Source organism: Adiantum capillus-veneris, chromosome 18 (assembly GCF_014529385.1).
Source record: "Adiantum capillus-veneris isolate H3 chromosome 18, ASM1452938v2, whole genome shotgun sequence".
Classification (NCBI taxonomy): Eukaryota; Viridiplantae; Streptophyta; class Polypodiopsida; order Polypodiales; family Pteridaceae; genus Adiantum; species Adiantum capillus-veneris.
Genome location: NC_140948.1, coordinates 75,079,381 through 75,151,469, shown reverse-complemented (window position 1 = coordinate 75,151,469; position 72,089 = coordinate 75,079,381). Strand labels below are relative to the sequence as shown.

Here is a 72,089-nt window from a genome sequence, read left to right as displayed (position 1 = left end):
ACACACACACACACACACACACACACACACACACACACACACACACACACACACACACACACACACACACACACACTCCTTGCTCCTCCAACTCCATGGAGACGTCCCCAACCCCTAGTCATTCTACTCATCTCCCACTGGCACAAACCCGAGCCTGCCAACATTTTTATTGATAATTATTATTCTTATCAGTTTCTCCTTGCTTCTTTTTTACTCCAATTATTATAGTAGCCAACTTTCACGTACACAAGAGCCGCCATTGGCTAACATCGCTCATCACCTCTCAATCAACTCACCTTGCATATCACCCATGTTATTCCAAGCAATGTAATCACCAATCGACCCCTTTTGACCCCATCGCTTAGTCGTTGCCACCCACTCATAACGGCTACTCACCATCCATTAAATGAGCTTGCATGTAGTGTCGCCTCCCATAAAAATCAATGGCACAATGCATTGATCCTCTCTCTCTCTCTCTGTCTCTCTCTCTCTCTCTCTCTCTCTCTCTCTCTCTCTCTCTCTCTCTCTCTCTCTCTCTCTCCACACACACACATCCCCTCGTAGAAAGCAAAATTAGCTATCTCTCTCTCATGGTGCGCACATGGAGCGTTCACGTTGCCCGTTTGGTGAAAAAGGGCCCTCCACATTAGCAAGACCCACCACACCCCTGCACTCAGAGAAACCCAAAGCGAACGTCGCTACCGCAATGAAGCCCCCCCCCCCCCCCTTCATCACGTTCAACGAGTGTTCACGCAGTTCGCATGGTGGGATGTATTTTGAACTGCTTGCGGGTCTGCAAAGGCTGTGCCACAGCTGATGTGGAGCTCACTGGTTCGTGATTGCTTTGAGCATTGCAAGTTAGCAATACGTCACCTCAACCGCCTGCACGAACGGCCGCCGTCATGTGTGCAAAGCAACAATCGCAGTCTGAGCCTGTTCATGGTGCCAACGATTGCAACATGAATGTTTCATGTGCGCATTACATCTCTCTCTCTCTCTAGCCAGCCTCTCTCTCTCTCTCTCTCTCTAGCCAGCCTCTCTCTGCATGAGGTGATTGAAAGGCATGCCACCCACCTTCTCTTGAGCTTTGACTTGCGAGGGCCAACTGCCTTCCTTCACTACACAACATTGTAGAGCACCATAAGGACTGTCACATAATCTCTCTCTCTCTCTCTCTCTCTCTCTCTCTCACACACACACACACACACACACACACACACACACACACACACACACACACACACACACACACACACACACACACACACACACACACACACACACACACACACACACATCAACGTGATTGAAGCCCTGTGCCACGCACCACCACCCCACCCAACCATACTCACCCTCACAAAAATGATGGCTTGTAAATTGCAGGCATTTGCAGCCTCCCGCTCTCTCTCTCTCTCTCTCTCTCTCTCTCTAATTGGCAGTCACACGAGCCACAATATGCACACACAAATTTGTGCCCATGGGTATTCTCCTACTATCATCATTTTGGTATCTCCCTCATAAGAATATTGGAGACACTCCAATGCTGCATATTGTCAGATCTCAAGGTTGAAGGTTGGGTGGTGCTTGAAGAATAGTCCAACTGCCATGCTCGTTGCATCATCCTCTATCTTTACAAGTATGTCTGAAATAAATCGAAGGCATTTGGCTGCTCACATGTGAAGCTTCTTGATGCAACAGTTCTTTCCTACAAAACACCGCTCATATCGAGTGTCAATGAAGATACCAATCAGCCTGGCTAAAAACTCTTTGGTAAACGTGATACATAGTACAAAATGAGGGCCTTGCAGCCACAATAGTTTCCAGCCACAACATTTTGTTCCCCACGAAGCCTCTTAGTGCAAACTTATCAGCCTTGAGTGAACCATAAAGCCAGCTGTAGCCAATTAGAGCCACCTAAACCAAGTTGAAAAGTAGGACAAGTCAAATTTACATACTTCTATTGTGATTGGAACGCACAACTCCTCGTCAGATGGGTCTCGTGTCGTGCAGGACCAACAAGTAGAAGAGACCTTGAGGTGTGCTTATCAAGGTTGCAAATCCTAGCCTTTGGTCCTCAGTGGCTTCTATTTTTCCACACATTCTCTCAAAGCCACGCCAACAGCCGACTGTGTTCATTGATTATCAAAAGGGAGTGATATAGGTGTGGAGCCTATGCAATGTTATACACACATTTTAAGCTTTTGAAGATATTTTAAGATGTTGAGCCATGCTTGTAATAAGAATAGCACTTACATAAAGAAAAGCTTTGCTATAGCAGTAGTGCAAGTAGACTTGAGCAAGAAGGAGCGTAAATTATGCTGCTACAATTCTCCCTTCTAAATTTTTAGAAAAATTCCTCTATAACTAGGCTTGTTTTATCCGTTTATTTAATTGTTTGTATACAAGCATAATATGTGTACTTTGTGTGTGATTTGTTTTACTAAATGATTGATTTCTAAGCATCTATTGCATTGCCGTGGATAATAAATAAACAAATAACCTATTTTCTAAGTCAAGTGGTAATATCTATGTCTGCATTCTCTTGCCACACTTCATGATTAGCACTTTTTTCTATTGGACCTACTAAGCATAAAATGGTTATAGATAAACAATTTGAAATTCACCCGTTTATCCTATTGTGACCATATTTAGGAGAATGGGTTTTTATCCCCTCAATATCAACATGTACCTAACAAATTCCTCTCTTCTCACTCTTTCCACGACCTGTTAGCCCAAAGATGTACAATTATTTGCAATACTCTTTTGTGAAATGGCTAATGTTACTCAAAATTACGTACTTCTATGCCAAAATCGCATACCACAACCTGTGCATCAACACCCTTACTTTTAACCTACCCAAAAATTTAAGTCATTCACCATCATATACTTGGGTGCTTCATCATGGGCTCAATAAATCTTTGTCAATTCTCATTTCTTAGGAGAGAATGCACGCATAAGTCTTCCATATTAATCTCTAATAATTATCTTAAATTTACCTTAAAAGCATGTTGCATCAACCTTTGGAATGTGGCAGGTGCATTAGTTAAGAATGGCATCGTTCTGTAAGCGAATATGCCCTATTATGTAGCAAAGGCTGTTTTATGCCAATCCTCAGGCTTTATTGTAAGCTAATAAAGCTATAATATTCCTTTCTTGCAACTCGCTCTAGCACATGATCAATAATAACTGGTCGAAGATAGTGTTTCTTATAGTAGCTTGTTTACCTCCTTGAGATTCACACATACATGTAATTTTTTGTATTATTTGGGCACCACCATAATCAACGAGACCCAATGTGTGTGCTCAATCTCGTAAACTTTGATTCTTTAAACTTATCTATCTCCTGCTTGATTTTTTTTGTAGAAGTTTCATTATATGTATAAGGACATTGTCTGCGAGGCTTTGCATCATTGTTAAGTGGTATTAGTTTTACACATTATCTCCATCTTAGGAATCATTACCAAGTATAATGCTAGGTAGGTGCAGGGATAGACTTCTTGGAAGTTGTCTAAATAAAACCCCATGGTTAGTCTTTCATTTGGAATCATTGTTTGAGCTCATTACTAAAGGGACACAAGCCCTATATCCATTGGTTTTCCAAGCTTTACAAACCATTTTGTAAAGTTATATAACACCCTCATTACCCGCTTATTTGTCCCAATTTTGCATCAATTTTATCATTAAATGGCTTATAAAATTATTAATGTATTTAGTGTGTGGTTAAATTATAGTTAAAATTAACAAGAAATCATCTTTAGGACTTTGTCTTTAAGAAACTCTTTTGTAGATCAAGCTAAGTATAATGCTACCATACGTTTAGAAAAATTAACGCAATTACCTCTGCTAAGTAGGCTCTCTCTATGTATCTTTAGATCTAGATGCCACATATATATAATACACCACCCAACTTCTTATTCCACCTCCTTTATTATCTTAAGATCTCCAAATTCCCCCCACCCTTTACAAAATCTTCTTATATGATGTCGTGCCGCTCCGCTTCCATGATGGGAAAAAGGGCCAGGGGATGCAAGTTTAGCTTCTTTGAAGTCTATATGTATATCGAGCAGTGGTCAAGGCTTGATAGCAGGCAAGGTTTGATGCCAAATGTATGCCAGATGCTGGCATAAGGGGCCATAACCTATGTTTTTGATGCTAAAAGTGGGTATGTTTGAGGTGATTGAAAATGGAAGTTTATGGATTAAAATTGTAGTGCTCAAGGTGCTCTATGGGCTTGTCTTTTCGGCTCATCAATTGGAGCTACGTTGAAGAAGTTGTGCCAATTTGAATTTGGGATTGATTGCATATCTGTACCGGATTGAGAAACGAAAAATGAAGGGTCAGGGCTGAAGTGAATGCGTGGGCCTAAAATGCCTATCTTGTGGAGCACTTTGGTCTTTTTGGATTGGCAATCGAAGCTTTGGTTGCCAAGATATTGGCAATTTAAGTTTCCCCGGGGGCCAGTTTTGTCGCCTTAGTGAGTGTGCCAACTGGGAGTTTTTGGCTTTCGGCCATGTTTTGGAATGCGGTGCATGTAATAGGGCAATAAGAAATAATGCATTGATAGTGGGGTATGATGGAAAAATTGTGCTTGGCACTACTGTGGTCGAAATATATGCCTAAAGTGGTGATTGGTAGTTCTTAGTTGGCAATAAAGGAGTTTGACAGCAATGTTTTGGTGGATATGTGAACCAAGTTGATAATCATGCCAAATAATGTCTTTAATAATGCCTTGCCAGATATTTATGCTGCTAAAGTTGATGCGGGGAATGTTGAACATAGCTGTGGCAAAGAAGCTCTGGCTTTTTAACCGAATGCAAAAGGGAGGGAATTCTCCAAATGTTGTCATTTGCAATGCTTTCATCGATATGTATTTAAAATGTGGTGCCCTCACAAAGGCATAAAAGGTTTTGATGGGCATCCTCCTTAGGAGTTATCTCTTGGAGTGTATTGATTGCGAGATATGCCCAAAATGGTTGCAGCAAAGAAGCTTTGAGCTGTTTTCACTGAATGCGAAGGGAAGGCCTCTCTCCAAACGTATCACCTAAGCTTTTGGGGCCCAATGAGGAAGGGTGGCCGTCCACTACAAGTGGCCACCCAAGCTCCTAAGGGGTGGCCGCCTATGCAAGATTTTGTTTTTAATTTTGAAGGTGGGGGAAATGAATGGAAGGAGAGCGCAGGAAGCGAGAGGCGCAGATGAGAGGGGGAGATGAGTTTGCAACAGCCGGCACGGGCCTAAAGCAAATTCTACTCAGCTCACCAGGGTGCCTCCATTTGGTACATTCCCCTCGAAAATTGTCCAGGTCAAGGTTGTAGCTGTTGCCACATCACCATATGGGTTCACATGCCACATTAGTCACACGGCACCGTGACTGATGGGCAAGAGGCATAAGAAAAAAAACGAGGGGTTCTATGGGGTATCGTGTGAAGAAAAGTGGTTACAAAGAAGTGGGAGCAAAGAAAGTAGCAGGAGGAGGAGGTACAAAGGATTCTCAAGCTCTTTCGAGCACTCTCTCTTTCTCTTGATAAAAGCAATTGCGAGCTCTCCAAGTTTTGACTGATGTGTCAAAATTTTGCCAAGTTTATGAGCAATCTATGGAGGATAATGGGATTGATGATCATGAAGCAATTGAAGGTTTTCACTTGATTCTTGTGCTAGAGCTTAGGGCTCAAATTGGGGAGATACAGACTGCACAAGGACCAAACCAACAAAATTTTAAAAAGGCATTATAGGAGGAGTATTTCCTTGAAGATTCTCAAAGGGTAACTAAGCAACAAGGACTTATCTGCTCAAGAATTGCTACGAGAATTTGAAAATAAATTTGAGCAGCTATCTATAGGAGAGCAGCGATCATTGAAACTAGAACAACAAGTAAAGCTATTTGTCCAAGCTGCTGACCCACGACTTCAAAAGAGCTTGGTGCAGCTACTCAAGGATTCAACAGGTGAATTGGGCTTAACATATGATTGGAAGCTGGTTTCTAAAGCAATCAACATGATTGTAAAGCGGTAGATAAGGGTGGATAAGCGGATTGTGATCGATCCCATGGAGACAATATATGAGGAAATTAAGGAGAAGTCAGCCGCCTCTAGGAAACAAAAATTAGAACAACCAATTCTTGATGAGCTGAGTAAAGGTATACAAGAATTAAATCTAAATTTGAAAGAAATTAATCTTGAAGGAGTAAGCACCAAGGGTTCCACTTCAAAGCCCAAGCAACAACCGCCACGCAAGGATTGGGATGACCAATACATGTGGTGTGATAGTAAAGACCATGAATGCAAAGACTGTGAGGATTTTGATGAAGATTACAAGAAAAATGTGGTCTTTTGGAAAGATAAGAAGATTACCTCAGGGCAACAGGTGAGCCACTCCGCTTGAATTTTGGAAGGGGTGGTATGAAGAAGTTAGCGGAGGAGATACAACATAATGTTTCTATGGTAGAAGCAGCTACATATGGGTTGCAGGTATACAATAATGCAGATGATGAAGGTGCAAGAACTAAAGGTGATTTGTAGCCTTATGCTTTAAAGACTGCAGAAGTAGGCAAGGTGACTCTTGGAAAATTATGTCAGGTTGGGAATTGCATTTGAGAAACTACATGATGGGCAGATCCGGTGGATTCTCTTTCCGTATATGCATTTATTGCCAAGTCTCAAGCTAATGAAGCCATAGTAGAAGAGAAGCGAAAAAGAGATGAAGATATTGTAGGAACATCAAAAAGAGCAACTAGATATATGTTACCATATACATGTGGTAGTGATGTGTGTGAACACACTAGGACCGCCGGGGCATTTTTTCTCTCTTCAGGAGGTTTTTTTCCCCCGAGCATTGTATATACGCCCATCACTCTAGGGCTATCTATATTTCCATTGCACACTAAGTAACACACTCTCTATTGTGTGCCTTGAGCTTCCTTTGTCTTCTCCAAGCTTTGTCTTCTTCCTTCACACTTGTTGATGCACTTTATGTACCTGGGATCAAGAAGAATCTCTTGCCTGTATCCACACTTGCTAGACTTGAACTTGTAGTCAAATTTGTGGATGAAAGATGTACAGTTCATGATCTCAGTTTTGGTGATGAAATTGTTGCATCTGGCCTTTTGTGCCGTGGGCTATATAAGCTCACTTTGTATGACAAGTGTGGACAAAATTTTACAAATGTGTTGCAGATTCAAGGGGTATTTCAGATGCAAAACTTTGGCATGCACGTTTTGGTTATCTGAATTTTGTCAGTTTGCTGTGTTTGCAGAAATGATATGGTTGCTTCTTTTTTGCCTCTTGAAGCACCTGTCAAACATGTTTGTGAAGGCTGTATTTTGGGTAAGATGCAGCGCTCTAAGTTTCCAAAGGATGGTTCAGTTCGGGCCACATGCAGGTTGCAGGTTGTGCATAGTGATGTTTGTAGGCCCATCCAAACTCCGTGCTTGGGCAATTACCTTTACTTCGTGACATTGATGATTAATCCAGGCATGCATGGGTATTTCCGCTTAAAGCGAAGTCCGAAGTTTTTATGTGCTTCAAAAAATTTCTGGCTATGGCTTCAAACCCTCCGTTCCAATCAAGGGGAGGAGTGTACGTCTCATGAATTCAATGCATTTCTGGCTAGTCGTGGGATAAAACACCAATGTACAGTGTCTTATACACCTCGGCAAAATGGTGTTGCTGAGAGGAAAAAAAAGTCACTTACGGAAATGGCACGATGTATGGTCAAAAGTCAAGCTTTGCCGCATTCTTTTTGGCTTGAGGACATCATGTGTGCCACTTATGTACTAAACAGGTGTCCTATGAAAGCTTTGCAGTCTATTAATCCATATGAAGCATGGCATGATAGAAAGCCTTCTATTGAGCACATGCGTGTTTTGGCTGTTTGGCATATGCTTTGGTGCCACAAACACAGCGCAAAAAATTGGATGATAAGGCTGTCAAATGTATTTTTGTTGGTTATAGTGCTGAAAGCAAAGGTTACAGGTTGTATCATTCGCAAACAGAATGTATTCTGGTTTCATGGGATGTAGTGTTTGTGGAAGATTCTGTTCAGCCCTTGTTGTCATGTACTAGAGACAGTAATGTAAGCTCACAAGACATTTATGACACTTTGTTGCCTCTTTTCAGTGGTGGAAATACGAATGTAAGTTCCAACGAGGCAAATATATAGCCTATGGGGGTTTCTGAAAATGTTATAGATCAGCCTTTTACTGATGCAGATGTACATGATGTACTTGATGAGGAAAGGGCTGAAAATGAGCACGCTAGAGGTATGCCAAAATGGCTGGTGCACACTTTGCGTGACAGTAAATTGGATGCACCTTTGTCTAGCCGTACTCGTTCAGGCTCTTGCCATGCATCTTATGCATCAGATTGTTATGCTTTGGCTGTGTCTAGCTTACATGATGTTGAGGAGCCTTTGTCTTTTGATGAAGCACAGAATTCGGAAAATTGGATGGATGCCATGCAATTAAAATATGATGCACTTATAGAAAATGACACACGGGCTTATGTGATTTGCCTCTTGGCAAAAAGGCCATTGGTACAAAGTGGGTTTACAAGTTGAAATGCAAGCTGGATGGTGAGACTGATCGCCATAAGGCTCGGCTTGTTGCAAAGGGTTATCCACAACAAAAAGGCATAGATTATGAAGAGACTTTTCCTCCTACTTGTCGTATGACTACTGTGCATTTTCTATGTGCATTGGTAGCTCATTTTGGTTGGGAAGTACATCAATCAGACATTGTTACTGCTTTCTTGAATGGTGACATATTTGAGGAAGTTTATGTAATACAGCCTCGCGGTTTTGTCGAGAAAGGACAAGAGGACAAAGTGCAAATGTAACAAGGATTTGTATGGGTTAAAGCAATCTGCTCGTGCTTAGTATGAGAAAGATGACACTCATTTGGTCAAACAAGGCTTTTGTAATAGTCCAACAGAAAGCACATTGTACGTAAAGCGTGAGGGTGATGTACTTCTTATTGTGGTTCTTTATGTAGATGATTTGCTGATCACTGGACCAAATGAGAGACATATTGATGAATTTAAGGCTGATTTAAATGCTACTTTCAAGATGAAAGATTTGGGATTGTTGCATCATTATTTGGGCATAGAGTTAAGCAGTGTGATGGTGGTATTGCCTTGTGTCAAAAAAGTTACATAGAGACATTACTATGTAAATCTGGACTTGAGGATTGCAAACCTATTGCCACTCCCATGGAAACAAGTTTGAAGTTGAGTCTACATGATAGTGGCAATCTTGCTGATGTCACTCTTTATCAAACTGCTATTGGCTGCCTCATTTATGTATGCAACACGAGGCCGGATATTCAGTTTACAGTCTCATAGGTCAACAGATTTATGCATAGCCCAGGGTCTAAGCATTGACAGGCTGTCAAGAGTATTTTATGCTACCTTAGTGGCACTTTACATCTTGGCTTGTTTTATCCCAAGGGGGATCATTGCCGCCAGACTTACATGCTTTTTCAGACAAAGATTTGGCTGGTTGTTATGACATGCGAGTGTCCAAAAGTGGTTTTTGTTTCATGCTTGGCAGTTCATGTATATCATGGTTGAGCAAGAAGCAACCTACTGTGGCCACTTCGAGTTGTGAGGCTGAGTACAGGGCAGTATTCATAGCTACGGTTGAGTGTGTATGGCTCAGACGCCTTATGATTGATTTGGGTGTTGGACAGGACACTGCCAACACTATCTACACCGACAGTCAGAGCGCATTGGCAGTTGCGAGGAACCCAGGTTTTCATGCTCGCACAAAGCACATTGAGGTGCATTACCACTATGTCAGGGAGAGGCTCTCAGCAGGAGAGATCAGCTTGGCTTATGTGCCAACATAGGACAACCTTGCAGATCTTTTCACAAAGGCATTGTTTCTTGAGAATCTTGAAGCTTTCTGCAAAGCTTTGGGCTTACTCCCCTTTGTAAACTGATCATGTCTGTAGGGCATGGCACTTCCCTTTACTCATGTGCCAGCTCTCGTTCACCGCATCACTCCAGGGGGGATTTGTTACCATATACATGTGGTAGTGATGTGTGTGAACACACTAGGACCGTCGGGGCGTTTTTTCCCTCTTTAGGAGGTTTTTCCCCCCGAGCATTCTATATACGCCCATCACTCTAGGGCTATCTATCTTTCCATTGCACAATAAGTAACACACTCTCTATTGTGTGCCTTGAGCTTCCTTCATCTTCTCCAAGCTGTGTGCATTTCTCAGCAACCCTAATTCCAACAATATAGTAGTAAGCAAGATGAGGGACCTACTCCCAAACCTACTCCTGAAGTGGTTATGGAAGAGGCATTGATAGATAAGAAGCACGGTAAGCCCAAGGGACCTTCCTATAAGCTGAAATCTGACATTGAGTTGGCTACAGATCTAAAGAAGGTTTTTGAAGAGAGTGCAAGGTGGAGCTCATGTTGGGTGACATCTTGGGAATTGCCAAGTGTGAGTTTCATGAGGAGATTATTGACATCATTAAAAGGAAATGATAGATACCAAGTGAGCAGGAACTTGATGCGGTTAAATGCCAAATGATCCATCACATTGAGTCAATTTTGGATGCTTATGAAGAGACATTTGAAGATGAAAAGTCAAAGGATGTGGTGGTTTCAAATCCAACTATATATGAGGTGAGGCATGTTCATTTTAATGACAATGGTGACGATAATATTTGTGCCCAAGAGTCACTTTTCTAGGACTCATTGGGCCAAAGCAACGATAGAAACAATTCTGAATCTTGGGGACATTCTTGTGGACCATGGGTCAGGAATCAATCTTATGGCAAAGAGCTTGCATCAGAAAGGGAAACAACCTATTGATGTTGACCACGGTTGGCGGATTTGAGCTACCAATATGTTTCTAGGGGATCTTTATGGTGCATGTGCAAATGTTAAGGTAACTATTGGAGATGTTTGTGATCCACAAAACTTTTTTATATAGGAGCATTCGTCCTATCCACTCATGTTGGGACAACCCTACATTACGGCTGTGCGCATGGAAACAAAGGTGTTGAATGATGGCTTGGCCTATGCAAGGATCCAGAGCAGGGATAGTAAAGGGCTGTTTAGTTTTTGACTGTGTAGATCATGCCGGAAACAAAGATAGCCTACATGATCATCCATTGCCAAAGATACACAAAGAATTCAAAGAACACAGGTTTTCACAGGATTTTCTTGGGGTGCCACTATAAAGCGAGGCTATGGTGGTACGGAGGTGGGAAAGCTCTCACAAAGAGAGACTTTCTATTTGGAGTTTTTGGGATTAACATCTGAGGGTTCAAATGGGAAAAGCAATATCTATCAAGTTTTCAAAGTGAATTGCAGGGATGTGATGTGCTTGAACCAGATGATGTGATTTCAAGGATCTTTGAAGAGGTCTCTTATGTGGATACTATGTCAAAGCTAGAGGAGATCATGCAATATAGGTTATGAAGTGGAACTGACATAGTTAAAGTGCATTTAATGGACATGTATGAAGAACTGGATTTATATGAAGCACTTACACATATAAAGGAGGATTTGGGTGAAGTAGTTGAAGTTCAAGTGGAGACAAAATATAATTTTTTTCCAAAGAAGGTGAGGCCGGTGGCTACACCTTTGCTAGAGGAAGTGATGGAGTGAAGGAGAAAGCTTCTCGACAGCCTATGCTCAGAGATCCAAAGAACATAGGATATAGCTTCACTGAAGAGACATTGAAGCAACTAAAGATTGGGGAGGAGGATTTCCTTACTAAAGAGGAGATCAAATGCTTTTGAGAGCTGCTTGGAAAACATGGTAAAGCCTTTGTGTTTGAGACATGTGAGATTGGATGTGTAGATCCAAATGTTGTTTTTCCTATGGTTATATTTATTGTTCCTCATATGCCATGGAGTTTACACCCTATTCCAATACCCAAAGCTCACTTACCGAAGCTCATTGATTTTCTAAATGAGAAGATAAGGATGGGCATTTTGGAACCATCATGCACACCATCTAACGGTGGTTCATTGTTTCAAAGAAGAATGGTACCCTAAGGTTGATTCAAGATATGAAACCAAGGTAACAATTTGCAATGTGGGTACATGTCCAATTGTGGACGAGTTTGTTGAATCCTTTGCAGGAAGATCTATCTACTCTATGGGTGATCTTTACTCAAGATATCATTAGTTTCAACTTGCTTTGGAGAGCAAGGATCTTACTACAATGCGTATACCTCTCGGGTTGGTAAGGATGTGCGCTTTGCCATAGGGTGCTACTAACTTTGGAGCCCACATGATGAATGTCATGAATAAGGTACTAAGGGATTCTATTCCTCATGTTACTATGATTTTCATTGATGATTTTCAATCAAGGGATGTGAAGAAGGGTTCAAAGATGAGGTAAAAGATCAGAGGGGGTGCTGATAGTTTGTTGCCCAGTGACATTGCTGACTGTGTGCCATTTTGTCTAGGCTTGAAGAAGTTAACTTGACACTTTCAAGGCCAAAATCAATTTTTGGTTCTAAAGAGGTTTTAATTGTGGGGTAGATGTGTGGCCCGAATGGAAGATGACCGAGTCCAACTAAAGTTGAAGCTATACAAAAGACGAAAGAAACATGCACATCGGTTATTGAGGTTCAGAGGTTTTTGGGTGCATGTGTATTTTATCGTATTTGGTTGTCGCACTTTGCTCATGTTGCAGAGGTCATATATCAATTGCTAAGGAAGGGCAAAAGGTTTTTATGGGAATACGCTCAAACAATGGCCATCAAAAAATTGAAGAAGATGCTTCTTGAGGCTCCTACCTTGAGAAAGGTTGACTATAAGTGTGGAAGTTGAGTGATCTTCACCGCCGTTGACACTAGTCCACGCATTGGATGGGCTATAGGTCAAGATGATGAAGATGGTTACAGGTATGCAGTCCAATTTGGAGAAAAAGTGCTTAATGCTCATCAAATAGGTTACCCATAGGTTAAGAGAGAACTTTGGGGTGCTGCTACTGCCTTGAGGTCTAACAAAGAATATTTCATAGGTGCTTCCGTTGTGGTAGATACAGCTTGTTTACCATTGATAGGGATGATTGCAAGTTTCACTACTCCAAACATTGCAATGTTGCAATGGATAGCCTTTATTAAATCTCTTAACCCTGAGTTTTGTCACATTGCAGGCAGAGATAACCCTGTAGTAGATATGTTGTCAAGGACCAAATATGAAGATGAAGAGGAGATGCTTACCACTAGTGATGATGTGGGCTTAAGTTCTACACCTCTTCTCATTTACATGCAAGCTGTGGTACTCATGCTTGTGTTTTTGAAGTCTTTTTTGAAGAGATGTACAATGGAGAATGGATTTTGATAAGCCGTTACCTCAATACTCTTATCAGAAAAGAGGGATGGAGTGATCTAGAGTACAAGAGGATCAGGAAAAAGGCTTATAACTACTTTTAAAGGATGGTCATCTATGGAAGCAACCAAAGCGTTCAAGAGGGATACCATAACGAGTTGTTTATGATAAAGCAACTCAACAATAGGTGATTAAAGAGTTTCATGAAAGCTTATGGACTGGACACAGAGGGGTATGTGCAACTTTTGTCAAAATCAAGGACCGCTAATGGTGGTAGGGAATGTACAAAAATGTTGCTCAATTTGTGAAAACTTGTTTAGTATGCCAACAGTATCTAATGTATAGCATTAAGATAGATTACATCCTACTTATCCACTAGCTATGCATTATAAGTGGGTAGTAGATTTATTACAATGCTAATGGGCGTTTGGCAGATGAGGTATATTGTTCTTGCTAGAAAAGATCTCACAAACCAGGTTGAAGGGAGAGCGTTGTGTACAAAGGCTATAAGTTCTGTGTGTAGATTTTTGATTGAAGATGTAATTTCCAGTTTGGTTGTGTTGGTAAAATCATTGATGATAAAGGAGAGCTAGATGCAGATGAAGGTCGCAAATTCTTTGCTCGTTTGGGCATCAAATTTGAACTTACTACGACATACAATCTAGAAGGTAATGATAAAAGTGAAAGAGGGCATCCTCCTATTGTTAAGGCTTTAGCAAAGGCATGTCGAGGACATATTGGTGATTGGCCTAAGATGCTACCTTTTGCTTTATGGGTTGATCACACTACACATAGTTCAGTTATAGGTTATATGCCATTTGACTTGATGCATGGGCAGAAACCCATTATGCCTATAGAGGAGGCAATTATGTCTTGGACTATAATACCGTGGGAAGTAGATATGTCTACATAAGATTTGCTTGCTTTACGTACTTGCCACCTTGAGAGGCGTCAAGAAGGTATTGAGAAGGCCAAAGAAAATCTCAAAGAGGCAAGGTTGAAGAATAAAGCAGCATTTGATGAGAAGCATAGGCTACAGCCTTATGCTATCAAAGATGGAGATTAAGTACTTGTTTATGACAGTAGCTTGGAGAACCAATATTGTGCTATGCAAAAGATGGTCAAGTGGTGGTTTGGGCCATATGTTGTACTTCATGTTTATGAAAATGCAACATATAAATTATGTGAGCTCGATGGCTTAGAGTGCCTATTGCAGGGAAAAGGATCAAACTAATCAAGAAATGGGAAGGTGAGTTTAACTTTGAGGATCAAATCTTAGATCGATAGCCAAGGGATGATTTTGATATGTATGCATCAGATGATGTGTCTGATGAAGCTTTGGATGATGCAAATTAAAAGTGAAGACAATTGGCACATGCCGCAGGATGTGCAAGTTTAGAGGGGGTGGATGTCGTGTCACTCCACTTCCATAATGGGAAAAAGGGCCAGGGGATGGAAATTTAGCTTCTTTGAAGTCTATATGTATATTGAGCAGTGGCTAAGGCTTGATATCAGGCAAGGTGTGATGCTAAATGCATGCCAAATGCGGCTTTTAAGGGGCCATACCCTATGCTTTTGATGCTAAAAGTGGGTATGTTTGAGGTGATTAAAAATGGAATTTTATGGATTAAGATTTTAGTGCTCAAGGTGCTCTACGGGCTTGTCTTTACGACTCATCAATTGGAGCTACAGTAAAGAAGTTATGCCAGTTTGAAGTTGGGATTGATTGCAAATCTATACCAGACTGGGAAACTGCAAATGAAGGGTCAAGGCTGAAGTGAATGCATGGGCCTGAAATGCCCATATTGTGGAGCATGTTGGTCTTTTTGGATTGGCAATCAAAGCTCTGGTTGCCAAAATATTGGCAGTTTAAGTTTCCTCAGGGGCCAGTTCCGTACCAATTTGGTCGCCTTGGTGAGTGTGCCAACTGTGATTTTTTGGCTTTCGACCAAGTTTTGGAATGCGATGCACATAATATTGTCTGGAATGTCATCTCATGCAGTGCATTGTTAGCGGGCAGAATTGTGCTTGGCACTACCGTGGTCAAAATATATGCCTAGAGTGGTCATTGGTAGTGCTTGGTTGGCAATAATGGAGCTTGAAAACAATGTTTTGGTGGATATGTGAACCAAGTTGATGATTATGCCAAATGATGTCTTTAATAATGCCTTGCCAGATATTTATGCTGCTAAAGGTGATGCGGGGAATGTCGAACATAGCTGTGGCAAAGAAGCTCTGGCTTTTTAACCGGATGCAAAAGGGAGGGAATTCTCCAAATGTTGTCATTTGCAATGCTTTGGTCAATATGTATTTAAAATGTGATGCCCTCACAAACACATAAAAGGTTTTGATGGGCGTCCTCCTTAGGAGTTATCTCTTGGAGTGTATTGATTGCGAGATATGCCCAAAATGGATGCGACAAAGAAGCTCTGAGCTGTTTTCGCCGAATGCAAAGGGAATCCCTCTCTCTAAATGCTATCAGCTAAGCTTGTTGGGGCCCAATGAGGAAGGGTGGCCGTCCACTATGAGTGGCCACCCAAGCTCCTAAGGGGTGGCCACCCATGCAATGTTTTTTTAAAAATTGGGAAGGTGGGGAAAATGAATGGAAGGAGAGCGTAGGGAACGAGAGGTGCAGATGAGAGGGGAAGATGAGTTTGCAGAAGCCGGCATGGGCCTTGGACGTCATCGACCATGAAGCAGATTTTTCTCAGCTCACCAAGGCGCGCCCATTCGGTACCATTCCCCTCGAAAACTGTGCATGTCAAGGTTGTCAGCTGCCACACCACCATATGGGTTCACATGCCACATCAGTCACGACACCGTGACTATTGGGAAAGATGCATAAGAAGCAAAAACAAGGGGTTCTATGGGGTATCATGTGAATAAAAGTGGTCACGAAGAAGTGGGAGCAAAGAGAGTAGCAGGAGGAGGAGGTACGAAGGATTCTCAAGCTCTTTTGAGTGCTCTCTCTCTCTCTCTTTCTCTTGATAAAAGCTCTTGTCAGCTCTCTCTCAGGAAGCATAATGTAGGATGGTGAGGGGATTCAAAGAAGAAGAAGGCAAGGGAAGGTGTTATCCCTCTCACAATGAAGCTCTCTCCCTCTCTTGACAAGCATAAGGTAGAGGGTGAGGGGATTCGAAGAAGGAGAAGTATCTCTCTCTCTCTCTCTCTCTCTCTCTCTCTCTCTCTCTCTCTCTCTCTCTCTCTCTCTCTCTCTCTCTCTCTCTCTCTCTCTCTCTCCTGAGCAAAGCAAAGAAGGGAAGTGCTTTCACTCGGTTGAAGGAAGCGGCACGTAAAGCAACAACCTGAGGAGAAAGAGCTCAGTATCGAGACCAGACTCGCTCTCTACCATAGACAGAAGAAAGCTATCGGTAAGAAGGGAAGATCTTGAGCTTTTTTTCTCTCAATCAAGGTAAAGGGGCACCAGTTTTAAGCGCTAATAGCAGGCATATTAAAGATGATAAGATTTCAAGATGTGACTAGAGTTGGATTTTATTCTCTCGGGCACTTTTGGGAGGATTAATGTCTCACCAGCTCAGGAATTGATCTAGCAGTGCCGTTAATGGAAAATTTTATAATCGAATACTACTCTGGTTAACTGTTAGCAACTTAAGGCTTTTAGGTGTCAATTTTAAATAATCTAAGTGTCGTTCGAGCTTTTTATTTGGTGTCGTGCGTCTTGTCTCTTGTTTCCCACAATGATCAACCCCCTGCTGACTCGGTTCACCTTGTGAACCCATTATCCCCGACAATGACAATCCCCCATTTTGATAAATTAATGCTCATTATACTTAATTTCTTTAAGTGAGTCTCTTTGCAAATATTTCCACGAGGCTATACCTAAGAAAATTTGGAACAAGCAAGAATACCACCGGAAACTTTTAGAAGACATAGCTCTTTTACTTGTCTACATTATGTTATAAGCTGTAAAATCATTTATCATGGCTTGTATTTACATTGGTTGAAGCTTCTACTGACACGATTTGTCACGAAACTATACAACTACTACATGAGCTCAATTGATTTGGAATGCTGCCAACATTTGGTACACACTTTAATATTCCAACCTACTCCAATTTGGTACCAGTAGTAGGTAATAAATGTTTTTGTTTTTTATGCCTTGTCCATTCTATTGGTCATGTGCACACAAATTCATCAATTTAGGCAGTGTGTGAATACTCATCCTGGTGTAGATTTGCGAATTTAAGCAACACCAATTATCCGTGCAGATCCGTCAATTTAGGCAACACGAGTGCAGATTTGATGATTTAGATACCACACCAAAAAATTGCAAATTCACTATTTTAAACAATATTTAGTACATATCCATCGGTTTAGGCAACACAAGTATAGATTTGCCAAATTAGTCAGCACAAAACTAGATGTAGATCCGTCGGTTTAGATAGCATTAGTGCAAATTTTCCAATTTAGGTAGCACGTCTCATTGGTGTCAATTTTTTTATTTAGGTAACACTGATCACAAAATCATACTATAGTGGCTGGCCACCACTATCCTTAATTTGATTTTGTTACTGAATATGTAATGGAAGTGATTTTGGAGTTGGAACTGGATTTGGACTTGGTCTATGATGATTTCCTGTCATGATAGTATTTATAGAATTAGACTTGGAATCTATAAAGATTGATAATTGAGTGATGAGTATGACCAATGATATCCTCATACATCAGGGGTCATGCCAAGGGCAACCCTAGGGGTCAAGGACCGGGCCAAGGGCCGGTTGCCCAGTTTAACTGACGTTTCCAGCACGCGAGTTGAGATTCTAATTCGCCTATTTCCTTCCTCGTCGTGTTTTCTCTTCGTACACTGTGTAAGGGCTTGTTATCTTCGCTTGGGCCTTTCTACTCTTCAGCCCTCTACTCTCTTTCATCATTCTCTTGCATGCATGATGGGCAAACCAAAAGGGGGACCTGCAACGTTTGATGAAGAAGAGCCAAGCAGTAAGCGACCAAAGAGAAAGAAAGTGTCCATGAGGATAGATGTGAGCAGTCATGAGCCTGAAGACCAACCTTTTAGAGAAAAGAGCCCGACAGTCCACCGGCAATGACACCTATCAAGTTGTATCAAACCTTGATGGAGCCCTATGTGGATTTCAGAGTAGACCTCGACTGTTCTTCAGAGGTACATTCACTATGGTTAAAGAAGATAGGTTTATTTGATTTTGCTGTTGTGCCATGACAAGAGTGGAAAGGAAATATGTATGCTAAGTCTCAAGTAGAGATTGTCAGAAAGACAAAGGGTATGTTGTCTACCAATGTAGCTTTGAGTCCTCAATTGATTTCTGAGGTATTTAAACTTCCAATCAATGGAACTTCTCAAATTCCTAAGTGCTATGATTTCTTGTTGAAGAAGGAGTTTGGAGCCAGAGAGGGTGGCAAAAATTATTACATGTTGAAGAATGTCAAAACTGTTAGAAGAGAGCAGCTGAAGTGGTATCTAGGGAAATTTGTTTCCTAGTCAAATTTGATTATGTGTCCAAGGAAAATTTTGCTCCTCTTTGTTTTGTTGAGCAAGGAGGAAGTGTTAATTGGGCTTATCTAGTTTATGAGAGGATCAATGGGGAAATTAATATTTCTAATAGGAGGAAAGCTTCTACAAACAGTAGGTTGTGTGCCTAATTGGCAGCCTTGTTTTCTTATGTTCAAAAGTTGGACAATGGTGATGTTTCTTTGACTACTTTAGGCAGGGTAGAAGGGTATACACAGCCACACCCTAATATTCGTGGGGTGCAAGTGCCTGCAGAGTTAATCAATGATCACGTGAAGGTAGAAACTTATGTGTTCATGATTAAAGCAAGTTATAATCACAGTGAAGCTCTCAACAGTGTGCATACTCCTGAAGTTGTGCACTCTTTGAAGGAAATGGATATTTCAGAAAAGAAGCCTGATAGAGTGCCATCAAATAAGGTCAAACTTGGAAAGGCTTTCACTTTGTCCAAGAAAAGAAAAGCAGAGGTGGAACCTATAGTTAAACAACTGAATTTTGATGAGTTATCTTCTCCAAAGAATTTCAAGACAACAGATGTTGGAATGGAAGAAAAGATGCTTTTAGGTGTCATAGAGTTTATCCATCAACAACAACAGAATATGGAAATACAGTTACAATCTGTGGCTGATTCCAGTGTTTCAAAAATACTGTTGCATGATCAAACTGTCAATGCTAATGCCTTGCAGAAAGAGTTGGAGACTGTCAGAGTTACACACCAGAAGGAAATTCAGGACCTGATGGTGGAACATCAGAATGAGTTAGCCAAGCAAAAGCTTTCTGATGGTGGAACATCAGAATGAGTTAGCCAAGCAAAAGCTTTCTATGCAGATGTTTAAGGACTGGACAGTGGAGTTGGAAACAAAAGTACAATCAGAATTGCAGCAATTAGTCATTGTCAATAAAGAGTTCCATGTGGAGAATCAGATTTTGAATCAGAGGATTAAACCTTTGGAGCAGTTGGAGAAACAGGTGTTGGGAGAAGAGGAAGTAGATGTTAATGGTGTTCTTATGTCTGAACGGGACATGTCAATCCTCAGGCAAAATTTGGAAACAGGTATGCAGGAAGTATGGGCAACATTCAGAGAGGAGATGAGTTCCATTATCAAGCATCCTTATGAGAAGATCATATCAGGGTTTGTCAGTAACCATGAGGCTGATTTACTAAAGGAGATGGAATAGTTAAAGAAAGACAAATATTTGTACAAAAAACAGGTTCAGGATTACAAAGGAAAGAATATTGCAAAATCTGCATTTGCTGAGAAGAAGATATCAGTTGACCCAATTTCAATGGATATGGGTACTGGTGAAGGTTTGTATGCAATTTAGAGATCAGAAGAGTAGGAGATTACTAATTTGTCAGATGATGCAGTAGTTGTTGGTGTTATTGTTGGATCAGTGTGACAGTTGCTGAACCTATTGTGCTTGTTCGAGATTACTTGTTAGATTCTGATGTAGTTCCCAATGAACCCAACGTCTAAAATGTTGTAATCATGGCATTTTCTTTTTGACTTGGTCTTTACTGATCAAGGGATGTCTGGATCCGAGTCGGATTTTGTAAAATCCACCACCGGGGCGTGCCATGTGTTGAAGGGTAAATACAAAGTCGGATATGTAGTCGGATATCAGATGTAGTCGAATATGTAGTCGGATATCAGATGTATTGTCTGATTGTTAGTATCTAGTCGGATATTGTAAGCCAAGAATCAGGCAATTATAACTGAATTCAGGGCGCAGCTTTATATTAGGGATTGGGGAACTTTGGAAGGATAGGATTGTACTGTCTTGTTTTGGAGAACTTGTATTGGGGATTTTCTTGATATACAATCTCTGTTGTTTGTCTGAGTTTCTCGCTCTTTTATAATCTCTTTGATTTTTCCTACTTCTGCTACATACACACTACTGCTTAGCTCTCAATTTATATGAATCCAATCTCTTGGTGATTATTTATTGTATGTGTATCCAATAACAATGTGTGTGTGTGTGTGTGTGTGTTTGTGTGTGTTGCAGGCGATCGAGTCACCATAGCCATTCAAAGGTGTTAATTTTTCACACACAAACGCCCTAAGGCCTTTGGCCTTGGGAAATTTAATTTGACCAAGGGAGGGTGCCCACGGACCAACCCCCCCTTGTCCTATCAACATCCTGACAAATCCTTAGCACGTCGGCATCTCAACAAGCTACCATATTGCAAAAATTAAGGATGCAAAAGTATTGCAAAACTTTCATAAAGAAGAGATTTATTAAAGTTTGAAGATTTTTATGCAAGAAAATATTAGAGCTTTAGACATTGGGAAGAATTCTACAACGAAAATTCAAAGCGGAAGATTACGCCCATCTCTTTGCATCGATTGATCATAAGTGTCTTACAACCACTAAAGTGGTGCATTTGTGCAATTGAGCTTGCAGATCGAAAATGTTACGTTTTTTCCTCGACAACCTATACAAATTGAAGACGTAATTAGCACGGCTAATTACTAACATCTGCAAATTTGAGTCAAGGTATTTTTCTTTCTCTTACTAGCACTACACATAGTAACCATGGATTTTGATATCATTATGTCTTTTGATTTCAAGCACCATATGCCTGATCTTCCCAATGATGGCTTGCAGCCAGATACTCTCATGGAGTGTACCCATGCAGCTATGGGAGGACATGACACTTATGAATTGCTTGATATTCAGGAATTTTGAGCACTTCAAGCACGCATGTCTGTGATGGAAAAGAATTTGCATATTTACATGGATATGTTAGTAAATTATCCACTTTAGTAGTGCAATTTATGCAGCAGTAAGCCAAGGGCTCTGTTGATGCACATATGTAGGAGCACATAGCCTATCAGGGGTAGGGTCTTCTCGGTCAAGGACAGGGTCCCCCTTCGGCTTCTCCGCATTCTCTCACTCAAAAGAAGCTGGACGATTTTTCCATGACATATATATGTCGGCAAACATACCTGATGGTTATGAGCACAAAAAGTACTTATGCAAAGCAAGCCTTCAATTTAGACCTCTTGCATCAAAGTTCCATAGTTGATCAAAGTTCCATAGTTGAGAATATGCTATGAGCATATGAAAGTGGGAAACTTTGCAAGGTGCCTGCAGTTTAGTTCAATCAGTGCCAAGAAGGCATATCATGCATCAGTTCTTACTTTAGCAGCAGATATGGCTATGAGTAAGATTGGATCAAGTTTTTATTTTGAAAACTCAAGACAACTGGCCAGAGCAGATAAAGTAGGTTAAACAATTTCAAGTTTTCTTGTTTTCCTACAATTTCACCTTAAAGCTGGCAAGGATTGCCTATTGGACAACACAAAGTGCTTTGACAACATTCATGAGAAGCAAGGCTTCTAACCCGTGCCAAGATCCTGCCGTTGACTTAGAATCAATGACATTGGCACACAATTGTAGGAATTTGGCGAAGTCAGGAGGCTCACAATTTACGTATGACAACGGTAGTGATGTATTCATGCCCGATTGTGCAAGACACTTCTGGTATTGGATCAATCTATAGGGGCCATCATTTTTGCCAAGGGCTTTCACATTTGTGTGCACGACATGCTTGTGAGGTAGACATAATTACATCTCATTACTTTCGCTCTAACACCAGCTACTCTGCCAAGGATGAGGTGATTTATTGATGTATTTTTTTTTAAATGTCTATTTTGTGGTTGTCAACAAAGAACAACCCTACAAGGAACCTGAATCAGGGACTTAATTCACAGGCAAAGTCCCATACATAAGTCACCCTGGTATAGTCATGACCACATACAAGGTAGGTGGATCAGGATGTGATTTATGTTACCTCTTTCTGCAAGAGCGTTGTACAAGTATATTGTGGTATGCTTATATCATAAGCTACCAACCAAGCATACAATGCACAAGATCATATGCAAAGGGTTCATGCTATAGTACCTTAAGAAATGTTTCTCAGCCAACATTCTCTTCGTCTTGTTCTCTCAAGAACTAATGATAACCTTCTAAGTAGGACTTTGATACAACTTTTGGCTATGCGTAGTCATGGCGACAAAAATAAGTATCCATCAGTAAGTAGACTAAATACTAATTTTAAGTTGACATAAAGGCTAAGAGCCACTGTTTTTGAAGGGCTACGAGCAATCTATTTTGGAATGACCAAGACTCGCCATCTACTTATAAACCATCAAGGATTGTTTTAAAGATCAACCCAATCTACCCATTTGAATTTCCATCGCTTCTCATGGATCAACAAGCGTCTTGCCATTAATGATGGTTTTGGTGTCACTTTTGCACCACATACTTTAAGTGCAAAAATCATGTTGAATTCTATGATTATTTAGAATATGTACATGCTTCTCTATACCACGGTGTATGGATGTGATAAGTGTTTCAAATAGCACGACTGTATTCACTTTTATGTTTAGCGCATATCTCGTTGTGAATACCTTCCAACTTGAAAGGATCTCATGTTTCTAGGCATTGGTGGATGTGTCTCTTGGAGCACAGTTTCTAGGTGTATGATTCCACTTGTGATTTATAAATCACTTTGTACATGTTAATCACCACTAAAATTCTCTTCAGATGTCATGTCATGTACTACAACAATAGGGGTCCTGTTCATAATGTAAACACTTGTAGCAATAGCGTCAACCCAATAAAAATGAGGCATGTTCTTCTCATTCATCAACACTCTAACAACCTCTACAATGTGTCTATTCTTCCACTCAGCAACACCATTTTGTTGCGGAGTATACTTGCATGGAAAGTGCCTCTAAATTTCATGCTTTTTAAAAAAACCATTAAATTCATTGGAGAAGTACTCACCCCCTCCATATGATCTCATGCACTTTACATGTTTCTAGTCTGTTTTTCACCCATAACTTTGAAATTTTGAAAGTATATAAACACCTCCTTTTCTAATTCATGAAATAGACCCATACATTCCTTGTATGGTCATCAATGAAATGAAACTCACATAGTATCTACATCCACCCATAGATGCAATCTTTGTCGGATCCCATATATTTGTATGCACTAAATCCAATGAACTGTTGCTTACATGCTTATCATGAGGAAAGGATGCTTTTGCCTGCTTTCCAAATTAACAAGCTTCACAAAATTTCTACATTTGAGCAACTTTAAATGTTGGAAAACCTGTAATTATCTCTTTAGTTTGCATCATCTTTAGCCTTTGCAAATTTACACGAACAAAATGTTTATGCCAAATCTCATTATTTGAAACAACACATGCACCTCGTGCAAACATGGAAACATTCACTTTGGGCACATTTACATCAAAAGTAAGCATTCTTCCCACTTTCTTTCCTTGTGAAACCAGCCTTCCATTCTTCTAATTCTCTTCAACAAAGAGATCATGAGAGTTAAACCTGACTTGCAAACCCTGCTCAAACCATTTGCCCAACAAATACCAAATTCTTTGTGATGTTGGGTACATGTAGTACATCACCCATGTACTTCACTTTACTATCTATCATAGACAATGACACATTTTTCGTATGTATAATTGGATGTATAGTATCATCCCCTGTATGGTCCCCAACCCGCCTATACCGTGATCGGGATGGGATCCTTGAGAGGTCTCTAGGCCTTATAAAAATCGGAGTCTCTAAACAAGAAAAATCCAAGGAATAAACCTTTGCCATTGACAATGGCTTGGGTCTATAGCCTTAGAAGAAGACCTAGTCCTGTCTCGCCGCGGAAACGAGACAATGTATTCAATACGGCCTACAAAAAAAATTTCTTATTCCGGCCCTATAACTGCCACAATTTGGGCTAAGGTATCCTCAACCAACGCTTTTTTCCCCCTAACAGATGTGAGGGCACAGCCGCTGGTGGACTCCTCTTTCAAATGAAGAAGTTTTCTAAACGTTTTAGTGCGCAGGGATGGATAGTTACCTGACTAATCAGGTCCACGTGTCCATGATTGACAACCTTAGTCAATCCCCACTTACCACCCCGCACTCACACAAAATTCGTTTATCTTATTATCACATTGTTTTAACATTTAAAATAATGGTTTCTTTTAACGTTCCATCACGGTAATTCCTTGAAAACAGCATTGAAAGCATTCTTTTAGCAAACAGACATCTTTAAACTTAAGACATGGTACTGTCAATCAAAACATTATCCATAATAACCATGACTAGTACTCGTCTTGTCTCAAGACCACCTAAGGGTGAAAAACGACACCCATTCCTTGTTCAAATCCGGAGTGGAATAAACCCCCACCCAAGGTTCCGGGTGCCCATACACCAAACCAGTTGCCCATACAACTGGGCGGCTCCCCTAGGATAAAAAACGGTATCCTAACTTATGTAGAAACATCAAGACATGACACGGAGTAGAAACTCATCATTCATGGGGGTAACCGACTTAACCGTGGCTAGAAAACCAATCATTATCATCAATTTATATCAAGGAGTCGGAGGTGTCTTGAGACAAGCTGTCTTAAGGATGATCACACATATCTTTCTTAATTCAACTAGTTTTAACCCAAACAATTTTTTTCCTACATTTATAAACAAATGCATATTGGAAGTTACCTTCCAATTTCAGCCAGTTTATCCTTCTTACGTATGCAATGCTAACTTATAAAAGAACTTAAACTAATTAAAGACTTAATTGAATAATGGGACACCCACCTGGGATTGATTGGCCATCTGCTGCTGCACTGTCGCCTGAAGACTCTCCTCCGTAGGCCTACTACTAGACCCGGCTTCGTCGTCGTGCGACGTTCTAGTTCATTTTGGAGCTACGTCCTCATCATCAGATGTAGGATTTGCTCGGGTCCTTTTTAGTATCATAATTTATTATCCTTATAAAAAGGACGTTTAATCATTAGGTAAATAGTTCAAAATCTAAACTTAACCTTTGTATTCAACCGTAACCCATCCAAGGTTAAATATATAGTCTTAATTGGTAAATTCTTGACCTAGTAATTTCTTATTTGTCTATATAAGCATGATAACTTCTTCCACCGCTTCCCTAAGGGTTTTCTAAGCTCTCCTAACTTTCTTATAATTTTCTATATCTTTTTCCTAATTTTCCTATCAACTTTTAAGCTAATAATTTACTTATTTTGGGATTAATATTTATTGTATTTAATTTCTCTTTAAGATTTTATTTCCTTAACTTGATATCATAGGTTTGCACTTACTATAATTTTTCTAAAAACTTTTAACCACAAAGTCTATTTATTTTAATTAATCATTTGCTCAAAATAAGACTTTTGGTCAATTATGATTTACTAACCTCACTAATTAACTATGGTATAATTACCACAAGTAGATAAGGATATTTTTGACCTCTGAAAATTATCTTATTATTTTCCAACTTAGTTATATAATTTCCATCTTTAATTTTCAGCTAAAATTAAGATAATTTGACTTAAATAAATACTTATACTACTTTTTTCACCTTAAACTATTTATCACGGACTGTTTATTATGTAAGCTAACTGTGATAAATATAATGTAATCATATAGCATGATTTACTAATTTCCCCCTCGAAATTTCCACCAAAATTAGTATATTTTGACTTAGATAAATATCTATACTACTTTTCTAACCTTGGCATAATTATCACGACCTTTTTACCCTATAATACAGCTCTGATAAATAGCATGTAATCATATAGCACAATTTACTAATTTTCCTCTTTAATTTTAGCTAAAAATGGTGTAATTTGACTTAGATAAATATCTATACTAATTTTCTAACCGTGGCATAATTATCACGGCCTCTTTACCCTATAATATAGCTCTGAAAAATAGCATGTAGTCATATAGCATGATTTACTAATTTCCCTCTATAGTTTTTAGCTAGAAATAGTGTAATTTGACTTACATAAATATCTATACTACTTTTCTAACCTTGACATAATTATCACGGCCTTTTTACCCTATAATATAGCTCTGAAAAATAGCATGTAGTCATATAGCATGATTTACTAATTTCCCTCTATAGTTTTTAGCTAGAAATAGTGTAATTTGACTTACATAAATATCTATACTACTTTTCTAACCTTGACATAATTATCACGGCCTTTTTACCCTATAATATAGCTCTGATAAAAAGCATGTAATCATATAGCATGATTTACTAATGTCCCCCTTTAATTTATCCATAAAAACAGCGTAATCTCACTAAGATAATTAGTTAAACTAATTATCCTACAATAAGTAATTCAATTCAATTTGAACCTATTTACTAATTTCCCTTATTTAAATTGTCCAAAAAATAGAGTAATTTTGCTAAAGTAATTAGGTAGATTAATTTTCTGAGTTTCTCCTAACTATCAAGGGTTTTTGAACATCTAATTAACCACTGATAATTATATGGAAGTGTTTAAATTCCATTTACTAATTTCCCCTATTAAAATTTCTTAAAAAATAGAGTATTTTAGCTAAAGTAATTAGCTAAATTAACTTCCTGAACTTCTCCTAATTATCACAGGTACTTGAACACTTAATTAACTACTGATAATTATATGGAATTATTTGAATTCCATTTACTAATTTCCCCTATTAAAATTTCTCAAAAAACAGGGTATTTTAGCTAAAATAATTAGCTAAATTAATTTCCTGAACTTCTCCTAATTATCACGGGTTTTTGAACATCTAATTAACCATTGATAATTATATGGAAGCATTTGAATTCCATTTACTAATTTCCCCTATTAAAATTGCTCAAAAAACAGGATATTTTAGCTAAAATAATTAGCTAAATTAACTTTCTGAACTTCTCCTAATTATCACGGGTTATTGAACACTTATATAAATACTGATAATTATATGGAAGCATTTGAATTCCATTTACTAATTTCCCCTATTAAAATTGCTCAAAAACCAAGGTATTTTAGCTAGTTATCACGGGTTATTGAACACCTAATTAACCACTGATAATTATATGGAAGCATTTAAATTCCATTTACTAATTTCCCCTATTAAAATTGTTCAAAAAACAGAGTAATTATGCCTAATTAATTAGGAAAAATTCTTAGAAAATTATAGGATCATTTTCCTAGATTAATGATTGTCTAATGCATCTCAGATAAATAATTCAACTTAATCTAATCCTAATTAATATTTTTACCATTAATTCATGGTTAATTTGGCTAATTTCCGCCTTAATATGATAGGATAAATAATCAGCTTAGTATTACTAAGCTTAATTATAATAATCAACAGAGATTAATTAATTTAAAGAGGTTTAAGGAGCATGCATAGGCCTAATCTTTGATTTATTAGCAATTTATCTTAATCTAACCTTGCTAATTAAGAAGGATTAGGTTAATTACCGTTAGGGTTAATCAATTAGAGATTAAACTCTAATGATTTCTGCGTAGTGTTCTCTCTAGATGAGAGAGAGAGAGTAGCAAGGTCCGAGTCTGTCTAAAATGTGAAGCTAGGGGTCCTATTTATAGATTTCTGGCACTCTTAAGCTCTCACAGGCTGAAAAAGGCAGTTGCTTGCAGTTCAAGCAACCCCCTACAGGTCAAAAAAAGACCCCTGCTGCTAAATGAGTCCTGGCAGGTCAGTGATGACCCTCCCATTACCTGCCAGCTTTTCAAATGTCAATTTTGCTATAATTTGACCTATTTTTGCTTAATTGGTAAATATCTTGTAAATATCTGGGAGACCTTTAATAAAGTCTATGCTTAAATGATTACTGTAACCCTTCAGTTTTTCTATTTTACTCAATTCACAGTGTAAACTTCCAGGGGTCATAACTATGCCAGTTTTTATCGGAATTCAATTCTGAAAATTTCTAGCCCGAGGTTTGCTGTGCTTAAGATTCCAAAAATACCAATTTTTATTGCTTTTGAGATAGTGTTTCTGCCTGATTTCTTGATCAATGCTTTCTCCTAAAGCTTAAGTTAATTTCTGACAGCTAGAAAGGTGGAGACCTTACATCCCCAATTTCTACACAACTAGGACTTTGTAAAGTCTGCATTTCCTTGAATCACTCACCATGATTGATATGTGGATTTTGGTGCACACTCACAGAAAGCCAATACATGACCTTCCGAGCTCCCTGGTTCTAATCTTTAAACGTTTTTATTTCCATCAATGTAGTCCCAATAACCTTTACCCATAAGGAAATTGGTCATTGTGAACTTCCAAGCATGAATCTGTTCTTGTCCAGCTTCTCATTGACAATTTGGTTAAGCCCATCATTGTTGGACGACATGTTTCCAACCCATCACCAAGTCTCTGACTGGCTTGCTAAGAATAGCTAGTTACCACTTGTAACAACAATCTCGATTCATACATGTGTTTCACTATGCCAAATAGTATATGTGCACATTGTAACCAAAGCAAAGCTTTCTACATGACCAATATGCAGATATGCATAATCTTTAACCTTCGTATTTTCGCATGCGAACACACTCTAACTCCAAAACGGGGATCACGCCCAAAATGGAAATCCGATTTCGCAATCACAGTCCAAAGGACTAAATAGAATCTTGAGATACGCAATCTCCGAAAAGAAGCATCTCAATCGGAGATCATTTGCTGATCGCTCCCGAGAATACCGAGACCACTTCCTGGGCTGCTCCTGCTTGCTTCTCCAAGCTCCTCAGACAGAACCAAGCTCTAATACCATGTAGAGAGAGAGAGAGAGAGAGAGAGAGAGAGAGAGAGAGAGAGAGAGAGAGAGAGAGAGAGAGAGAGAGAGAGAGAGCTCTGCAAGTACACACACACACACACACACACACACACACACACACACACACACACACACACACACGTAAAGATGGAGGCAAAAGACTATTCTTCTTCTTCTTCACTAACTCAAAATAAGAGGTCTACAAAACATATGGTAAAATATAACATAAAAGAGAACTAGTACAATAGTCTAATGTATACCATTAGTGAGTGAGGTGAGTAGATAAGTGTGCCATCACTTTGGTAGGTCGACCAACTCGGTGTAGTGCAGCTATAGTATCATCGACAAAGATATGCTTATCCACCAAGGTGCACCAGTGATGCCAAATCGTTTGTGGTAGTCATCTAGAAGCCGTACATGTTGAGCTTGACATCTCAACAAGTATGATAAGACTGGAGGATACTAGTCTCTAACCTTGTGAAAAATTGTTGGACTTGTTTTTTAGAACCTAGCAGGTGTATAGTCTCTAGCTGATTTGGGGCTATTGGCTTTTCTTTTAGGCCTGAGAATTTTGACCCAAGGTCAAAACTCGGTACTATGATCATAGGAGTTGAAGTGTAAGGGCTATGGGGGACCATGGTTTTGTTTTCACCATAGCAATAGATAACAGATAGATTAGAGAGAGCACAATACACAATGTCAAAATGTGCTTGATTGATTGTTGAAATTGCAAGAGAGTACAAGCTTTGGATAGTGGCTTTATGTAGGCTCAAGCTAGAGAAATGGAATCAATGAGTGGATGGATAAGCACCACATATGGTAATGGAAAGGGTCATGCAAGCTACCACAAGCAGCATGTGGCTATCAAATATTTAACATATATTTATGGAATGAGTAGCCTATGGGGATCTAGCTGGGAAGCACTACTCTTTGTAGTCTAAATCGCTCTAGAATCATGAGGGTCCAAGTGTCTGATGACAATATAGGTCTAGGTGATGGGAATCTAGGAGGTGATCTATTCTGTGTATGCGATGACGATAAAGAATATTCACTAGGGGTGATCATGTCAGTCATCATGCTAGGAGAAGGAGCATAACATGGGCCATAAATCAATTAATAAATGCTAGAGGCACTGTGGTATACTCTCAGCTATGCATCTCCATAGGTCTAGCAAAATAGAATCTAGGTGAGTAATTTGGTACTCTTGTCTCTTGTCTATTTAGATGGGTCTCATCTACTATCTATAATGAGACACTTGCAAGAAAAAAAGATGCTCAGATATCAAAAACTTCACCAAGTGCTATCTAATGCTATAAGGATGAGTCCTTTGCAATGCTCCTAGTCCGTCTATGAGATGGTCTAGTATTGTAAGGTGCACGGGTGTTCTAACACTTAGCCACATAAGAGGAGGGTATATAGTGTGAATTTGGATGTAGGTATCTCCAACTCTCATGGCATAGTAGTAAGGTAAGACCTAGTACTCTTTTAGAATATAGAAAAAAATCTCTGTATCCTCACTCATGGTATCCTCATCACTATTTGTGTTTAGCAGGGTCATGGTTCTCTAATGCAGTCATGAGGTGTATCCTGCTATGAGGTCAATACCTCTAATGCTAATGGATGCTCACCTTATGTAGGAGGCTCCTCTTGAGGGGCGTCAGGCCTCATAACACTTCTCCTATCACTCACCTTGCATGGTTTTCATCCAAGCGGTGTAGAAGCATTCACACAAGATGTTCTTGAAGTAGATCTATGTAAATGTGAAGGAAAATACCTCGTGGCTAGGATGTGAAGATCTTGAGGTCTAAGCTTAGTTAGCATCTAGGTCAAATATAGCTCATTGGGCAAAGTCAATGTCAACTTTGGCCTATGTGTCAAATCAAGGTCTAATTGTACACCTGTGCATAATAGATGACTAAAATGGAGTTAAACTATAGTACAACATGTGAAAGGGCTCTAAGTAGTGTAATCTAGTCAAGATCAATGCAACAAGTGAATCAAGTTGGAGTCAAATCCAATCAAGTGTGTAATCTGCTATCAAATTGATCCACAATGGGAATTGCATGTGAATTGGCTCTAAGGCTTGTCAATAGATAGAATATAGGTCAAGATCAAAATCTATGTAAGAGAAGGGCCTATGTATGCATTCTAGCCAAGCCTAGTTAAGTCGTCCAAATTGAGCTTAATCTTGAAAAATCACACTCTTTGAGTGTGTCTAACTTGAATTTTGTTGACAGGCTGCCACGCCTGTCAACAAAAGCTTTGTTGACAGACTGCCAAGCCTCACCATATCGATGCTAGCAAAGTGAGAACTACATACATAAAGTGTCAATCGGTGGGACGTAGCTGACCTTACTAGGGCATGGAGGCTACAAGAGATAGATAATCTCTCAGAAAACACAAGTCCAATGTGCTCTTACCTAGATCGGTCTCAGATGCGTGTCAAACATCAAAATCCACTTTCCTTACCGCAAGCTTAACTCGATGAATTTGTACAGCTACAATGCTCCAAATGCAATGAAACTTACTACCTAGAATGTGCAAAGTATCCTCAACATCCCCATATGCTCAAAAGTCATTTTTGACACTTGGGCAAAATCGCACCGAAGATAATTAGCCTATCTTGGGTAGGTCGGTTTCAACCGCAAAAGCACACTATAGCTTTCTTAAGACGTGCTCTATCTATTCCTATGGTCAAAAACCAGTTTGGTTGCGTGTATGGTCGTAGGGAATGAAAATAACTCATAGACAGGCATGACTAAAAACACAACTTCATCGCATAAAATTTAGATAGAAAGGAAGAGCTTTCACTTGCGAGCACGTTGGTATGCTCAGAATCACAATGCAGCACCGCACAAGGGAGACAGGAACAATTGAAACAATAGAGAACTCATAGTACTGTAGTGCAACATATAATCCCTTTCATTATCCAAAACTTAGATCAAAAGTTACAAAAATTGGCTTTTATACCTTAGCCAAGGTTTAAGAAATGGATTCTAGCTAATTAGGCTCAATAATAAGGATTAGGAACTACATTACAACTTTGGAAGCCCTTGGCCCCTTTACACTCTTTGAGTGTCAATAATAATACAATAGCTTTGGACTTTTATGGGATTTATCATTAATAATGAGGTTTTGATACAATTAATAGGAATAAAAAACTAGGGATGATGTCCTTTTGATGCTTCTATTAGCTAAGCAGCTAACATTCCCCCCTCCTTGACTATGTCATCATGAAACAACTACTTAGGGTGCTAAGTACTGGTCGGGATTTCTGGCTTCAGTTTTCTTGGCATGTTGTTTCAATCCTTGTTGATACTTGAGCCAAAGTTCCTTGTCTCTTGTAGACATGAACTGCATGGTGATCTTGCTCTTTTACTCGATTGCTGAATAGCTCATAGGTTTGTGATGACAGGGCCAAAAAATTTGCTTCTGTAGGTAAAGAAGCCCATATAGAAGGCTTCTTCAAAAATCTGCATATAGTAAGATGGTAAGAACATGACGTTGGCATAGAAGCCATGGAGCACTTTCTCCAAAGGGTGCCCTGAAAAATCAAAGCATATAACTTTATTGCCTTTGAGAAAGGACATCTAGGGAGCATCTGACTGCTTTGCGTGATGGAAGGCCTGTATGCAGGTAAGGAGCATCTTTGAAATCTTGACTAGCATAATGCAGGCCAAGTATGGTATTCCATGGAAGAGTTGGATAGTTGATGAGAGGTTTTCCACCATGTAGTCTTCAATGGGTGTGCCTATTGGTGGTGGTAGGAACCTTGGGTAGTTGAGCCATGTTGGCCGCTTCTACTCTATGATAGAGTGTTGCTGCCAACTACGGACTCTTGGAATCGGGACATTATACATGATCTTGTTGGATATTTGTTGGTGCATTTCTATATAGTATGAGATACTTGAGGTGTCGGTTCAATTGAAATTCTTGCCACTTTGGATGTTCCATTGTAGGGTTGGCAAATATATCCTTGAGCAATCTTTACTTGATTTGTAGCACTTCAAATTTGATGAGTGGAAAGGGAATTGCTTGTTGATGTCATTCTTCATTGACATTTGTCAATGTGAGGAGATTGACATTGATAGCATGCAAGATTCTCTCCTCCCATTGCATAGCTTCTTTCCATATTTGCTCTTGTTCAACTTCTACTTACTTCTTTAGCACGGCCTCTTCATCTGCAGTTAAGCTCTTGGGTGAGGCGAAGGGTCTTACTGCCTCTTGGGTAGTCACAAGCTTTGGGAGATTTCCTTCTTGAGTGTTGGATTGTTCAAAATTCATAAACTACAAAGCATCTATATCTCCCATTATTGTTTTCTGGTTTATCTTCCCCTAATGTGGAGGCTTGTGACTTCGTAGCCTCTTGAGCTTTGCTAAGCTCCTCCTTAAGCTGTGCAATTTCTTTCTCATAACTCTCTTCTTTTTGCATGAACCCTATTGAGAGTTCTCGATGCAGCATCTATTCCAGCTTCATTTCCATCTCAAAGTCCTTAATCTGTTTTTCAAGTGCTTTGTAAGCCTCATCCGTGATTTATAGTGTAGCCATGGTGGGGTTATCCCTTAGTTGGTTGAGCAATTGATTCTACTGTTGACAACGGGACTCTGACTAGGCCAGCTGAGCATTAGCATACATATGCTCTACTATTTATTTCTTCAAATAATAATTAAGCTTGACAAGCTCCCGTCAATTCAAAGTTTGATTGTGTATAAATTGCCTTTAGCTAAAGTCTTTATTCATTTGAAATTTGTTAAACTAGCGGAACTACCACCAAAGACTACAGAGTTTGAGCAAACAAAAAACAATATTAAAATTAGCAAGGACGTGGCAACATATTCTTAATATCTCTTAGATGAATTGCTTTTAATCATTTCTTGTTTTATAGGAATGTGTGTAGAGTATTAGTATACAATCACTCAAAAAAAGGCAAAGATGGGGATGATCAATCTAGGGAGAGTGGGTTACGTGAAACATAAGGTATAATCAATTTATTTAATGCACTAAAACAAGAATCTAGAGACAGGGAGCACATAGAAAATGGTCAACATTGGTGGACAAATCTTTTTAGTAGTCAATGTTGTCATGCCACTTTGCGGGCATGGGATGAAAGATACAAATCTGTATGCATTTTGGAGTTTTAAAATCTTATGATCTATGCCAAGTTTTGTTATGACATCAGGTTGATTGGAACGTATGCTAACGGTGGCTTTTGGGGCCATTGAATGAGGCATGATGCGTATAGTCCAGGTTGCAAAGATGTTGTTGAAATGCATATTTATGAGCCAAAAGTGTAGTGATGACACACTCTTCATGCATGTCCTTACGGCTCGTCAATCGGAGCCCGGATGAGGAGGATAACTCTATTGTTTTTGGGTCACTTTGAGATGCATGCTGGGTGATTGGCTATGGTTTACCAAGGTTTTGGATGATAGATGCTAATTAAAGTTACATGATGTGATTCACAATATCAGAATCGGGTTTCATTTGACCAAGATATGTCGACGAGCATCTTGGACAAGGGGTTGTGTGCTCAGAAGCTTGGATGTATGCCAGATGTTTTATTTGGCAATGCCTTGGTTGAGATGTGTGCCATATTGGGTGCTTGGCAATGCCTTGGTTGATTTGTATGCCAAATATGATGCTCTCACAAAAGCATAAAAATTTCTTGATGGGCATTCTCTTTGGATTGCCATTCTTGGAATGCTTTGATTGAAGATATGCCCAAAAGATATGCCCAACAAAGTTGTGGCTAGAAGCTTTATGCTAATTTAGCTGGATCCAAATAGAAGGCCTTTTTCCAATGCTTTTATCTATGCTTTTACCTTGAGGATGAGTAGTCTTATGCAAGATATTGACATGGTTGAGAGAAACCATGGTAAAATTGTTGGTCAAGGATTGTTTAAGAAAGATCCAGTGCTTGGTAGCACTTTGGTCAAATTTGTATGCTCGTCAAAGGCTAACGTTGGCAAAAATTGTTGTGCTTGACAATGATTTAGCCGATATGTAAGCCAAATGGGGTGAACTTTGGAGGTGGCCGCCCAATCGCCACCCAAGGGCCAATAAGGTGGTCGCCCAAAATGATTTGATATGGAGTGTTTTAGTGTGAATGGGAGAGAAAATTGAGGAGAATTGGGTGCAGGTAGTGAGAAGGAGGTGTGCTAGAGCTTGAGGAGCTCATGGCGGCCTGTATGAGAATTGTATGGTGGTGCTGAAGAAACGCAAAATGCTCAACATAGCATGCCACCCTGCTCAATACCGGTTTTGACAAAAATTGTGTAGGAAGACTGTTTGATTGCCACACAAGCAAGCGATTATTCTTACGTTCCTAGCAATGGCGGTTCCATCATTGCTTAGGGAGGGAAGATATAATTTGAGGGAGGGTGCTAATTTTAGCTTTGGGGGTGGCTTGCATGCAAAAATAAGAAATGGGAGTTCTTGGGGGGTGGGGGGGGATGAGAAGGAGAAGGAGGGGGAGATCACTCTTCAAAGGCTCTTAGGACCTTGAGGCCACGAGGAAGGTAAGCAAAAGGGGATTCAAGAGGAGTGGGTCAAGAAGGTAAAAGAGGGATCTTGAAGAGAACTCTCTTTCTCCAGAGCTTCAAGACCATAAGAAAACAAGGAAAAGAAGGGTCTCTCTCTCTCTCTCTCTCTCTCTCTCTCTCTCTCTCTCTCGTTAAGTATGGAGCCTGATTTACCCTTGTAATCTTCTGTGGTAAAAGCGCACATTTGTAAGGCCCCCATTATGAGGAGAAGCCATCGTGCGTGAAGGAAAATCACTCACCGGAAACCAAAATTTTCATGGACAAGAATCAGGGGCAACTTTAAAGGGCGGAGGCCCCCGAAACTTTTTTTCGCCGGAATATTCTTTTTCGCCGGAATATTATGGCCGGACGGCGGCCGGAAAACAACCGGTCGGTTGGCCGGTGGTCGGAAGTCAATGGCCGGTGGCCGAATTCAAAAACGGACTTGTCTTCTCAAGGGCGGCCACACATGGGCGGATTGGAGGGTCCGATTTGGACTTATTCCCACAAGGGCAGCTACACATGGCTGTCTCTCATAAGAGAGGGCAGCCCTTTTGGCCTATAAAAGGAGGCCATTTCTACACACATTTCATAGTGTGAAGTTGATGCAACAAGGTGAGTGTGAGGTGGTGAGAGTGAAGCAAGGCGGGAGCTCCATTAAGGGTATAATCCCTTTGTAAACTACTTCTTGTTTTGAAGTACTAAAGCCATTGAGTGGCTGCTTTCCCGTGGACGTAGCCCACATTGGGTGAACCACGTATATCGTGTGTACTCTCTCTCTCTCTCTCTCTCTACTCTTTAATCTCGTGTATATAAATCTGTCTCTCTCCATTAAGTAATCTACTCAATTATCTATTTAGCTACGTCTTATTTCCTAACAACTGGTATCAGAGCAAGGTTTGCTCGTAGCTAAATTATCTCAAGGAAAGGATTCCTTGAATTGAGTGGGAGTTATGGCGGAGGAAGGGAAGCTCAAGATTGAGAAGTTCAACGGAAAAAACTACCAACATTGGAAGATGCAGATTGAAGACTATCTCTACCAGAAGGACCTCTATTTGCCACTAGGCGGTCTTGCGAAGAAGCCTGCAACAATGGCAGATGAAGCATGGATTGTGCTTGATCGAAAGGCACTGGGAACAATCCGGTTAAGCTTGGCGTCAACGGTGGCCTTCAATGTTTCGGAGATGAAGACCACGGAGGACTTGATGAAGTCACTTGACGACTTCTACGAGAAACCATCGGCATCCAATAAGGTATTTCTTATGAAGCGCTTGTTCAATCTAAAGATGGCAGAGAATGGTTCAGTTGCAGAACACCTAAATGACTTTAACACAAACATAAGTCAACTTCGATAAGTGAAAATCAATTTTGATGACGAAGTGCGAGCTCTCCTTATACTATCATCTCTACCGGATAGTTGGGACAACCTTGTGATGGCTGTAAGTAATTCTATCTCTGGCACAAATACTCTTAAGTTTGATGATGTTGTGGGTGTTCTCCTAAGCGAGGAAATGCGAAGGAGAAGCACAGGAGAATCATCAAGTGCTGCACTATCAGTGGAAACAAGAGGAAGGCTTAAGGAGAGGTTCAAAAACCAAAAGGGTCGTGATCGCTCAAGGCGGAGCAAGTCACGCAAAAAGTCAGTTCTTGAATGCTGGAATAGCGGCAAGAAGGGCCACGTCAAGAAGGATTGCTGGTCCAAGAAGAAGAAGGAGACAGAGTCTCAAGACAACAAGCCAACATCGGAGGCCAATGTGGTAGGTAAAGTAGAGCAAGATGCTCTAATTCTCTCATTAGACAATGTGTCTAATTACTGGATAGTAGATTCTGGGGCTTCATTCCATGCGACACCACACAAGCAACATTTCCAAGACTACACCAAAGGTAATTTTGGGTATGTATACTTGGGAGATGATGAATCTTGTGAGATTGTCGGCAAAGGTACAGTTTTTGTCAAAACTGCTAACGAAAATGAATGGAAGCTTAAAGATGTTAGGCATGTTTCTTCTCTTCGCAAAAATTTGATCTCTACAGGACAATTGGACGATGAAGGTCACAACATTGCATTTGGAAACAAACGGTGGAAGATCTCAAAGGGATCTTTGGTGGTTGCCAAGGGTGAAAAAGTCGGTACACTTTACTTGTGTACTGTTAGCACGCAACCTTCAGCTTGTGCAACAACTACAGAAGTTGACAGTGCGGTGTGACACTACCGACTTGGGCATATGAGTGCCAAAGGAATACAAATCCTTCAAACAAAGAAGCTTCTACCAGGTTTGAAAGAAGTGGACTTAGAGTTCTGTGAAGATTGTGTTTATGGTAAACAAAAGAGGGTAAAATTTCAAAAATCAAGAAATGAAAGAAAAAATAAAAAACTTGAGTTGGTTCATTCTGATGTTTGGGGTCCTGCAAGTACACCATCACTTGGTGGCTCATTGTACTATGTAACATTCATAGACGATGCGACTAGAAAAACATGGGTTTATGTCATGAAGAATAAATCCGATGTATTTTCCATATTTCAAAGGTGGAAAGCCTTTGTGGAGAATGAAACACGTACCAAGGTTAAATGCCTCAGATCCGACAATGGAGGCAAATATTGCAGCCAAGATTTTGAAAGCTTTTGTGCTAGCAATGGCATTCGGAGGCAAAGGACAACCCCAAGGACACCTCAACAAAATGAGATTTCGGAAAGGATGAACAGGACAATCATGGAACGAGCACGAAGCATGCGGCTACATGCAGGCCTACCGCTTGAGCTTTGGGCGGAAACTGTAAGTACGTCTGTGTACTTAATCAATGGGTCACCCTCAACGGCATTGGATGGGGGAGTTCCAGAAGAGGCATGGACAGGTAAACCGGTGAATTATGCATTTCTCAAAGTGTTTGGGTGTGAGGCTTTCATGCACATAGATAGAAGCCTAAGATCAAAGTTTGATGCAAAGTCCAAAAAGTGTTTCTTCATTGGCTATGGAGAAGGAGACTTTGGGTATCGCCTATGGAATCCTGAAGATGGTAAAATCTTAAGGAGTAGGGATGTAATTTTTAACGAACAAAATATGTACAAAGATTACTTGGAAAGAAAACAAACAAAAGAAACAGGTGATGATTACATGGAGCTTGAGGACGGTGAAGACTCAAGGACTGCAAACGGTGACAATGTGCAACAACGTCAACCAAATGAGGAGCCTCAACCTATTCCGCGAAGATCTACAAGAGCAAGTAGACCTCCAGAAAGGTTTTTTCCTTCCTTCAACCCTCTCTTGATCTCAGATTCTGGAGAGCCGGAATCATATGAAGAAGCTATGCAACATGAATCCAAAGAAGAATGGACGAAGAGCATGCAAGTGGAGATGGACTCACTACATCGCAACCAAACATGGGAGTTGGTTGAGTTGCCTAAAGGTAAGCGGGAACTTCAAAACAAATGGGTGTACAAGCTAAAGGAAGAAGAATGTGGGAAGAAAAGGTTCAAGTCTAGGCTTGTGGTAAAAGGTTTTTCTCAAAAGAAAGGTATTGACTTCAATGAAATATTTTCTCCTGTTGTAAAAATGAACTCAATTAGGCTTGTCTTAAGCCTTGTGGCTGCTCATGATCTAAATCTCGAGCAAATGGATGTAAATACGGCATTCCCTCATGGTGACTTAGAGGAGGAAATCTACATGCTTCAACCAAAGGGGTATGAAGTAAAAGGTAAGGAGAAAATGGTTTGCAGATTAAAGAAGAGCTTGTATGGTTTAAAGCAAGCATGAAGACAATGGTACTTGAAGTTTGATCGATGGATGTTGGATCATGGATTCACAAGATGCAACTCGGATCACTGCGTCTACATGGAGAATTTGGGAGATGGCAAATTCATCATCCTAATGTTGTATGTTGATGACATGTTGATTGCAAGTGCTAACATGCAGGACATCAAAGACCTAAAAGAGGAGCTGTCCAAATCTTTTTCAATGAAAGATTTAGGTGCTGCAAAGAGGATACCTGGTATGAAAATATCAAGGGACAGGACGAAGAATACAATAAAGCTATCTCAAGAAGATTACATCAAGAAGGTACTAGAAAGGTTTGCAATGCAAAATGCAAAACCAGTTTCTACACCTTTGGCTGGTCATTCTAAACTAACGAAGGATATGTGTCCAAAGACACAAGAGGAGATAGCCTATATGTCTAAAGTTCCATATGATGCAGCGGTAGGTTCTCTAATGTATGCTATGGTCTGGACAAGGCCAGACATTGCACATGCAGTGGGAGTTGTGAGTAGGTTCATGGACAACCCAGGTAAAGAACATTGGCAAGCTGTGAAGTGGATACTTAGGTATCTAAAAGGGACAACAACAAATGCTTTGTATTTTGGAGGAACTGATATTTTTTATAAGGGTATGCTGATGCAGATATGGCAGGTGACAAAGATACTCGAAGGAGCACTACTGGCTATGTGTTCACGGTTGGAGGCACAACAGTAAGCTGGGCTTCAAAGCTGCAGAAAGTGGTTTCACTTTCTACCACGGAAGCAGAGTATGTAGCAATGACGGAGGCAAGCAAAGAAATTCTGTGGCTTCACAGATTCTTAGAAGAGCTTGGATTCAAACAAGACAATTGTGTCTTGTACAGTGATAGCCAAAGCGCTATCCATCTTGCGAAGAACTCAGCCTTTCATTCAAGGACAAAGCACATTGAGGTGAGATATCACTTCATACGCACTCTTTTGGAAGAGGGACAACTAAAGCTAGGAAAGGTGCATACAAGTGAAAATCCTGCAGACATGTTTACAAAGGTGGTCAACAAGGAGAAGTTGAGCTTTTGCTCATCTTCAATCGGCATTCAAGGATAAGAAGCCAGAATGGAAAGCAGTCACAGGTTTGGTTTGGAGATCAGTCTCCAAGTGGGAGATTGTTAAGTATGGAGCCTGATTTACCCTTGTAATTTCCTGTGGTAAAAGCGCACATTTGTAAGGCCCCCATTATGAGGAGAAGCCATCGTGCGTGAAGGAAAATCACTCACCGGAAACCAAAATTTTCACGGACAAGAATCAGGGGCAACTTTAAAGGCCTCGGAGGCCCCCGAGACTTTTTTTTCGCCGGAATATTATGGCCGGACGGCGGCCGGAAAACAACCGGTCGGTTGGCCGGTGGCCGGTAGTCAATGGCCGATGGCCGGTGGTCGGAAGTCAATGGCCGGTGGCCGGTGGCCGGTGGCCGAATTCAATGGCCGTTGGCCGAATTCAAAAGCGGACTTGTCTTCTCAAGGGCGGCCACACATGGGCGGATTGGAGGGTCTGATTTGGACTTATTCCCACAAGGGCGGCTACACATGGCTGTCTCTCATAAGAGAGGGTAGCCCATTTGGCCTATAAAAGGAGGCCATTTCTACACACATTTCATAGTGTGAAGTTGATGCAACAAGGTGAGTGTGAGGTGGTGAGAGTGAAGCAAGGCGGGAGCTCCATTAAGGGTATAATCCCTTTGTAAACTACTTCTTGTTTTGAAGTACTAAAGCCATTGAGTGGCTGCTTTCCCGTGGACGTAGCCCACATTGGGTGAACCACGTATATCGTGTGTACTCTCTCTCTCTCTCTCTACATTATAATCTCGTGTATATAAATCTGTCTCTCTCCATTAAGTAATCTACTCAATTATCTATTTAGCTACGTCTTATTTCCTAACATCTCTCTCTCTCTCTCTCTCTCTCTCTCTCTCTCACCCTCGCCAACTTTGAAGAGTTTGGGTGAAGCTTTCAAGGAGGAAAGTAAGAGGGAGCTTGTTCTTGGGTGGCTGGGGGGGTGCCTGGAGTTGTCCTTAGGACGGGAAGAGTAGAAGGTTTGAAGAGACTAGAGGGAAAATCTCGGAGGAGATCAAGGGAGGAGTTCCTTTGGAGAATTCTTGAAAAGTTTGTAGTGAGGGAAGAAAGGGAAGAGCTTGAAGAGAATGCACCAGGGAGAAGCAAGATGGGGGGTTAGGGCACGGGGGAATTATGGCATAGAGGAGATGTGAGTTTTTTTTTTTTTTTTTTGGTGGGGGGGGGGGGGGGGGGTGGTTCTATGTGGTCTTGGTAATCTTTTACAGAGAGGGATTAATTGGCGTGTCAACAAAGCAGGAAGGACTTGGGTCAGACAAGTGAAAAAGGATGGATTCTAGTGTTTGGTACAGTGCTAGCTTGTGATCATTGGGGGCTTGAGTGTATGCCGCCAGTGACTTGAGCATATGATGAGCAAGAACCAAATTATGATCAATTTGAGATCCACACAGTGGATATTTAACGTATTTGGGTGCCAGTGCTCATGATCTTTCCGCTATCTAGGGATTTTTATAGTTCTTGATGAGTACCGAAAGTCGATTTTGACCGAACTTTGTACATAATTTGGGATATCCAATAAATTTAGTGTTGAGTTGGATCTGTGTTGCAATTTTCATACTATTGCCACTTGCTATTTCTATCTCTCTCAAATCTCTCGTATTTCCTGATGCTTTTACGATCGACCCTGAAATCTGTGCACTTTGACATATTTGGTGAACTCGATGCGAAATTGACCGATGTAAGAGAGTGAAGATGGAGCAGCAAGGAGGGATATGACAGATTTTGTAGCACATGAAGGAGGTGTACTTATCTAAAGAAATACAACAAACTCCAAATTTTGCAAAGTTGATGCAGATATACACAAAAAGAACACTAGATGAAGGGGTGGGAGCAACACTTGACCAAGTATATGATACAAAGGGTGTTTTTGATGGAAAGAATACAGAGGAATATATTTCTTTTTACATATTCCGAACGAGCCTCAAAGGTGTACCTAATGAATGTATGATCATGGCATTGAGCAAATGGTAGGTCCATATCTGCATGAATATATGTAGGGGATATTCAAAGCATATGGGGACTTTGGCAGGTTTTTTAAGAGGTCGTTTTTTAAAGAAAGTGCACGTTTTTAGCCTCGCAATTGAAGGAGTCTCTTTTTCATACAATGTATGCTCTAGAAGAGATAGGTAATTGATTGTTTGAGAAGATGTCAAGCTATGTGTTCAAGGATTTCTTAGTGCCAAGTTAGAAGCCGTGGGATCGATGGATGTCTACTACAAGATGAGTAGCTAATTTATGTCTTTCAGATTTTTCCTTAAAGGATAATTCACTTTGTGATATTAAGCATGATGAAGGGCCACTAAAAGCAAAAACTAAAGCGAATAAAAAAATTTCAGAGAAACCATAGGCTAACAATTGTGCCATTAATAATCCAAATGATGCGATTAAGGAAGATGTCGGGCTGCTCTATGATCAGCTCATAGAGAAATATCATGTCTACAAATCATTTATGGGTCTGTGAAGGGTCTTTGATTCTAAAAGAAGATGCTTATCATGATATAAAATTTGCACAACATACTATGAATGTATCAATTGATACACATGAACATGAGCAAGAGCCTAAATGTATTGTGGAGGAAGTGCAAGCATGTGATGATGCTAATGAACATGATGATGATGGCATCATTGATGCTTTCCTATGTGGCTTACATGCATATGGTTCAATATGTGTTGATACCCCGTATGATGGGAGTGCCTATTTAGAGGGGGTACAGGTTTTATAAAGGGAGGATGGGCTTCCGATAAGCAGTGACTTTTTTGAAGAATATCGAGTAGAGGAGTTATGTATAGAAAAATCTATGTGTGTGACTGATGCGCCAAAATTTACACATACATAGAGTGTACGATAACATTAATTGAGTTGCTCAGAATAAGACCAAACATGTGGAATACTATGGGAAAATTCTTAGAGAAATTTGGCAGTAAAAAACCAATGACAAATCAAGGAAGGGATCAAAGATCTTGAAACGCCTCAACTAAACACTCAGCTAGTGCCATAAAATAAGTTCAAAGAGTATTATGAGGGAGAATATGGGAACACCACTCTTCCTGTGGAATTTCAAGGTGTAAAAACCATGGCAATCCTTGACAATGAAGCTGTCGTTGCCATAGTAGCAAAAGAGATCTAGAAACAATGGGGAAAACCAACAGTGAGGGCTACCAAGTTGAAATTGCAGCTTGCAGACGGACACATGGAAAAGCCCATAGGACTACTAGAAAAAGTAGTTGTTACTTCTTGTGGCATTGAATATGAGCATACCTGTGCTATTGTTGACTTTGGAAAGAAGAACAACTATGATATCATTCTAGGAAGACTATTCATGAGGAAATTGAAAATGGTCCAGGAATGGGGTTATGACCATATCTACCCGATACATATGGAAACCACGACAAGGATAAACTTGAAAAGACCATAGCTACAAGGATGTGACGAGAACCCCTGTGGAGGAGTTTGATTCCGCTACTATAGCATGATCAGAACTTCTAGCATGGTTGGGTAAGCCTAAGGAACTGTGGATGTGTGGGAGATTCGCATTGCAGAAGCTTAAAGCGAGAGGAATGTATCCTAGAAAGGGTGATCAAAGATAAGAACTATATACTAGGGTTGTCGATGCTGAGAATCAGTGTATGTGTGTGTCATACTATGCACACAATCCTTCTCTCTTTTTGTTACATCCCCTTTCTCTTCTTTGTCAAAAGTATGTGTATTCAAGGCCTTCAATGCTAAAGTTGATATGAAGATATCTCTTTCTTTCTCTCTCTCTCTCTCTATCTCTCTCTCTACACTACACTCTCTCCTCTCTTAACTCAAATGAACAACCTGTCTTAAGGAAAGAGCTTCTATTATTTCAATTTTAGACATAGCTGCACTCTAAACCAGGTGATAATCTCTTCTACAAAGTCATAGAGCTCAAAACAATCTCCGTTTTGACAAAAAAAAGTTTTTGAATCGGAGTTTTGTAGCTCAAGTCATAAGCAAAATAGTGACCTACTAGTCAATCTACCCTAAATTGAGAAACCTGCTCTTCTCTCTCTGTGAGCTCACAAAAAGCACAATCTCTCATCCCTTGTGGTGGCTTGTGGAGTTCATGCACTTGCTACCTTGATGCATGAGCTCTATGTGCCAAGTTTCCAATTCCTCCATAACCATGGAAGCTGCGAGCTTCAATACGTTGTTGATGTGAAGCTCATCGAGAAGAGCAAAACATCGGGATCGAAGTAACACCACAATCTTCAAATTTGATACTACTTGAAGAGTACGAAGTGCATGAAAAGTGCAAGAGAGAAGAAGAGCAAACATAAGATTATTGGTGGAGCTCTCAATGAGGATTAAAATTGCCTCAATGCTCCTTATTATTCTATATGATAAAAAATGGTATATAAGGTAAGTACGATTAGTGTGATGGGTGCCCATCCAGTTGGCCTGAACCCTAACATATGTGCCTTGGAAGATTGGCAATTTCTTTTAAAACCCTAGACATATAGGTGAATTGCAGGTCATATTAAAGGAGAGAAATCATTTTGTAAGAAACCCTAGGCATATAAGTGAATTGGAGGTCATATAAAAGGAGAGAAATCATTTTGTAAGAAAACCTAGAGTAGAGAAGGAGAAGGAGGCTATGGAGGTGGAGATTTGAGCTTCATGTATTCGCTTCAAGAACCAGTTAATACATGCATTGAAGTTGAGTCCTATTACTTCTCTCTTGCTTTTCATTAAAAGTTGTGTATTAGTGTCTTGATGTATGCATTTGTGTTTGACTATGGTGTTGTGTGCATGATCAATGTAGTGTGTAGATTAAGATTCATGCATATATTGCTCTAATAGTAACTCCACACCTTGGGTGAGCTTGTGTTTAAGATATGCCTACAAGGATTAGTAGAAAATGCAACAAAGAGAATTGTGTGATTAGCATAAGGATTAGGGTGTGTGTTACCACTAATCCCTTTCATTAGTTCTCTCTTCTTCCTATTCTAGACTCTCATGATTTCCCCACTCTTTTCTTACTCATTTCTCTCACACACTCACTGATGTGTGATGTTTCCATGCCCTACCCGCGTTGCTACCATCCACAGATTGATAATATAACTGATTCTTTGGAGTATGCTACAAGGAAGCCAACATGTGGCACCCTTATCGGGGATGATAGCCTAATCAAGAGGAGATTTTTTGAGAAGATTGAGTGTTTAAGAAAACCTCCTCTTTTTCACTAATTTGTTACTAATTGACTAACAATTTTTTGAGAGCTATGCATGTGTGCATGCTTAACTAGAGACTTGCACATCATTCTTTGAAAGAAAATTGCAAAAAATTCACGTGGATTTTAGCGATTTTGAGTGTGTAATTAAGGAAAATTTTTACTAATTATCCTCTCTAATTACTCACTAATTGCATGTGCTTTTAATGCTATGCATTGACCAAATCAAAAATTTGTGCCCATCAATTGTATGTGTTTAATTTCCATGGATTTGATGCTACACATAAGTCTTTGGTGATTGGTTGCTTGTAGGCGATTGGCGGTGCAATGTTGCTACACACATGTGTGTAGGCATCAATTGGTGGAGTGGAAATTGACACTTTTTTTGATGCAATTGTGAGCCCATTGACCTACCCATTATTTGATTTATGTGTAATCTTTTATTGAAGATTAGATGCATCATCTTTGGGGAAATTTATGTGCACTAGTGTGTGCCTATGTGTATGCAAAGTGCATATGTGTACCAATTAATTGATGTAAGGCCATTGGATGTTTAAAGTTTTTGATTTGCTTTTAGATTATGGTTTTGAGTATTCAAATTGCATTGAAATGCCGTCAAAATTGCGCTAGAATTGTGTGTGTGAGTGTAAGCTCGTTAAGTGTGTGCTTAATGTGCATGTTACACTCTTAAAAAATCATTTGTATGATTGAATTGATGTGCAAATTGGAATGGTTAAAAGACTAATTTGATAGTGTATTACCAATGTGCAAAAATTTGTGTAATAAGACCACTAATTGATCTAATATTTAGGTGAAAATTGAGTAAAAAATGATAAAAACGATCCAAAATAATTTGATTTATGATTAGCAATTCAATGGATGATTGATTGAATGGTAAAATTGCATTCCTAAGAGCTGCAATTGAGTCAAACTGGTTGCATAATTTTGAGATTTTTTGGTAACTTTTTTGGCCTTTCCATTTTTAGCATATTTTTGCTTATATATTGCATAGAATTGCTAATTTTTAATCAAAAATTTAAAAAAGTAAAAAAATTAATGCAAACAATCAATCCAAAATGTGCATTGCTAATGGGTGGTTTCATGAATTTTTGAGTTGATTTTGGCATTTTGGGACATTTTTTATAGCAATTAAAAGAAACCACCCATACAACATTCCTATCTTCTTTTCCTCGATTTGTCTCTTTTTTGGTTAATTTTTCCAATTAAACTATATTGGTAAAGGAACAAAAAGTAATAAAATAAAATAGGAAAACACAGAATCACACACAGAGACATGCACGCTAGCACACACACAATCACACATGCGGGTATATGCACACATCTCTCTCTCTCTCTCTCTCTCTCTCTCTCTCTCTCTCTCTCTCTCTCTCTCTCTCTCTCTCTCCACTTGCAATGGGATCCCACCCGCACCCTAGAACGTGTCGGCCACACCGCCCCCTTTTTGCACATGCCACCACCTCTTTCTTTGAGAACGTGTCAGCCACACCACCCACTTTTTGCACACGCCTGAACCCACTCCTATTTGTCTCTCTCTACCCCTTTGCGTGTTGCTTGCCCTTGACTTTGCAGCAGATTGCTCTTATTTATTTTTTGTTTTTATGTGTATGTTGAAGATTTTAGTTTAATATAATTTTGTTTTTATTTTAATTTTCCTTTATCTCATTGATTTTTAAATTGATTTCAATTTTAATTGAGCTTCATTTTATTTCAATTGATTTTGATTCTATTTGGTTTTAGTTTCATTTGCTTTAAATTTCATTTTGTGTTTTTTTAATATTTAAAAAATCCCAAAATTCAACAAAATCTCCAAAAAATCCAAAAATTAAAAAAAGAAAGAGAAAAACAATAATAAAATCACAAATTTTTTCTATTTTTTTCTTGTTTCATTCATTTCTCTCCTCGCAACTCTTTCTCTTGCTTCCCACACGCATCACACACCTCATATATACCCATTCACGTGTACTTACACATGATTAAGCACATTTAGACTAGACACACCCAGAAAGTTTAATTTTGCTCGATTAGATCCGACTTGACCAAATTTGAGCCAAATCCTAGGCATAAACCCTACGCTTACATGGATTTTGATTTTGGCCTACATTTTGCATGTTGACGAGCTGTCGAGCACACTCGCATGCAAGATTTTGACTCGGCTTGATGTTAGCTGTTGATCACACACTTGCACACAATTAGAGTTTGATTTGGTGCGTTAATTGATTTTGGACCTAAAGACGCTTTTTAAAGCTAGTACATCCTATATTAGCGCTTGGCTAGCCTTTGATTGCTTGATTATCCAGCCTAGCTAGTGTGCTTACACATAGACCTTCTTGACACCAAATTTGACCTAAATTGGCACTTTTTGGTGATCATGGATCCTGAGGCCCTATTTGACACGATATTGTGGATTGATGATGAGTTAGACGGATTGCTTATATACACACATGTAGACACTCAATCGAGGTATATTTAGCTTCATTCTATAGACCGTTAGACACCTAGTTTCTAGATGCTTAGAGCTCGAGCACACTTAACCTTTCTGGATACCTTTTTGATGGTTTTGGTATATCATATAGACACATGACGAAGGATACTCTAGAGTCACATTGTTGCAGTGGGAGTGCTCAACAGGCAGAAAGCATTAAGAAGCAGTGAAGCATATCTTGAGATACATCAAGGGTTCAACCAGCAAGTGCTTTTGTTTTGGAGACAATGATGTATCCATAGTTGGATACACTAACTCTAATTATGAACAATGCTTTGATAGAAAATATATGATGGTGTTGACAACAAAAATAACCATAATAAACCTATGACACTGAATAGGGAAAAACAAGTTTTTGCAGTTTGTATTGATATTCCAAGTTCTTGAAACAGATCTTCTCTATACTTGTGGTTGTTAACGTGTTCGAGCATGTTGTAATCCTTAACATACATATAATTGAAAATTGTCGGTATGCTTAAGAGCCGGAGCTGGTATAATTCAATTTAATCTTGAAAAGTCTAAGCTTGAGTCTTTGGAACATACAATTGCATGCGAGTTCCCAAAGCTTGAAACAAGCACCATCCAATAGCAGACTTTCCAGATTGCTCTTTTTGCAAAGAGAAAACTAATCAATTGATGAGCAAATTGAAGAAAACAAAAAACAAATTCACCCTTCTTTGGCACCACACTTGCAACTGTTTGTCAAGACTACCCTCTACAACCACTGTCAAGTGCAAAACTACCAACAATTGTAGCATTTCAATATGTTGCACAATTTGTCAACAACAAACTCACCAATTGTGCTGCTTGTGATTGAGTTCACCAAGGCTAATTTTTGAGGTATCATTTTGATATGCCTTGTGGGATGACCACCAAACATACACTGCACTTTGAGATGCACTCTTGCCTACTGACAACCGTGTAATAGCATTTTGGAATGCTATCAATAACACTGCTTCACCCCTTGCAGTCCGCAACATTTTAAAATGCCTAGTGTGCCAACTAGCTTTCAACTTGACTTGTTGCATCATATCAAAATGCTGTATGCAGTGCTTCTTTCCAAAGATGCCACTTTAATGCACCGTTTGCCAAAGCCTAAGGATGGCAATGCCAGCTAACTTTGATTGCATCTTGGAAAGTTGTCCCAACAACACCTTGGGATCTGTAGTAGCATTTAACATGCCATGCTTGCCAACGACCACACCTTGGCTCTGATACCATTGTTAGACTTTGCATGCTATGGTGGGTGATGATGGAGGAGCACCATGGTGGGATGAGCATGCAGAGTAGAGAAAGGGTAAACGAGAGAGAGAGAGAGAGAGAGAGAGAGAGAAGAGAGAGAGAGAGAGAGAGAGAGAGAGAGAGAGAGAGAGAGAGAGAGCAGATCAACACAATAAAATTAACACGCTTATTTCAATTTATTGGAAGCCTTGCATATACATAGGATTACTTAATTGACTATAGCCACCTAGTAGAACTCAACATACAAAGAGTAGTATGCATGAGTTTGACAGTAGGATGTTCCCATATGGGTTAGACACATCAACAAGGGCTTGAAACAATTTTTTTTTCCAACTTGTCTTATTGTTGTCTTATTCTTCTTTGCATCTACTATGTTGGGTTGTGTGTGTTTGTGTCCCCCGCCCCCCCCCCCCCCCCCCCCCCCCCCCCCTTCCCCCTTCCCTTCAAGCCATGTGTATCTCGATGAAGAGAGAGAGAGAGAGAGAGAGAGAGAGAGAGAGAGAGAGAGAGAGAGAGGAGAGAGAGAGAGAGAGAGGAGAGAGAGAGAGAGAGAGAGAGAGAGAGGAGAGAGAGAGAGAGAGAGAGGAGAGAGAGAGAGAGAGAGAGAGAGAGAGAGAGAGAGAGAGAGAGAGTCCAACCTTAGCATCAATCAAGTGTTTGAGTTTGGTATGGTGAACATTCCTGTGTGTGAGCCGATTTTGAATTACGTTTTTTGGTGTTTGCGTGTTGAAACTGGAGAGGTTGGAGGTGTTGTGCATACACTGGGCTATAGACAGTTTAATTCTTTGGTGCTAGGTGTATTTATCTATTCCTTCCTCCCATTTTCAGGTGCCCTTATAGAAGAGAATCATCTAATTTCTCCATTGATTGAAGAAAAAGTAGGTTTAGGGTTCAGTGAAGATGGCTGCATGAAGCTATGGACTGATTTTCATAGGCAAAGAAATTCCACATGAGTGGATATCATAATTTGAGTTGTACATGCTACCTTTTCATATGACAAGTGACAAGATGAAGATGCAATCTATGCCCTTGGTGATGCAAGGCAAATCTAAAGTGTGGTTTAATGCTTTGTGGTGAGCCTAGGCAAGCATGGTCAGCTCTATGAGCATGGATTTTGTATGTTTTTTGCAAGGAGGTCTCTTTGGTTGTCATGGATGTGAAGTTCAAGGTCCTCAAGTAGGAAGTAGGTGAAGATTTCAATGTGTTTCTTGATAGATTTGAAGACAGTTGGAAAAGTCTATAAGAATGATAAGTTGAGGGTATGTGTTGAGTACAAGCCACTTAATGATGCCACACAGAGGCATCATTACCCTTTGCCATTCTAGGATAAGATTCTAAACCAGGTTGCAGGTCATGAGAGCTATTCTATTATGGATGGCTTCTCAGGGTATTTCCAAATTGGCATAGCTCTAGAGGATCAACTAAAGGATACTTTTATCAATCCATGCGGGTGCTTTTCCTACCACAAGATTTATTTGGAATAACCTCAAGCTCATCTGCTATTGCATATGGTCTAATGGAATGTCATAGACCTTGATCCAAAGAAGGTGAAGGCTCTTGTGCTAATGGAGCCCCCATCAAATGCTCAAGGTTTGGCTTCATTTGTGTATTGGAAGTACTTGTCAAGGTTTTTTTGGATGCTTTCTCAATATGTATGTCCTCTGTAGAAGATAGGGTAGTAGGTTCATGATCTTAATGGACTAAAGATGCACAATAGGCATTTGACAATAGGGTTAAGGAGATTCTTTGTCAGTTACCTACAGTTTGTCCTCCAAATAGAGTGGATGATTTTTATGTTACAATGACGATGGGTACTATTGGGATTTAGTAGAGTTTTTAACTACAAAATGTAAGGAAGTGCTACAAATCTATCTATTTTGATAGGAGGGTTATAAGAACTAGGGAGATGGTCTACACCAAGGCTGAACAGTGGGTGATGACTTTAGTTTTTGCATGTTGGAAGTTCAAAGTGGACCTTAATTTTAGGATTCTCAAGGTAACGTGATATTTTCCAAATCCTATTACTTCAACAATGTTCATAATACAAATAACAAAGCAGAGTACTTGCCTCTCCCTACTCTTGCCTCTCCACTTGGGTTGAACTAATGCATAGAGTTTGGAATTTCTAGGCTCATAGTGAAAGGTGATGCCCTTTTGGTCATCAAGAAACTTTTGGTGCAATGGAAGGTAAAATGAGATTCTGTCAAACATTGGTTTTATTACATTAAGAATCTATTGTCTTTTTGAAGCGATACAATTGAAGCATACAATGAGAGAGCAAAATCAAATGGAAAAACATCTTGCCAATAATTGTTTGCAATCTATACGTGCTAGCACATTGTATGTGGCACCAACCATGTATGCATGAAGGGAGACTTCACAAGATGTTGATAATTTTTTAAGTACAAGCTAGTGTTCTTCAACCATGTCAAAGTTATAAGAAAAGAGGATTATTCAAAAGGCACGTAGTATCACTCTTGTGGGAGAAGATCTTATGGTTTATGGTGACAATGGGCTATTAAGAAGATTCCTCTATGAGGGAGATTGAAATGGCTTTCGAGGAATGTCATGAAGAAAGTGGGCATCAATAAGGCAATGATACCTTTTTGTATTCTTAGAGTAGATTGTTAATGGCCTTCCATTATATGAGACATTCATTACTGATGCAAGACGTGCCATGGATGCCAAATTATAGGAGAATGAAGGTTGGTAGAAAAATCAATGGGAGCTATTATTGCTCAAAATGTGTTCGAGAAATGGGGTTTGGATGCTCTTGGTGGGCTGTTGGTCCTCTTCCCAAATTATCTAGCAAAAAGAAATATATTATTGTTGCTACTAATTATCTTACCAGGTGGGCCAGAGGGAAGGTGGTCAAGGAGGTAAATGCCCTTCCATCTTCAATGCAATGGCTTGGTTGAGAGTGCAAATGGCAAACTCATCAAAATGCTCACAAAATATGTCTACAAGTAGGTAGAAGAGTGGGAAGATAGTCTTACAAAATGCTTATGGGCTTACAAGACTTCTTACAAAGTTTCCACTAATTCCACACCATTTGACTTGGCTTATGGAAAAGAGGTGGTTCTACATGTACGTGCACAATTGGGGGCGTTGAAAGGTGTATGGTGAGCTAACAGGAATCAAAAAGACGTTTTACAAGATAGAATCACTTTCCTTGAGACCCTAGAGATGGAGAGGGAAGCCGTAGTGGACTTTTATGTAAAGCAAAGGGAGAAATGAGTTGCCAAGTTTAATTAGAGCTTGCCAGAGAAAAGTATACAAGAGGGATACTTTTTATGAAGTGCAAGAGTTATTTAAATTCCACATTTCAACAAAAGTTCATTAAGAAGTGGACTTGCTTGTATAAGGTACACAAGGCATTCCCAAATGGTACCTATTAGCTTGTACGAATGAGTGGTAAGGATCTCAAACATTGAGTCAATGGAGTGTGGCTCAAGTAACTTGTATTTTGACAAGGAGTTGGTGTAGATCATGATTGAAGCGGTTGAAACCCACTTGAGGATAGCATATAGTATACATACAATAGTATACAGTGTTTTCGCTCAATAACAAGTTTGCTTAGTGCTGCACTTTTCAGGTTCAATAAGCATGCTTTTGGTTGAACATAAATGTTCAACAAGGCGCTTGGGCAATGATGGTGCAAATGAAGTATGTCAGTGCAAGAAGCGGTGGAAACTATGGCTATGGATACTCACAAATGTGTGCCAGGGTGTGTAAGCATTTGTGAAGACCAAATGAAGGCAAGAGGATAGAGATATGTATGTTTAATGTGGTTTTACAGGCAAAAGTACATGGATTTGGAGCTATGTGAAGTGATCAAATTTTTTTAAAGTTCTAGATTTGGATTGGTTTGGTGGCATTTGTCATGCTCTAAAGCTTGTCCACATGGATTGTAAAATGGAGCTATGGTTGTCAAGATATGGCAGATTAAAGTTCAAATGCATTGCAAATTTTTGCCAAGTAGTGCTGTTGTAAAAGATCCCCGAGTGATTGTCGAAGGTATGGAGTCTTAGTGCTAAAGTTTCTCTTTGTGCCGGTCTTTACAAGCCCCAAATCAAAGCTCAAATAGTGAATTTATGACCACTAGAAGTTTTCTTGGGGGTCGTGTTTTCTCGCTTTGGGATGCATGCACTCAAAGAAATTTTCAATGCATCAGTATTTCTAAAGTTGGTTCTCTATGTAAGATGCAAGTTGGAAGTGTCCCTTTGTCAATCAAAGTTGTGTGCATGGGAAATAGCCCATCAAAGTCAGGGTGGCTTAGAAATCTCAAAATACAGTGAGGAGGAAGGATCTTGCAGCTCGGAGCATAAGGTTTTTGTTGAGCTTTACAACCAAATTATTGAATAAAAAAGCACAAAGCTATACTCAATCAAAGCATGCATATAAAATTGAAATTTCTTGGGGGTGTTTTGGTATGATTTTGAAGCTCATTGAGGATACTAATTGGGGCTTTGTGATTCAAGTTGGGGGTTCAAAACATGGGCCACATCAGGGATTCTCGGGCTTTCTAGAAGTCTATTTGAACTCTGGGGATTAAAGACCAAATCAATTGGTTTTCTTAGTGCTTTGGAGGTTTTCTTTTTGTGAACTGGAGGGTTTAAACTCACATGTAAGTGTCCCTGTCAAAAACTCTTTTTAAATATATATATATAGAGCCATGGCTCATCTCAAGCGTCAAAAGGTGAAGAGAGAACTTCAAGTGTCTCTCCCCTTGTAGCGATGGCAGATGCCCATATGCATTGTGTGTGGCATTCAACGACACTCTACGATAGCGCTCAAGCAACATTTGGCATATGTTGGCATTTGGAGGCAGGTCCAAGACTTTATAAGGGGCCTCTTTCACATGGATGGGGTCAAATGGACCCCCCTTTTTTAATGAAAGGTAAAGTTGAGAGAGGAGGCAATGTGGCACGAGGATGGCACCATCGTTGCCCCCCTCTCCCATGGTTTGAGGATAATGAATACTCCAAAGTGGAACCCTAGATTGAGTGGTTGCATGTGCATGTAGACTCCATGTCCTAGAATAGCCAAAAAGTTCTTCTAAAAAAATAAAAATAAAATTTGGGGGAGTCTTTTTGTGAAAGATTTAACGAGGAGAGAAGAGATTCTTTGATTGTGTATCTTTGTGAAGCTCAAATATCAAGCATCCCATGGCCAAACAAAGCCTAGTTTTTTTTGGCCAGCTTGTTTCATTGTCATCTTATTCTTCTTTGCATATGTTGTGCCGGGTTGTGTGTGTTTGTGTTCCCTTAGGATGTGTGTGTGTGTGTGTGTGTTGAGAGAGAGAGAGAGAGAGAGAGAGAGAGAGAGAGAGAGAGAGAGAGAGAGAGAGAGAGAGAGAGAGAGATAAAATAGGCATTGTATGTCCTCTCTCATTGACTCAAACAATCTTTATCTTTATGTTGAACATAAATAAACCACTCAGGCTATTTCAAGGTAGCAGCCATGCTGTCAAACCATGGTGCACCTAGTAATGCATCTTCATTCTTGAGTGAAGATATGAAAAAATATTCTCCATCCAAATACCCTGGCACAGAGAGCCTTAGCTTTCCAATCAAGGGAGTGATTGGAACTTGTTGGCCTTTAAAGACTCCATCAATCATTAAAGAAGTACCTATTTCATTAGCCTTTATACCTAGTTTTGTGGCTAGTTCCACAGATATAGAATTATGTGTGGACCTAGGATCAAATAGGATAAGTGCATTGTGTTCATGAAAATTGCCCCATGGATAGCATAGGGCACTTCTTACAATAACGCACAATATCCTTGTGTGAGAGTCTATTCTTGCCTTGGTAGCCACCTTTATCCTTTAGCTTACCACATTTGGTAGATGTATTATTTTTGTTGTTTTTTTTTGTTCTTCCCATTGGTTTGGCTCCCCCATCATAGTGATTACCCCCTTTCTTTCCTTTGTCTTGAAGTGAACCTTGGAGGCTACCATTGAGTGATGATGTCAAAATTGACTTGGGCCTTTGGGTGTTGACTTATTCCACATTTTCTAAGGCATCCCATCACAAAATTACTGCTTTACACATTTTTTTGGCACTAGTTTTGAGATGCAAGTCCCAAAACTTGTCTACATATCTTTGGATAATTCACCCTCCTCTAAATTGAAGCTTATCCAAGCTATGAGGACAACGTCTTCTACTTCATTTGAGAGAAATTAATTCTTTATAGCAACCCTCATGGATTTCCATGTCTTGGGAGCCTCTCATTTTAAACAAAGTGCTGCCTACTATTGATGGCCTATCTTTTGGAGATGCATGGAAACATGATAAAAAGCTTGGAAGACTCGGTAAAGTTTTTCATCTCCAAAGGCAGCATCAACTTGTTGAATCCAACAACTTAGTACTTTGTCATTGCTGCCAAAAGTTTCATCAAACATGAGAAAGGTGATCCTCTTTCTCCCTTCCTTGAATTTTGTTGGATGGTGGGCTCTCTATATCAAAAGATTACCATTGTCTCTCGTGCTTGATCCTTTTGAGAATTTGTCTATAAAAGAAAAACTTTTAGAATCCGAGGATCTTGAGGGGAAGAGGATGGTGATTTCCTCTTTGTCCTCTTTTTATGGGGCTTATCATCCTCTGGCTTAGCATACGATGGATAGTCAAAGCTTGAAGTTATCTTAGGTTGTCATATTGCTTGCACCATATCTTCATTAGAAGAGCGAGAATATCCTTTTCATCGTCACAACAAAATTCTCTCTTCCAAGGAAGCTTCTCTTTTTTTTTGGGACACCTTCCACCTTCATTGAAAGAATTCTTTCCCTATCAAAAATTCCCCTTCATGCTCGATAGGCATTCCTTGTTTGAAAGTTTGTCTTAGAGACTTCTTAGGAACACTCCCCTATGGAGCACTAGGAACTAGGTTAATGGCTGTTGGGGCTTGCACCAAGCTTTGCAAGGAGAATTCTTTCATAGAATCCTACCTCTTTCACGCAAGATTATACACAAGCCACATCCATTCGGAGTGGCAAAATCATTAGACAAATCAAGATTAGTGACATAAATCTCTCTTTCTCCTCCTCAGATTATCACACATGGTGCTTGGTGCTTCTAGATCTAGGGATTCCTTCTTGTGCTCAATAATAAAACCATTCTTTCTTTAGAAACAAAGATAACCTTGTTCTTTGACACCAATGTCAGTGAATTAGGTTTATAGCAGCAAAATAACTTGATTACTTATGAGTAATCCTATGATTTACTTGTATGGATGTAGTTTTATGCCAAATCTCCCTCCGCAAGGATTGTATTAATGAGCTCTCAAAGGATTGTATTAATTAGCTCTCCAAAGAAATACTTTGATCAAAATACTTTAATTAGCTCTCCAAGGATTGTATTAATTAGCTCTTCCAAGAAGATAATATGATCAAAAAAAGATTCATACACACCCATTAGACTCTTGAAATCAAAGAGAGAGTATGCACTATGATTTTGTTAGCATAATGTGTGTTCCATAGCACATCACAACACATCAAAGACCTCAATCCCAAGCCCTTCAAATGCTTAGGGAGCCAAGAGAACTGTGAGGACAGAAGGAAATCAAGACGATGAAGAAGTATGTACGAGAATAAGACATAGTACTTGTCTTAATTATGTGGCTTAGCATAGCATGATGAAGCATGATAGCTATGGAAATTTGCGTGCGAGCGCGAGAGAGAGAGAGAGAGAGAAGAGAGAAAGAGAGAGAGAGAGAGAGAGAGAGAGAGAGAGAGAGAGAGAGAGAGAGAGAGAGAGAAGCCTTTTAAGAGCAAGAGTCTGTCTCTTACACACATGCCTTCTCTCTAGCACAAATCTACATGTTGCACCTGTACCAATGAAAAGTCATTCAACACAAAAGTTATGATAAGTTGTGTGGGTTGTTTCTCTAGATCCCATCATTTTGTTGAGGTACTAGAAAACTGGTCTCACTAGGTCTTCTTTAGGTAGTCATCCCATTTGAAACCTTTTCTTTAGTTCTTTACTCCTTCTTAGTGCATGTTGAACCTCCACCTCTCCTTTCTAAGAGTTAAGTGTGTGGGGATAAGGAAGGGTTCTCAAGAGTATTGAATATAGTTCTCATCCCCTTTGGTTTGTATTCTTGTGAATTTTTGGAGGCACTCATGGCACGTTTCTAAGCCGTGTTTTTTTTTGTAAAAGCACATTTGATTCCCCTAAGAATTCCCTTGACACTTCTAAGGGATAAATCTCCTTTTGTCATTCTTAGGTCCCAAGACACACCTCAAAGTCACCCTGTAACATTGGCCCTTCCAATCTTCTTATTTATTTAGAACGGCCAATTCTAAAGAGAAAATCATTTAAGTAGACCAAAATTTATTTTCATGATAGTTGGCAACAATGGTGTTTTTGTTTATTGTGTAGCCGCAAATGCCTATGAAATAGAACATTGCATAGACTTATTTTTTCTAGACTTAACCTCTTGCACCAATATAGAAAAGATCATCAAACTTTACATCATCGTGCTTATTCTCTATCACATGCCTAAAGGTGGAGGCAGAATCTTGATAAGACAAGGCATCACGACCCATCTACACAAGAGTATAGTCAAGAATGGTGTCACAAACTGCAATTAACTACTCATTGAGATCTTTAATCTCCAAAAGAGACATATTTGTATCCTCCTTCTCCTGCATAACTTTGGAGTCTAGCACATTACGTAGGTAAGCACTTTTTGACAAATTTGTATTGCGTATAAAGAAGCTAGTCTATCGCATGTTTGCTTTGCTATTTGTGATACGTGAATGTGTGGAGTAATGGAATGCTTAAAGCACAATCAATGCATGAGGCTAGGCATCCTTAGCATCCCAACCTTGGTGCAACCAAAGCTAGTTGGTGCTACAAAGGGTGCAAAGCAGGCGTGTACAGGCTCTCAAGGGCTTGCCAAAGTGATGGGGCAGCTGTAAGGATCAAGGGCAGGCAAGAAGCAACGACTATGTATGTCTTATGTGGTCTTCAGGGTTAGGATACTATGCTATGGTGCCTATCAAAGGTGTATGTTTGAAGTGCTGAAAGTGCTAAAAAGAGAATGCCAAAAGTGTCCCTCAGTATACTCTGCAAGCTGGTCTAGACTGCTCGTCAAACAGAGCTATGGGGTGCAAGATATTTGAGTTTGAAGCTAGAGTGCTTTGCAGATCCGAGACGGCAGATGGAGACATGGGATCAAAGTTGATGTGTATGCTTGGCCAAAAGTGTCCATCATGTGGAGCATGTCGGTCTTTTTAGATTGGCGATTGGAGTCCTAGATGTTGAGATATTTCGAGTTGAACTTTCACTAGGGGCCAGTTTTGTGCCACTTGAGCCACTCCAAAAAATGTGCCATCTGGTGCTTTGCCAGGGTTTGTATGTATTTTATGCGGCAAGTAAAGGCTAGAGGAAGTCACGGCTCACCCATCGAACTTACAATTGCCGAGTTACAACCTATTAAAATTGGCATCAGTTGTCGGTCGGGAGGGCTCTGATGATTTTTGTAGTTTTGGTACTCGTCGTTTGAGACCATATGGAGATAAAAAAGATGGAGGGACTAGCACAACTAAAATTCCAAAATGGGGGCTCTCATTGGGTTTTTACGGCTTTTTCATCTGACCCTTGGGCATCAAACTACAAGGGGTGGAAGTAGGGAATTTATTTTTGAAATGATGTTTTTAAAGGGATTTTTGAGGCCTTTGGGGCACAATCCACTAGGGAATGCCATGCGACGGGTGGGAAAAACCCACATGCACTGGGAGAAGTGGAGAGCATGGGGTATAAGTCTTGGAACAATGTCCTTTTGTGGACATGAAGCATGGGGAGAGGGCTTGGAGCTTCACAAGCTGCAGGCGGCCCTTATGGCACTGTGCAGGGCGCTACAAGGGTGTGCCTTGGCGGTTTTAGGGAGAGCTATGGCATCAGGCAATGGCCGTGAGTGGCAAGAGCTGATGACATGGCGCTCGTGTAGGGTGTGGTTTACATGCTCGCAAGGGCTCAAAAGTTTTTGAGAGAGAAGGGAGAGGGAAACGACGACACAGTCCTTGCCCCCCTTAGGACATTGTACACATGGCTTGAGCCACAAGCTAGCCAAAAACAACAAGGGTGCCCTCACATGCAATGGACGAACTGAAAATATCTTGGATTTGGTAAAAAAATCAAGGGAAATTGCCCACGCCCTTATAGGGGGAAAAAATTGTATTTTGGGAGTTCTTAGAAAAGGAAATCTTGGAGAAGAAGAAGAGAGATGGCACGGAGCGAGGAAGGAGAAGAGGAAGCTTTGTACTTGAGCTCGGCATAACCAAAAGATCCCAACTCTTTCCAAGTACTGTTGACACCCTTGTCCCCCTTTCTTTTGATGTCTCTCCACTCTATTGTGCATATGTATTGCATGTGTCGGTGTGACGCTTGGGTGTCCCAAACAGTGTGTGTAGTGGTGCAAAGAGGAAAAAAAAGGGTAGCTGTGTGTATGTGTTGTGTGTAGTCGTGATTGGGAGTGTTTGGTGTGAATTTGAGCTATCCAAGCTATGTTGGTACATGCTTGCAAGGTGTAGTGCATTTTTGGTTGGGAAATTTGTGTCATTTGAAGGTAATTTGAGAAGAGTGGGGTGCAGTGAGTATCCTAGGCTATAGAGAGGCATATTTGTTGTGTTTTTGAGTGTTTTCCCATTCCCCCTCTACATCTTTTCATGCCCCCACTGAGGAGCATCAGATTTCTCTTTGAATTTGATCAGAGAAGCGGTTTTTTATTAAGAAGAGATGGCAGCACGAGGATACGGTCCGATTTTCACCGGAGAAGAAGATCTTGAGGAGTGGATGGAAAACTTTGAGTTGTATATGTTGTTGTTGCATACTCCTATCAAAGATAACAAGATGAAAACAAATTCCATTGCTGATGCGAGGGATAGAAAAGACGTGGTTCTATGCTTTGAAAGGTGAATGGTGGTTCATGTGGCCGGCTTTGTAGACTCGATTTCTACAGGAATTTTGGAAAGAGGTATCTCCTATTGATTTAGAGGCAAGATTGAAGAATTTGAAGTAGGATGTGAATGAGGAATTTGGGGTTTTCCTCACCCGTTTTGAAGCATGCTGGAGACATTTTGTTGTTGCTATGAAATTGGCTAATGGCGGTGAGTACTTTAAGCTGGAAAAATTCATGGCATGCTTGCATCCCAAGGTTTGAGAAAAAAGGTGGATTTTGAAGGTATGGAAAACTACAATGGGACAATTACTATTGCATGGGCAAAGAGCAGGATAATCAAGAAGAAAATTGAGCAAGGTGCAATGGGGTACGAGTTGATGGCCCCTAACCTTGCTCCAAGTCTAAGGGAATAAATTCAAGTGGATAGCCATGCAAACCAAGGAGCGAAAGCTATTCCTCAACAATGGGTACGTATTGTTCAAGATTTAAGTGAGCAAATGCAAGAGTTGTGTTTGAGTGTAATGGATAGGGAACATCCAAGGGCAGGAAGACCCAGGGCTAGGCAGTTTCTTGGTAGGAGTTATAATTGCGGAGAAGAGGGACATTATGCTCCAAATTGCCTCTTTCCCCAAGGGAAAGGGGTGCCATGTACCCTCTATTTGGTCGAGGCCGAGGAAAAGCACATTTCAATGGTCAAAGGGAGTAATAGGCAGTTGAAAATCAAGTGCCACCTGCTTCCACCAGGTAATGATGAGGTACCTAAAGTTAACATTAGTGGAGTTGACAAACATGAAGTCAATTTTATGGCCAACAAAAGGGCCAGAGGTGAAAGGGAAACCAAGACAGAGCGAGAAACAAAAGCGAGGAAAGGTAAAGAGAAAGTGAACTCGAGTAAAGAGCAGCCAGAGTCAAGCAAAAGGAGAACACGGAGGAATATCAAGCATACAAAATTACAATTAGGGGACGGCCATCCCGAATGTGATATGGTGAGTGATGTTCAAAACCAAAAAGCTAATATCACCTTTGGATAGTTTCTTGCATTGAACCCCAGATTGAGGAGGCAGTGGTCAACCAGTGTTAGTACGAGGCTACCCAGTGCAAGAGGTGTTGTACATGCTGTGCATAATCTAGCCGTAAGGGTGGAGAGTCATATAGATGTGCTTTCGATGGTGGAGGTTTTGATTGAAAGGAAGAAGCAGGTCCAAGCCTACATGGATGGTGGTGCTCAGGTCTATGTGATAATGAAGTCTGCTATGAGATATATCGGCATCAAGTCTATGGTTAGATCTAATGTTTGGATGAGGATGGCCAACCATGCCAAAGCTCGATGTTTAGGAGTGGCCCAAGATGTGAAGGTAAAAGTTATGGGTATTGAGTGACTCATTGACTTCTTTGTTATGAAAGCAGGTGAAAATGCTTACCTAGTCATCTTGGGGAGGCCGTGATTGTTGGAAATTGGGGCCAAACAGGATTGGGAAACCTGGGCTTTTACCTTGCCGGACCGAAAGAATGGTGGGAAAATTGTGCTCGACTTGAAGATTAGGGAGAGCCACTTTCATCCAGGGGCTGAAGATGGTCAAGAAGTCTCTAGTACCAGCTACGAGTATGAGGCAAAATCGATTGATGAAGGTTCAAGCAGTGTTGAAGAGGAGGAGAGTGATGAAGACCTTCTAAAGCTAGACACAAATTTGTTTGGGGTCACGGTGGATTCTACCAAGCCCATTGAAGGTATGCAAACTCCAATTTGTGGTCTAGAGGCTAAAGAAGTAGAGGATATGTTGGGAGAGGATCTAACCAAGTAGGAAAAGGAAATCTATGTAGAGTTATGTGCATTATATCCCAATTTGTTTGATACAGAGTACAAGGATTTACGGGGAGCTAGAGGAGTGGAACATCGAGTTCTACTCAAGGCCAGATGCAAACCGAAGGCACAGAAATTGAGGAGTGTTAAGGCGGTTACGCCACTAGCGGAAGCTAAATAGCGAGAACTCAACCAACAACAGAATTTGTCAGACGAGGACGGAGCTTGACCCGCAGGCGCATGGAAACAACTAGGTGGGTGTCAAATCACCTACTCGACCTTCTAATGACAATCACTACTAAGGAAATCAAATCTAAGTTCTAAAATACGCAAGTGACTGAAATCTGTACTACGAACGAATGCTATACGAAACAGGATCTAGAATCATTGAATCGATCTCAAACTCAAGGGAAATTCTATACACTAGGTAAGAACAACACCCTAAAGACTTAAACTGCAAACTCAACCTATAAACACTCTTTGCGATAAACGCGTATGAAGACAGGCCGAAATATACAGGTGACCGAAACTTGACCCCCATGGTACTAATGTGTAGCTCTACTCGTTGTGGTTCTATAGATATGTTGCACGCTCAATTCCGACACACGAGTTGGAAGAAAACTCACACCGAAGCTCGTAGGAACTTACCACACATAGAAGCCGATAGCGCGCACTCTTGGTATCAGTGCGTAGCTCTCGCCGTTGCTAACACAATGGCGGTGTCGCTTCTCCAATGGCGGCTCCGTAGCTCACGTAGCAAGTAGATAAAACTCTCTCTCTCTCTCTCTCTCTCTCTCTCTCTCTCTCTCTCTCTCTCTCTCAGACACAGTCACGGCACTCAAAAAACCTACTTTGATTAATAATCCCCCTTAGGTTACAAAAACTTTGGCTTATATACCTCAGCCTTGGAGGTGAGAACATCTCTAACTAATTACATCAGCAAGTGAAATTACTTAGGGATTACAAGCTAGAAACTCAATTGAGTCCCGTTACTTAATGAATGGCTCAAATCAAAATTAATGTCGGAAAGACATTTATTACAATCAATGGTTACAAAATGATGAGTGTGAGCAAAATGTGGGTGTGATCCTCTGCTGGCTCAACAAGGAGGTTGGGAGATATCTAGAAGGAAGCTCTGTGGGGGCAGGAAATCAACAAGATATTGTAGGTAGTTATTAGCTATCCCATGAAAGAAGCTGAGTGGGTTTCCCTTGTTGTTATTACACCAAAGAGGAACGGGAAGTGGAGGGTCTGTGTAGAATATAAGCCATTAAATATTTCTACCAAGCAAGACCACCCCTTGCCCTTTCAGGATGAAAGTTTAAACCAGGTACTATCATTGATTATCTTACCACGTGGGTGGATGCAAAAGTAGTGAAGGATGTAAATGCTCATGCGGATGTAAGTACCTTGGATACTCATTTGTGATCGGGGTCAAGGGTTTAGAAGCAAGTTAGTGTGTGTACTAGTGGAAAAGTTGGGTATTCAACACAGGTTTTCATCTCCATATCATCCACAGTGCAATGGTCTAGTTGAGCGTGCAAATGGATAAATAGTCAAAATACTCGCAAATTATATATACAATTAGGTATAAGAGTGGGAAGCTAATCTTGATAAATGTTTGTGGGTGTAAGAGCTTCTTACAAAGTGGCTACCAACTTTACTCCTTATGAGTTGGTTTATGGCAAGGAGGCAGTGATGCATGTGCATGTGCAACTAGGTGCACTAAAAGGTATGTGGCGGATTGATAAGTCTCATCAAGATGTTTTGTAGGATAAAATAATCAGTCTTGAAGCTTTGAAGATGGATTGGGAAGCAGCCGTGGATTTTTATGTGAAGAAGTAGCGGGAGAAAAGAGTGGCTAAATTCAACTAACATTTGTCGGAGAAGTAGATAGAGAAGGGTGATTTGGTGATGAAGTACAGAAGCTGTTTGGATTTCACTTTTTAGAAGAAGTTTAAGAACAAGTGGACAGGGCCCTACAAGGTCCATCAGGTTTTTCCCAATGGTACTTATTTGTTGATGCGGATGAATGGTCGTCCTCTCAAGAATCAAGTGAATGGTGTATATCTCAAGCTCTATTTTGAAAGGGAGTTGGTGCCAACAATGAATAACATTTTGGCTTGGAACGATGCCCTATTGTGGACACGAAGAGTGGGGAGAGAGCTTGGAGCTTCACAAGCTATGGTAGGTGGCCCTTGTGGTGCTGCCGGGGTGTGCCTTGGCGATTTTGGGTGGAGCAATGGTGTCAGGTGGCGGCCGTGAGCGACAAGAGCCGATGACATGGTGCCCGTGTTGGGTGTGGTTCACGCGCTTGAAAGGGATCAAAAACTTTTGAGAGAGAGGGGAGAGGGCAACGACGCCTTAGGGGATTGTACACATGGCTTGAGTCACAAGATAGCTAGAAAGAACAAGGGCACCCTCACATGCAGTGGACGAGCCGAAAATAGCTTTTGGTAAAAAAAATAAAGGGCAACTACGCATGCCCTTATAGGGGAAAAAGAAGAAGAAGAAGAAGAGAGCAAGGAAGGAGAAGAGGAAGCTTTGTACTCAAGCTTGGCATAACCTGTCAGGACACGGGTCCGGGGCAAGGGCCAAGGGCCAGGATGGACATGTAGTCAAGGGGGTCCCTATATTTAGAAGGCCAGGGGCTATATTAGGGCATGGGTGGGTGGAGATTAGCATGTTAGTTCCCCTGACCTTACACTGGTATCAGAGCAATACTGTTTGTGTTTTTCAGGTAGGAGACGTGCTCCTCTCCGTTTGAATACGGGTAAGTGAACATTACGTTCAAATCTCCAGGTACGCATCTATTGATTTGGTGTTATTCCTTTTTCAATATGCTTTACTTGGTTTTTCAAGATGTATAAGTACGCTTGAATGTTACAGAGCCATTTCAAGGGCATGTCGGCACAAAGTATTTTGGGCCAAGTGTCCAATCTATTTTTCTGCCTTATGCTGTTACGAACCTACTTGTAGGGTTCAAATTGGCACATTTTGTCACATGGGATACAACATGGTCTAGGAACTCCAGGAGTTCGGTTTAGCTAGTGTGGAGCAAGATAATGAGGGTCCCTCTCACTCTTGTCGTAAAGTGTTTAGAGCTACCTCCACACACAAGTACATATTGTACTTGTAGGATGTTCTTTTTCAGACATCCTTAGTTGAGACATATTCGACATGTGGAGAATATGAGTCTCTGGACTGACACTGGCGCCATTTTTTCAATTCTGTGTCACAACAAAGTCCCTAGGTGCTGGTCACATCTATTTTCTAGACCATTTTCAGCACGATGTATTAGGAGCAATTTCGTGGCCAGAAATTGTCGGATACTTAGAATGACTTGTCCAGGTACAAGTACTGCTAAACAACATGACAGATGGTTGTTTATACATATAGCAAGGCTCTAAATTGTTAACGAAAAAGTTTCATTGTTTGTACCTAGAAGTGATCATTGTTTCACCTTCTATTATGGTTCAGAGGTTTCCGCAAGGCTTGCAAAAAGATTGCAACTGAAAGTATTTAGATTCTTTTCTGAACTATTTACATTCCTCTTTAATGTGTTCTAGGCGCATCACATTTGCCATAAGTATTGGCAAGGATCATTATGGATGTATAGGTTCGGGTTAGCTTTTGCTAAATGCATGCACACTAGGTGTTATGGGCCCTAGTGTTTAGCAAAGGCTGATTTGGAACGGCATGCATATTCCTCACGTTGTTGCTTATGAAGCATTTTGCACTCCATGTGCACTATCTCTATGAGATTAGCTTGAGTCTACTAATCACCAACAGAGGTCATGGCTCGGTTTGAGTGTTTGTGGATTTTTAAGTTAACCACGATGGTTATTTCACACATTGTTGATTCCTCAACAATGTTATACGCTATTGTGATTTCCCGTTTAGCAGTCATCTGGGAAGACTATCTGTAAACCATGGGGGAAACACACCTCAATACTGTCAGTATCCAAGGGGATTGACAAATTACAAAGTGTAATCTTGGGCTAAAGTATCTGCAAAGTGCGCACATTAGCACCAAGCAATCAAATTCATAAGCATTTATTGCTCTTTTTGGATTTTACTTACTATCAGTTAACGCATGTTACGACTAGGTAGTCTCTTCATGCATAACTCAGGTTCTCAACCTTGAACGAGTTGTCAAGGACTTAAAATTGACTGATGAGTTATGTCAGTATGCTACTTTCATGGAAAGTGACAAGAGGTACTCTTTTTGGTACACCTGTGTTGTGATAAACTCGTTTACCATGCTCATGAGTGTTCTAAATGGAGTCTACACACTACGTTTGGATAGGAACTGGTACCATCAGATGGTTACAAATGGACAACAATGTAGAAAATCAAGATATTACTCTTGGTTTCATTGAACCTCCTACTGAACCAGGTTCCGCTCCAACCGACCAGAAGAAAGTGCCACTTGGGAAAACATTAGTGTTCTTAAGAAGAAGTTTCCCACTTTTGTTTTGGAGGACGAAAACTCTTCTTTAAGGGGGGAGTAATGTCAGGACACGGGTCCGGGCAAGGGCCAAGGGCAAGGGCCAAGGGCCAGGGCCAAGGGCCAGGACGGACATGCAGTCAAGGGGGTCCCTATTTTTAGAAGGCCAGGGGCTATATTAGGGCATGGCTGGGTGGAGATTAGCATGTCAGCTCCCCTGACCTTACATAAACAAAAGATCCCAACTCTTTCCAAGTGTTGTCGACACCCTCGTCCCCTTTTCTTTTACTATCTCTCCGCTCTGTTGTGCGTTTGTTTTGCCTTGTCGATGTGACGCTTGGGCGCCTCAAACAGTGTGTGAGGTGGTGCAAAGAGGGAGAAAGATAGTGCAGTTGTGTGTAGTTGTGATTGGGAGTGTGTTGTGTGAATTTGAGCTATCCAAGCTGTGTTTGTGTGCTTGCAAGGTGAAGTGCGTTTTTGGTTGAAAAATTTGTATCGTTTGAAGGTAAATCTAAGAGGAGTGGGGTGCAATGAGTGTCCTAGGATGTAGAGTGGCATATTTGTTGTGTTTCTGGGTGTGTTCCCATTCCCCCTCTCCAACGTGCCTATTAGCCGTAGGCTAAACAACTATATCAACAAAAATGCTAGAACTTGCATCCATAGAACCTATATCCACGGAACCTTGTCTTACTTCTAAGCTACACAATGTTCTATACTCTCTTTGCAACAAGGACATTGTGTATCATGTACATCCAAAGAAGGTAGTCATCCCCATCCAGTTTGTGCTCAGTAGAAGGTTTGCAAAAAACACCATTGTTGTTAACTATAGCCAGTGATTGCACCTGATGCAAAAGTTACTAGTATCAAAGAAAAACTACACAAAACTAACTTGCACTATACAGAGCAAACCATAATACATTACAAAGTGCTTATTTGCAAAAATCTACATTGTAAAAATACTTCCACAAAAGGATGAAATTGTCTTCACAGTTTTGTCGATAGCGGAGACAAAGGTCAAAATGAGCCTGAATCAAAGAAAACCCCAAGGTCGAAGATGTCTCTTGACGGCTATATTGGCCTGCAAACACTCACCTAAAATCACCTCAATCAAAGAACATGTGTAGGAAGGGTGCTAGGGATCACATACCAATTGTTGAAAATACATTAGGAGAAATACATGCAAAGAATGAGAAGATGAAGAAGAAGCTAAAGAGGGCACAACACCTATATCTATACTATATATAATGGAGCTTAAAATTTTTGAGGAAGGAGAGAGCATCTGGTGTCACTGATTGGTGCATTTCAAAGAGAACCTTACAAAACATCCAATCTCAAAGCAAAATTGAAGGGTAAGATTTAAAATGTTAAAGTGAAGGGTAAGTTTGTATTGAATGAAAAGATGTTGACAGTGTAAAGTGAAAAGACTTTCTACTAAAGGCTAAAATTCAAAATGTGAAAGTGAAAGGTCAGTTTCTAGTTTCTAGGCATGAAAACCTTTTGACAATGTAAAGTCAAAACACACATAACAAAAAAAGATAATTTTGGTGAAGATTTAGTTATCTAATAAAAAAATATTTTTGAAAAAATATTTGGCTTTATTTTTCAAGAGACTTCTTTCCAGATTAATATTGATGTTTTTTATTTAAAGATTTATCAAAGTTCGTTCTTTTTGTAAGAGATTGAGAAAAAGAAAAACGCTCACCTATTCATGCGTCAACTTGGGAGAGGGATGTCTCGTGTTGAGGACATGCATGCAAATGAAGGGATTGTTATCCATGTTAGAGAGAGAGAGAGAGAGAGAGAGAGAGAGAGAGAGAGAGAGAGAGAGAGATATTATTGTCAAGTTCATAGGGACTCCATCTCACCCCAGGGGATATTTTTAAAAGATAGCTAACATTTTTCATCCATCGACAATGAGATAAATGCTTTAGAGTAGGTAAAATCCCAACAAAAACCAACCCCAATATTGGCACCTCGAATAGGGAGAGACATTTTTCAGTTGACGAGCCTTTTACCAATTGTTGGGTATTTCATTCTTTTAATTTTTAAGAGTGAAACTGTGGACCATGTTTGAATGTTTATAAATGCATGGATTGTTGTCCACGTTGTTGAGAGAGAGAGAGAGAGAGAGAGAGAGAGAGAGAGAGAGAGAGAGAGAGAGAGAGAGATTAAATGAAATGTTATATTAACGTCTTCAAAAGGCCAAAGTGACCTATGAGACCAGAAAGTTACAATATGGTGGATCATATATAAAGTCAGAGTAACAACATTAACAACAATAACAACATAACAAAACAAGCTAAAAATACTATGGAAACCTAGGCCGCTCGATGTGAACTAAGCAGCTGGCTGGGATAGCTAAATAGCTAAATGATAGGAGATCCAGCATCGATCGCTCGCGGATCTCATCAATCTCCTCCATGGTCAGTAGTCTAACCGGGCGTCGTGCATGCTTGGCCAAAGTGATTCGAATCTTCTGATGTAACCTTCGTCAATGTCGTGTGGTCCTCCGCAATCATGGGCATCTAGATCTCCCCAGCTCAAACGACGGTCGATCAGTGTGCCTCTGGTGTGAGATGGATATGAGCTTCTTTGTGGTAGTAACTCCTCCACCTGTCCAGTGTCTGTTCTAAAGAAATCTGTAATCCGTCTCTGAGACTGGCTAGCCTCTCCTCTCATCAGGATTTCCCTGTGTCTGCGCAACTCTCGAGCAAAAACAAACCAAGGCATCTCTGATCTTCGTACCCCTTGACTCTGGAGAGTGGTCCAAAACCCTCTTTGAACAAGCAATGGAAGCGACCTCGTATCTCGTAGTAGACGAGGCAACGGCATGTGTAGTGCAACTCTGTCTCAAGCTCCATGTCAAAGGGGCATGTACTGGCCTATGCTGGCACTCTGTTGTATCTCCCAGTCTCAATCCATAGTTGGTGTGAAGATGTGCGTATCTGGGCCAATAGCACATTGTATCCCATGAGACAGGTGGGTGTCCATGTATCTGGGTCTTGTCACAAAACCGTCCTCCGTAAGCTGGAGAAGATTCTCTCTGTAGAAAGCCATTTTTGTTCCCAGCTCATGTGCTGGTTGTATCCATGTCCTCCTGGTGTCTAGTTGAGTCGAGTCTTGGCGGATTAGCTCGGTGATCTCGGAATGTGTAAGAGTGAGAGATGGTGCATCCAGAGAGTATTGGAAGGGTGGAAATCTGTCTATGTTGAACCCGTGCGCCTAAAACCATGATGCCATCTCCCCATACCAGCATGTTATATCTCTTTTCACGGCTAACTGTCGAGAGGACTCAAGTGCAAGGCGGGCATATCTGTCTCTAGGAAGTTCCCATATGCGGTGTATGAAGGAGATTGATCAGGTGAGTGCCTCAACCACTAGTGGGGGGGCCTCCACCTCTTCTTGGATAATGGCACGTGGTACTGAAGCCTTGGCTCTAATGAGCCCCGACATCATAGAGAGAGAGAGAGAGAGAGAGAGAGAGAGAGAGAGAGAGAGATGTATATTTTATCGTCAAGTTCACAGAGACTCCATCTCACCAGGGGATACTTTTAAAAGGTAGCTAACATTTTTCATTCGTTGAAAATGAGATAAATGTCTTAGATTAGGTAAAATCCCAACAAAAACCAAACCTGACATTGGCATCTCTAATAGGAAGAGACATTTCCCAGTTAATGAACAATTGTGGGATATTTCATTCTTTTAATTTTTAAGAGTAAACATGTGAGCCACCCTTAAATGTCTATTTATTCTATGAATTTTGGCAGGCAAGGGTGCCTATCAAAAATCAATGTGTGTGTGTGTGTGTGTGTGTGTGTGTGTGAGAGAGAGAGAGAGAGAGAGAGAGAGAGAGAGAGAGAGCAATCATAGCCATCTTTGCTTTTCTTTAAATAGATTGAGAAAAAGAAGATCGCTCCCCTGTCCATGTGTCGGCTTGGGGATGTCTCTTTAGCTCAGTGCCAATTTATCAACTACTATGTCACATTGGCAAGCCATGTGTGTATGCACACATGAAATTGCTATCCACCCCAACACATGTGTGTGTGTGTGTGTGTGTGTGATGAGAGAGAGAGAGAGAGAGGTTTGGAGGGGGGACACTATAGAAATTTTGAATGTCATTGTTACTGAATTGGGACGATAGGAAAAGGCCTCAAGATCTATGTGACAAGTTTTTGATTCAAGTATATATATATGTGTGTGTATGATTGTGTGTCTCTCACACACACACACATACATGTGTGTGTGTGTGTATGTATGTATGTGTGTGTGTGTAAGAGAGAGAGAGAATTTGACACCATAAGAACAACGATAATTTCTATCAAATATCTATCTATAGGGTCTTGAACTCATACACACATTGTGCGTATGTGCGTGCACGTGTGTGTGTGTGTGTGTGAGAGAGAGAGAGAGAGAGAGAGAGAGAGAGAGAGAAGAGAGAGAGATCTCAACTTATGCGTGTCACCTATGTATCATTCCAATTTTATCATATGCTTCAAATCTTTAATATAAGTTGGGATTTTGTCTATGATGTTAAAATATTCTATAACCTTTTTCACTGACATTAAAAGTTTTGTAAACTCTTGACATGTCCACACATAACCGTCCCCTTCTATCATCACATAGTGCCCAATGAGAGAGGATGCTTGCAACCGAGCATATCAACAAAGAGCGACGGCCTATGTGTGTCTCCCTCGACTAGGTGATGTGCCTCTCTCTCTCTCTCTCTCTCTCTCTCTCTCTCTCTCTCTCTCTCCGCGCCCAAGCCCTCAAGACCCTTCTCGCACATGCTCTTTGTAGCCAAAACGCCCTTCATTTTGTTGATATATTTGCAATGCACATTTCCTACCCATTAAGATGGAGACCAAAATTAGTAATAAAAATTGAAATTTTAGAGCATTTTTTGACTATTTTTAGCTGTTTTTACTTCATATTAACCCAATTTGAGGTCGGCTAACCTAAACTCTCAATTACTAGGGTTAAGCAAACCTTCTCCAAACACTGTTGGCAAGGAGTCCTCCTATTGCAGAGAGAGAGAGAGAGAGAGAGAGAGCATTTAACATCACCAAAATAAACAATTGAGTGGAAAATAGTATCTAATGAGTTCTAAGAGGGGGGAGAGATTGAGAGAGAGAGAAGAAGAAGAAAAAGAAGTACACAAGAGGCCTAAAAAATATGACCGATGAGTTTTGATTTTTAAACGCAAGTG

The 72,089-nt window shown here is 40.3% G+C and overlaps 1 pseudogene; it reads left to right on the top strand.

Annotated features, from left to right (window-relative positions):
- Positions 1-19,347: 19,347 nt before the first annotated feature.
- Positions 19,348-20,283, top strand: LOC147435888 (uncharacterized; annotated as a pseudogene).
- The last annotated feature ends 51,806 nt before the right edge of the window (positions 20,284-72,089 follow it).